Raw genomic sequence first — 72,089 nt, 5'->3', positions numbered from 1 at the left:
CGTCATTGTGACCACCAATCAAACATAGTTGCGCTGGTCACCTATAAAACCCTTGGATTCAAAGACAAACATAACCATAAACCTCTTGACCATAAAGAATAACCTGTATAATAGTAGCCCATGACCTTCATCCGTACATGAAGCACCATGTCGTAGGACGCTATTATCCATTGTCTTTTACATGCATTCATTTACAAACTCTTATATCATTACACTATTCGTCACACATTTTCAAAAAAGTAAAGTTCACATCGTTCTAAAATGTATTTCATGTGAGTTGTAGGCATGCACGTTTAATATATAAAATAATCATGCTATGAAGGAATTAAAATAACACGTGTCTATGTGAGTTTACTCACCTCGCTTGTATGTTTACTCCGAGAAATTCCCTTGAAAGTCTCCAACCTCCAAATCTGTGAAAAGATCTATTATCAGTCTCTGATATTAAGTTAAGAAGGTCCTAAACTTTAAACTGTTCAAATTAGGTTCACTGCCTGAGCATCGATTGTTCGGTATGAGCATCGAACGTTCAAAAATTGCATTGATCGTTTGATCCACGGTAGAAACCCATTCCAATCCGAAAGTCTTAACTAAACCTCAATCCAACATGTTCCAGGGTTTCAATATCACTCATAGCACTGTCTTAATCACAAATATAAACTTCATATATGTTGATATAGTTTCCAATATGGTGTGAATCAACACGTCCTTCGAGTGTGTGTTTCAGCTTTCCTCAAAGATCCTGCAAAACAAGTAGAGTTAAGAGACCCTTTCGAGGGTCTCACTCCGATGCTTAAGTTAGTGTTTGAGAGAGATAGTCTACCACTATAATCTGAAAATTTCAGTCCCTTTTATACCTAGAGTATGAGATGTATTTATAGTGTTGAGCTTGCTTAGCAGTAAGCAATCCCTTGGGACCTACGCCTGGGAATTACTTTTTGTCCTGTCATCCTTATCACCTGCGCTGTTATCCTTATCACCTACATTGGCTTGCCATTTTTATCCCCTGTAGAAGATATTTTTAAGGCAAGGAGACTCACTTTCTCATTTTCTTTTTATTTTGGGGTTGGAAATTCTTTCCAGGTTGCTTTTGAGAGAAGAGTCCTTGGGGTTTTTGAAAGGTATCAAGATGTCTCGATTATGTCTTTCCATCTCGAATCTTTTGTTTGCGGATAATGTAATGATTTTTTTCTCGTGCCAATGCTTCTGTTGCTAATGTGATACTTGATTGTCTCTCTACTTATTTGAGATGGTCTAGTTTGTGTATCAACAGAGGAAAATCTAGGATTTTCTTTAGTAAGAACTGTCGGACAGCTTGTAAGAATAATATTATTGGGATTCTTCAATTGCCTCTTATTTCGCCTAGGGCTAAGTATTTTGGTATCCCTTTGTTTATGGGTCGTAAGAAGATTGTTGTTTTTATGGAGATTAAAGATAAGATTTTTGCTAAAATTTATGGATGGAAAGCTATGCTTCTTTCTCAAGCTGCTCGGAGTACTCTATTAAAATCTGTTGCTAATGCTATCCCCACTTATACTATGTCTCTTTTTCTCTTGCATAAATCTATGTGTTTTTCCATCAATGCTGTTCCGAGGAAATTTTTGTTGGGGTTTTCCCCAAGCATAATTCTTCCGCAGTCTTTTGGTTTTGATCGTTGGATTTGGGCCCCTTCTAGTTCTAGTCTTTTCTCAGTAAAATCTGCTCATGAGGTTTCTCTATCTTTGCCTGGAAGAGTATCTCCTTTCTCCACGGAAGCTTGGCATAAACTTTAGGGGTTGAAAATCCAGGCTAGACTTAAACATCTTCTTTGGAAGGTTGCTTGAAATATTCTTCTCTCAAGAGGTAACATAGGTCGTTTTGTTTCTTCTGTTGATGCAAATGCTTGGATTTGTCCTTTTTGTAAAGGTCTTCTAGAGACTTTATCTCATATCTTTTTAGATTGTGATATGGCTAGAATTCCCTGGAGATCCTCTTCTTGACCGCTTATTACTGTTGGATTCTCTACTAAGCATATTTCAGATTGGATCCTTGCCATTTTATATTCGGTTGAGCAACTTGCCATTCCTGAGTCAGAAGCTAGGAAATTTCAACTTTTTGCTTCTCTCACTTTGGATATTATTTGCTTTTCTAGAAATAAATTGATGCATGATGATCATCAACCAGTTCTTGCCAAGCTTATTAAACAACGTTCTTCTACTTTGGGTCTTTGCCTTGAGGCTTGGAATGCTGCTTCTAGTTCCTCTCTTTGGACTCTTCCGAGAATCAATGGTATTAAATGAAACTTTGATGTGTCTGTGAGGGACTCTTTTGCTGTTGCTGCTGTAGTCATTAGTGATTCTTCGGGTAATATTATTACGACTGCTACCCAACAATTGCATTCTACAGATATTCTTGTTGGTGAAGCTTTTGCACCTCTTCTAGCTTCTCGGTTGGCTCTAGCTTCAAGTTTTGATCATTTTATTATTGAGGGGGATGCTTTTTTAGTTATCCTAGCGATTAATTCTCCAGAGTTTTTCCCCTTGTGGATCTTTTCTAATTTAGTTTATGATATTAGTTTAAGTTTATCATCCTTTCAAAGATGGAATGCTTTGAAAGTGTCTCGGTATGCCAATTATCAGGCACATACTTTAGCTAAATGGACCGCTTCTCATCTTGTATTTGGAAGCATTCCCATAGGATCACCCATTCTCTCTTCCATACGGATCCAGAGTGGGAAAGATCCTCCATTGTAACTTTTTTTCCTTACTGGTAGTCGAGTCTAGATGACTACGTGGATTTTAAATTTATATATTGAACCACTTCGTAATAGTACGAATCAATTGTACTATAGTAAGGGTTATTGAACCACAGAGATTTGAGGTTGTTTTGCGTAACGGGATATTCGAGGGGGTGTATTTAACTTAACTTAACAATAAAAACAAAAGTAAAGTTGTAGAATTGAAGTTACAATGAGTAAGTAAGAAAAACAGAAAATGAGACAAACTTAAAGAAACTTAAATAAACTTAGGGTAATGATCTTATCCAATCCTCAACCAATGAAATGCTTAAAGTCTATATGGATCTTTCTAACATGCATGATATGAGCACGTAATGGGCGTCAACCATTACGACGACCTCGACATGAAAACACTTTCGTTAAGACGTAATCATAGAGCACCTAGTTTCACATTAAATAACTCCACGTAAAGATTAATCTATAATTGAAAACGTTTACACTACAAAAGCTGTGGGGTGATTAATGCTCCCTAGCTTACTACTCTATAAAACATCCTAATAAGCATACACAATACATGAAAACCCTAATTAGCTCACAATGATATGGTAACTAGTTTCACACCGATTACATCACGTAAAAGTTACACTATAATTGAAAAACGATTTATACTACCAAAGGTGCGAAACGACCGGTGCTCCCTAGCATACCCTATAAGGTGACTCTAATAGGTAAACATGCATCATGTCAAATAGAACCATTGCACAAGACATCATTCTCTTTCAAAAATGTTGGTTTTATTCATGAATCTAAGAAAGCTCATAGACAAGCATAACTCTTTTTCATGAATAAATGGATTGGAATATTGAAGATAAAACCTTTTAGCATGGGTTTTGTAATCCTCTAGTCCCACACCATCATATTTTGATCAAACCCTAAGAAAGAGTTTAGCTAGGCATAGTTGAATCTAATCTAAGCATGAAAATTAATGAAAACAGTAAAGAATAAGCTAGAAAATTGAAGAGTAACAACTATATTGAACTTCTAAAATTCGAATTACAAGAAAAGAAAGGAAAAGAAAAACAAACTAAGCTAAGAACATGAAATTTAAAGAAGAAATACCAAGGAATTTAGCTCTCTGGATTTCAGCCCAGAGAGTTGCATCAAAGTAAACTAAAACACAAGAAATTAAAGTGATACATCTGAGAAAATTCGAAACCCCCAAAAAGTTCATAAAATAAACCAAAATCCTAATTCCATATATATAGGAAATTGGATTTACAAAAAGACTACAAGAGTTAATTCTAGCCAAGTATTTAGAGTTGGTCGCCATCCGTTTCTGTCCATAGAACTCAACTTTTTATTTGGATCGTACAAAGATTTGGAAATGAAAAATTATTAGACTTCTAATTTTAACAAGTGTGTATGAACAGTGTGCAACAAAATATTAAATGCGGAATTAAAGGAGACAAATATTTTGTTGACGAAGTGGAAACTCAATTAAGAGAAAAACCACTCTAGGGCAGCCAAACCCAGGATATCCACAATTCAGAAGACAAAGTTAGATACAAAGCAGTAACACTCACATACCCTTGATGCAGTGGTTGTACCTTGCTCTCTAACATGTAACCCAACACGAACGCCTCCCAACCAGGTCTCCTACCTAAAGGGGTCTTCAATGGAATCCTTTACCTTAGGGCCAACCCCGAAGATAGACTTCACAACTGATCAAATCACACACTTGGCAAAAGCTAGAGAGTTAGCAGATCTTCAATATCTCCCTAAACACCCTTGTTGTGCAAATTATAATACTCGCAAGTGCACGAATCGTTTTGCAATATAGTGTTATGCAAGTGCGAGGTCGATCCCACGAGGAATTGTGTTGTGAAAATTAATCCCTATTCAAACTAAACCTATTTTAACCTAGTTCCAAATTTAGGGATTTTTAACAATAGAAAACATAAACAAAAATAATGAAAATAAAGGGGTCTAGGGTTTTGGAATCCACACCTACCAAATCATAGCAACCTAATCTCATGCTCATCTACACCATTTGAAGTTCTCATCATACAAATCTTATGTTTGTTCTGCTTTTGCTTCAAAAATTGTTTAAATCATTCAATGAATCCATTCTTCTACAAATCACAAAAGATATCTAGTTTCAACTAAATCATCAAATGTATCCATAGAATGAAACACAATGAATATCCAACATACATGAAAACCCAAGCCATCAATTTAATGAAACTATATCAAATCATCACTTGTATCCAGAAATCACAAGAGATATCCAAAAATAATCTCAAAAACCGAAATAGAACAATGAGAAATCAAGCCCATAAACTCAAATAGCATAAACAAGCATGAAACTCAGTTTCTATTCACTGGTGAGGTTTCATCCCTTAACCCTAGATGATAGTATTAGCTAGACATGAACAAAGAAAGCATAAATAAACTACAAGAATGCATTAAAAATGAATAAACTTACAAAAGATTGAAGTTCTAGGTCAAAATCGACCCAAAAACCCTAAGATACAGTGAAATCGGCCCCTAGGGCACTCCTAAGCGGCCTCCTCTGCGGCTCTCCCTTCTAAAAATGAGAAAAGAATGGTATTTATAGAGTTAGCTAGGGTTTCTGAAATTCCAGCTCCGCATAAATTCGATCGATCGATTTTAAAATCGATCGATCTACTTTTCGATCGATCGAGTTAATATTCGATCGATCTACTTTTTCAGCACTTCCGAAAATTCAGCTTTTCTATGTATTTTTGCCTTGAAAATTGTCATTTTTCTCTTATTGCCCTGCAAAATGCAAAAACACTAAAACTAACCAAAACATCAGAAAAGTTACAAAGCTAAAGGTTTAACTAATATAAATTAAGGGGTCCAAATATACACTTTTTGGCACTCATCAACCCTCTCTAAGCTGTATAGAATTCACCACCAAATTCTGTGTTGAAAACATGCCTCAAGCCTCTTATTTATAGGCTTTGGAAACCCAAAATCGAGTAAAAAATGGAGTCTGAGGCAAGCGCGTCCGGACGGCACAACGTCCGGACGGGAGCCTTGGGCTGTCCGGACGGGCCAAGTTTTTCTTATCCGAAAAGTAATTCTGGAATTTTCTACAGGGCCGTCCGGATGCTATTAATGGCCGTCCAGATGCTCATTTTACAGATGTTTTTCTTCGCTTTCCAACGACGCCGATTTCATCCCAATCCGATATTTGAGTAAAAAGTTATGTCCAAAATACCCGAGGGTGTCCGGACGGCTTGACCGAGCGTCCAATCGGTCAACTGCAACCGCCTTTCCAAAATAGCTCCGAAAGCTTCCATAACAAGGCCATGTCCGGACGGTGTTGCCCTAGCGTCCGGACAGTTGCACTTCGGTTGCACGTAATTACCATAATAAGGCTTGGAGCGTCTGGACCCTGAAGTCTGATGTCTGGACAGTTGAACTAGTGCACGCAATTTCTATAAATGAAGCTTGATCGTCCAGACCATGAAGGCTGACGTCCGGACGGTTGAACTTGGTATGCATGTCTTGCCTTATAGAGGACATCGTCCAGACGGTAGCAGCCGTCTTCCCATAACTGTGTCTTGAGGCAGAAACCCTAATGCTTGTCAAACACTGAATGGCGTCCGGACGGTATAGCCACGTCATCCTGACGGATGCACTGGAACACTGGGATCTTCTTGAACTCTGAAGAGCGTCCGGACGGATGCAAACTTGAACTGTTCGAAGCTTCTAGACACTGATGGGCTTCCGGATGGAAAGTTCTCGTAGTCCGGACGGATGATGCTTTGACAGAAGAGTGTCCGGACGGAATACCACATCGTCCGAATGGATGTTGCTGATTGATGAGCGTTCGGACGAGAGGCCACGTCGTCCGGACGGCTGACAGGGAACCGAAATAAACTTCCTTGAAAACTTCACAGAATCTTCTTGAAGAACATAGCTGAAGAGTAGACTCTGGATAAAGTAGCATCCCTGTGAAAGCAACAACATTACATAGAAGTGATTTTGTCCAACAGAATGTAGTCAACACAAAAACTAACAAACTTTCCCTTTGGCCATTCTGAGACAAAAATCACTTGACTAGTTTAAAAATACAATCCCGGTCCAAATTATCAATTACTCCCCCTTTTTGTCACAAAGGAACAAAGGGTAAAACAAAGTAGTGAGAAAAATCACACAACAATTACTCCCCTCAATGTCTCAGAAGAATAAGGGTAAACAGAGTAATAATATCCACTGACCAAAACTTTCTAAAATCCAAAATAAGAAAATAAAGACAAGTCTGCAAGTGACCCAAAAGAGAGGAACATAAATCCTCCAAGTACCAAATCTTGCTGATCCACTGAAATCAAGTAACGGAGAGAAATTCGTAAAAGCTGGATTTGTACTACTTCGGCTTCTAGCTCCGGAAGCCGGGAATCATGGACTGAAAAATCTTCAATCTCTTGATTTTGCAAAGCCTGAAACTGGTTATCCATAGATTGACATCCTCTAAGCAACTGGTCTGCAAGATAACTGAGGAGATTCACCATTGAACCTCTGACTGATGCAGATCTGAGGGAATGCTATGGAAGGCTCTGCATGAGCTAGGGAAAAAGCTCTTCTTAAATCTTGAGATCCTTGGAAATTTTGAACAAATAACTTGAACAACAATCTTGTTTTCCAAAAGATCCATCTGTCAGTTATTGTGCTGGGGAGTTGCTGGTAGGCATGTATACGAGCCGAGCTCGGGCGAGTAGTGGTTGCCCAAGCTCGGCTCGAGCTCGTGACTGGTTTTGATAATGGAGCTTGGCTCGACTCGGCAAGTGTAAAATCATGTCCAGGCTCGAGCTCGAGCTCACTTTTTTGACGAGTCAAGTGTCTTATCGGGCACTCGACTCACCCGGCTCGTGAGGAAATATCAGTTATAGACCATGTGCCATTGTGAGTAAAAAGAGGGATACATGAAGAACAAAGAGAGACAGAGCACGCAACTATTTTTCTATGGAAACAAGATCTGCAAAGCGCAAGAAGCTTTTCCTCATTGCTGAAACTGAAGCAGAAAATAGCATCGCACCATACTCACTGTCCTCCACCATACTCTCTTCCTTCTACCCATCAAATCCATCGCACAAACCTGTTGATCTCTTGTCCAAGCGATGAAGATCTCTTTGGTCCTCCTTCCCTGATCTTGACTTCACCACCATTAATCTATAGGCATATTGGCATGCATTTCTTCAAAAAATTCGTATAGTTGGGCTGCTACGGGAATGGACTTCATAACCCAGCTGGCTTGATTTAGAAGAAGAGGACCTTCCCAACTCAGAAGGTGTCAGAGGAAGAAAAAGTAAAGAAGCAGAATATAATAGAAAGAAGGAGAAGGAAAGATCAGAAGAAGAAAGAAACGTGCGTGAAGTGGATTGAAGACAGCTGGCTTGATTTAGAGGAGTCTAGAGACTTAAGGAAACGCACCGTTTAAGTGCATAAAACGCACAATTTTGCAGGAGTATAATTATTCATTTGTTTGCATATTTTCAGACATATTTAATTAAAAAAAAAAAATCAAACATTTGAAACTGTGATTATTTTACTGAGACTGGCAGGCATTGGGAGGAGCAACTATGTAGCCTGCCAGCTTGACCATGATCCTATGGTCGATAATAAATCAAAATTTTGGATTTTCCTTGGTAATGTGCAGGCAGCAGGCCTGATGCAAGTCACTGTCATTGAAAACTGGAGTACGGAGACTCAAAGTTGTTCACCTTCCTGGCGTTTCACCTTCACGCCATGCTTCAAGTTCACACAATCACGCGACATGCGATTTTATTAATAGCAAAAAAAAAAATCTTGTGCTTCATTTAGACGTAGGTCTTGGTAATGGGTATGTATGATTAGATCCAGCCACATGATACACCAATCCTGGGCGTCAATTCTGATGTATATCGTGCGTGCGAAACACTGAATAATTTTCGGTGTTAATCGTACTGTACAACTAAATTGCACCTTAGCCAATAGCCATCCAATTACTCACATTTATTCACATATTTAAATCTGACGGTCCTTAACATAATGATTCAAATTTCAAAAAAAATAAATAAAAATAAAAACTTAAATTTGACTCATTTAAGCATACACATTATTAATTATTATTATTATATTTAAACTATAAATTTAACAGTCCTTACTCTTAATTATTAAATCTGACCGTCCTTAATTATTAATTTAAAAAAAATCTTGTGATTAAATTTTATCATTAAATTATATATTATATAGATACTTATAGATATAATTATATGTTGTATCAAGTAAAAGCCTACAAATTATTAATTATATTTAAACAATAACAATAATAATAATAATAATAATTAATCATTATTTTATACGTAAGCTATAAATATCAAGTATGTATCAAAATTATCTAAATAACTAAATACTTAATCATTATAATTTATATTAGTTACTTGATGTGAGTTATGATTATGTAGTTATGTAGTTATATTGTTATAAGTTAATGTTACGATTTATGTGACTATGTCATTATGTGGCTATAATAATTTATCGTTATAGCTTAATTTTTAATTATATATAATTATGAATTATGATTAATATCATATGATATAAAATTATTTGTAATATGATATGAAAATTATGAATGTTATTTAATTACTTATGTATTACTTATCCTAACTTCCTTATGCCTCGTTTGGTTTGCGGAATGACTATTCCATTAAGAGAATAAATAGTTATTCCTAGGAATAGAAGGTGGTGGAATTGAATGGTTATTCTTAATATTTAGTTTGGTAACAACTCATATACATTAATCGGGATACAATTAAAATTACTAAAAAAACCCCACATTATATATTTTTTTAAAATTAAAAAAATTAAAAAAAAAACTTAAATTATAAAATAAAATAAAATAAATTTGAAAACCATAGGGTGGCCGACCACCCCACCCCGAAATATCGCGGCCACCCCTGAGTGACTTTGGGGGTGGCCTGTGCCACCCCCAAATCGCCTCAGGGGTGGTCGCACCACCTCCAGAAATCTTCAGGAGTCCACCACAAGGCTTTCCACGGGTGGTGCGACCACCCCCGGAGCCATATGTGGTTGGCCGACCACTCATTGGGGTGGTCAGCCAGCCACTGTTAAGGGGGGTGGAGTTTCAATTTTTCCTTTCTTTTTTTTTTTTTTGCAAAAAAAAAATTGAAAGAAAATAAAAAATAATAATGTTTTTTTCTGAATAATCTAGTCTATTCTCATTGGAATAATTATTCCTCTCATTTTTTAGAGGAATATGTATTCCTCTTCATAAGGGAATATGTATTCCAACGGAAATAACTATTCCAAGGAATAGATCCATACCAAGCATAAGAATGACTATTCCTATCATTCTATTCCAAGGGTCTATTTCACAAACCAAATGAGCCGTTAGTATCTAATAATAACATTTATACGATTATTATGATACAATTTAACTATATAAGTATTATCATTATAATTAAGATACATAGGAGATATGACCATAAGATTATTATATTCTATAATACCTAGGAGATACAAAATAAGTATTATTGATATGATTGTTATATTATATATTGTTCCATATAACATGAGATTCAATATCATATAAATTGTTAAATCATACTTAAATTTAATCAAATTAATTATTAGATCACATCACCTATTATTATTAGATCATAGTACATTGTTAGAACTTTGATCACACTTAATTATACAATGATACAAAATAAGTATTGTTGATATCATTATTACATTATATAATAAAGATATAATGTGCTATACCACATAGATTTAGTATTATATAAATTGTTAGATCATAAGTATTTCATATAAATTCTAGTGATAATACATATGATTATATGTATTTGCAGAGTAAGCCTTTTCTGGATGATTTTATAAAAGATCTATGATTTCTCAAAATATATATATATATATATGAATTATAACAATTATACTTAATTTGTGATTATAAGAAACACATTGTTGATTTTAATGCTAATCAATTGATTTGGGATTATACCAATTACATTGTCATTGTATATGATATGATTATTTGAATAATACGATTAAATATCAAAATTTTCATTAAATTATATGATTAACAATTTATTGTTAATTCAACAATCATTAGATATTTAATTATTAGATTTAGAGTCTTAGTCTCTTAGATCATATAAGATATAATCATATTAGTTATCTTTTATAATTAAATTATATATTATATAGATACTTATAGATATAACTAATAATTATATATTGTATAACAATAATTAATTATTGTTAATTAATAAGTGATATACTAAATAGTGTATTTTATTCAATATATATGTATATATTTATTAATAAATATATACGAGTCGAGCTAATAAGCGAGCCGAGCCTTTTTACGAGTATGTTCGCGAACTTTAAACGAGCGAGCCGGGTTTTATACGGGTATGTATCGTTTAATAATCGAATATAGTTTTGTGTCCACGAGTAGCTCATTTAATAATCGAGTCGCGCACGAGCCGAGCCTTATCGAGCCGAGCCCGAGCGAGCTCACGGGTAGCTTTGCTTCGTTTACATCCCTAGTTGCTGGACAACATATTCCTGAAAGGATTTAACAGAAATCTATCCAAAAATAACACCACAAAGAAATATTAGATCGTGTTAGTCCAAAAAAAAAAGTGATATTATGACGGCTGTCAATTGGATGCCCAAGAATTATAAAAACAAATATCGTAATCCAAATGACCCAGATATACCAATATCAACCCAAGACACAGACATAATAGGATTTTCATGCACACTATCTCAAGAAAATATTCCAACAAATATTCCAATATTCTAAAAGCACAAAAACTTAAAAGAATAACGGAAGACACAATGAAGATCATGGGATGAGAAGAGATGTGCAAAAAATGCCAAAATCTCGGGAGAAATCCACGAGAAAAACACACAACATGCCATGATAAATTAATAAAAAAATGCAAAGATGTGTGTATGGCAGAGAAAGGAACGCAAGTCTTAAACCTGTAGAGATCCTGTCCGGACGTGTCATTTAACCATCCAGACGGCTATTGCTAGAACAATGTATGGCAAGATTGCACTCGTCCGGACATAAGAATAGGTCCGTCTGGACGCTTCACACTGAACATCTGAAACTGGAGAAAAATATGCAGAAAAGTATTTTTCCCTAAAGTTAGCTTCAGAACACGAATGTATAATCAACTAATAAAACAATCAAATAGAATTGCAAAAATATGCAACGATATAAATGAGAGTTAAGTATTCAATAAGCTCAAATTTCCCTGCGGATATAAATTTTAAATAGATTACTCAACTCATGCAATGCGTGTGTGTGTGTGTGAAGACTTTTCCCAAAATGTATGAATTTAACTGATATGACAAAAAGCAATTAGATTTTCTAAACAAGAGAGAAAATCAATGAAAGATCAGTCAAAAGTCAAACCTTATAACTTACTAGGGCCTAGCCACTCTCATCTAATACACTTCCCTTATGATGCAGCACATAATTGTTTTACTTGTACCATGAAGGACAAGGTAAATTTTACTTGCACATATAGGGTAAGGCATATTGCAAATTCATCACATAAGCAGTGAATATACAATTAAATAGCAGAATTCATATGTTTTACTGCTTGATTCTTATGGTGCTGCAACCTAGAGAGAATGCCAGAGTTTTTAGGTTCTAGGTTCAACTAGCATTTGGTCAATTTGACCATCTTATAAAAAACCTCTTCTCTTATCTAGAATTTCTAGAAGCAAAAAGTTAGAGAAGGAAAAGATATAACTTAGGGGAGTCTTAGATAGTGCGCATTTTCATCGCATGAGGAAAGTAACTATCTATCATTAAGATGCCACAGGAAAACTTAGTAAATATTATGCATAAATTCTCAATCATATATAAACATATTTAATTAATGCAAAATGAACTGAGATATCAGGCAAAAACACATACAATATCTGAAAAGCTATCGAAAGAAAAAAATAAAATTCTGCATCTTCTCCCTAGTTTTTTTTTTTTTTATTATTATAAAAAAAATGCAATATGGAAATAACATCATATGCAAAGCACAATCAAACTTGTGAAAGCTCGATGATGCCAATACAGAAAAACAGTCGCTCGACTTGCTTTTTCTGTCTTCCCCAATAGGTACCTGCAATGCTCTCTCATGAGAAATAGGGGGCAAAACAAACTGGTTCCTAGATTGCATAGAAAGCACACAAATATAACAAGTAAAAGTGCAAGCAATCAAACCTGATGCCTTAGGATTAGAAACCAAATCCTAGGCATGAACACCTTCTCCTGCTAGGTGTGTCCATTCCCCCTCATGGGGTGAATGGTCTCATCCTTCCTGACCCATACCTGCTTCACCCGTGGAGATGATTTGCGGGTCATGTCCATGTTGGCCATACTCTTTAGCATACCTTGCATAAGGCTCAACAACCCTTCATAGCTATGGTTGCTAGTGGGCTTCTGTGGCTTTCTTTTGTAGCGCCTTGATTTGTTCTTCTTTGGTTTGCCACTCTGATTGGCAGGAACAAACTTCTGTTGATGCCGTGGAGCCTGAAGAGCCATCGGAGGTAGAGTGCTTGATGTAGCTCTAGTTGGCAGCTCCTTCTGAACCTTCGACTTCTGAGCCTAGAGCTGTGGGCATTTGAGTCGGATGTGACCGGTGATGCCGCAGTGATGGCAGGTGAGCAAGCTTCTTTTGTTTGAATGCTTTTTGACATTCTCTGTAGAATTATGAATAACATTCTTACAAATAACATTGCCTTTACCTTTTATATGTCTCCTATGAGGAGGGACATATTTGGATGAGGAAGAATCATTAACTTCACTTTTCCTCATAGCATCCTGCTTAATCCAAGGCCTGTGGGATTTCAACAAATAACAATTTGGCCTAATATGACCAATTATCCCACAATTATAACAAGTGGGAGCAAACTTACCTTGTGTTCCTGATTCCTTGGGCATGGGCATCACATGATTAGTTAAGCAAGAATTTTCTAAACAAGCTGTATCTACTATCACATGCTTAATATCAATAGAATCTATTTCAGAATCAGAAGCATGTGAAGTAGAAGTACTCATATCATCAACAATTGAAGCAGGCTTGTTAGAAATATCTGAATGAATACAAAGCATGCTTTTCAAATTATCACTTGAGAATTTTTTAAAGAGATCCTAAGATTCTTTTAATTTATTCTCAAGTGTATCAATAATGTTAAATAGCATGGTATTCTCAGATCTCAAAGAGTCAATCAAAGCATGTGATTCAGATAACTGAACAATCAAAGACTCTTTTTCTTGCTTCACCTTTTTGAGCTCTTTTGGAGAAACAATTTTATCTATTTTAGCAAAAACTTTAGAGAGCTCAATATCATGATTTTCTTCAGATAACTGAGAGAAATCTATGATAAAAAGGTGTATTAAAAAAAAAATAGAAGTCACAAGAGATGTGGATCACACTCAGGAAATAAATCCTAAACAGAGTGTACCCCTTCTGATACCAATTGAAAAATTATTGGACTTCTAATTTTAACAAGTGTGTGTGAACAGTGTGCAACAAAACATTAAATGCGGAATTAAAGGAGACAAAAATTTTGTTGACGAGATATCCACTATTCAGAAGACAAAGCTAGATACAAAGCAGTAACACTCACATACCCCTGATGCAGTGGTCGTACCTTGCTCTCTAACGTGTAACCCAACACGAACACCTCCCAACTAGGTCTCTTACCTGAAGGGGTCTTTAATGGAATCCTTTACTTTAGGGCCAACCCCTAAGATAAACTTCACAGCTGATCAAATCACACACCTGGCAAGAGCTAGAGAGCTAGCAGATTTTCAATATCTCTTTAAACACCCTCTCTAAGCTGTAGAGAATTCACCACCGAATTCTGTGTTGAAAGCATGCCTCAAGCCTCTTAGTTATAGTATTTGGGAACCCAAAATTGTGTTAAAAACGGAGTTTGAGGCATGCGCGTTTGGACGGGAGCCTTGGGCCGTCCGGACGGGCCAAGTATTTCTTGTCCGAAAAGTAATTCTGGAATTTTTTGCAGGGCCGTCTGGACGGGAAAATGTTTCCGTCCGGACGGAGGCTGTCCGGATGCTATTAATGGCCGTCCGGATGCTCAATTTATAGAACTTTTTCTTAGCTTTCCAACGACGCCGATTTCGTCCCAATTCGATATTTGAGTAAAAGGTTATGTCCAAAATACCCGAGGGTATCCGTACGGCTTGACTGAGCGTCCGGACAGTCAATTGCAACCGCCTTTCCAAAATAGCATCGAAAGATTCCATAACAAGGCCGCGTCCGGATGGTGTTGCCCTAGCGTCCAGACGGTTGCACTTCGGCTGCACGTAATTACCATAATAAGGCTAGGAGCGTCCGAACCCTGAAGGCTGACGTCTGGACGGTTGAACTGGTGCACACAATTTCTATAAATGAAGCTTGATTGTCCAGACCATGAAGGCTGACGTCCGGACGGTTGAACTTGGTATGCTCGTCTTGCCTTATAGAGGGCATCGTCCGGACGGTAGCAGCCGTCTTCCTATAACTGCGTCTTGAGGCAGAAACCCTAATGCTTGTCAAACATTGAATGGCGTCCGGACGGATTCACTGGAACACTGGGATCTTCTCGAACTCTGAAGATCGTCCGGACGGATGAAAACTTGAACTGTTCGAAGCTTCTAGACACTGATGGACGTCCAGACGGAAAGTTCTCATCGTCCGGACGGAATACCACGTTGTCCGGACGGATGTTGCTAACTGATGAGCATTCGGACGAGAGACCACATCGTTCGTACGGCTGACAGGGAACCGAAATAAACTTCCTTAAAAACTTCACAGAATCTTCTTGAAGAACATAGCTGCAGAGTAGACTCTGGATAAAGCAGCATCCTTGTGAAAGCAACAACATTACATAGAAGTGATTTTGTCCAACACAAAAACTAACAGGAAATATCTGGACCTTCTAGAAGATGCGAAGTCGATCGATCGAATATAATGTCGATCGATCGAACTTCGATCGATCGCTTTTCTGTTGTTCTGAGAATCGATCGATCGCATCTAGATCGATCGAAGTTGGGTCGACTGAAAGTCTATCATTTGAATTACTGGCTATACAGATAATCGATCGATCGAAATGCCTTGGACGATTTCATCTTTTCAGGATCAACCTTGAACTCTGGATTTAAGGGGTCTTGAATCGAATAATTCAAGACTTATCACTTACTCAATTAGAAAAAAAAAAAGAAAAGGAAAAAGAACAAAAGACAAGTGCTCATGATTGAAAAGACGAGACTGATGAAAATGGTATGCTTTTAAAGAGTTTTCTGAAAAGTATGTAACCGCCAGCCTAAAGGACTGCCAATGGATTGGTTCATTTAAGAAGATAACGACAAATAAAACCTAAGGGTCAATACCAATTCCTATGTTATTTGAGATATGTTAGCTGCACAACAATTTTGCACAACAATTTTACACAACAATTGCACAACAATGTTGATGTATCCAGCATTTTCATTTTTTAATTATTTTTTAAAAATGTTGTCAGCATTATTGTGCAATTATTGTATAAGAGTTGTGTAAATAACATATTTCGTGTTAATTAAACACAAAATTCCCTCTATCTTCCCTGCCACGTCAGATGAGAAAATTGTAAGATAACTGTTGAAATTTGGGACCAGAAGGTAGCCCAGCCCACCGAAACCATAAGACTGGCTTGCAAACTCAAAGGCCACTATGACAGACCCGATCCTATGAGTGTATGTAATAGGGGATCCCCTCTAACAGCTTCGAGATTGAAATGAACATCCAATCCCACAATATCATCAACGCCAATTCAGAGGGATGGGAACTTGAGGCTATTGTTAAGGTAATCCCACGAATCAGCGAGTTCGAGATAGATGCTCTAATGGTCATGTCAAAAACACTATAAAAGGAAAGTTTGAACCAGGTACAAGGGACTTTTGGATCTTCAGTTAAAAACTCACTTATTTACTTTTAGCTCTCCTTCTAAAATACATTGACTTACGCATCGAAGCTATCTTCTGCCCGCACCCACTGACAGGCTCTCGTGCTCACATTTTCCTTTTCTTGCATGTGCAAATTTGCTTTGTACTTACTAGCACTAGGAAACTGTTCTAACAAAAGCTAACATATTCAAAATTCAAAATAACTATAAAAGGAAAACAAATTATGGAGATGCTATGATAAATAAGAAACTGGAATCCAAGGGGAAACTCCTTTGGATCATCTATGACAGACTTGACGAGAGAAATAAAAAGAACATTAAATCAAGCGAAGCATTGAGAGAACTTGTTGATCTTTTAGTGCTAGTATTTCTTGGACGCAAAAGGCCATTGAGAAGGATGTCCAACTTTACAGAGAAGGAAATTTACAAAAGGAACATGAGAAATCCCTTTCTCCCACTCAATAAAGCTGCATGAAAAGTTCCTTCATCCACTTTATTAGCTTTTACCAAGTCTGAATTCATCATTCCTTCCCGGTCATGGGAATAGCCTCTGGTTTTTGGCCAAAGTTTAAAATACTCTTAATTTCACGTAATCTTCTTTAACTTTTGTCATTTTTACAATCTCTATCTCAAAGTTCAAAACTCTTAATTTAATATATCCAATTATAAAAAATTTACAATCTCACCCATCGTGTTACAATTCAGGTTTAAATTAGACGATCTAAGAGTAAAATAACCCTTACACCCTTGTAAACTTAATAGAATTACAAAATTACCAAAATGTTCATTTATTTCTTCTTCTTCTTCTTTTTTTTTTTTTAATTTTTTTTTTTTTATAAAAAAAATTAAGGGTATTTTGATAGTTTTCATGTTCAGGATGAGATTGCAAAAAGATTAAAGGTTGGATATACTAAATTAAGAGTTTTTGAACTTTTAAGGAGAGATTGCAAAAGTGATGGAGGTTAGGAAGGTAAAGCGAAGTTTTTTCAAATTAAAGACAGTAGCTCCCACAAAACTTGAACCAAATCCTTTCTATTACTTTAAATTTGACACCCAAGGTACACACCCGAATCAATCAAGACCAGATTTACTCTTCATATTTTCCTTTCTTAAGAACTTCATTAAAACTCAGCAATAAAATAAAGCTTTGTAGGTAATGTGTAAAAGATCAGGAATAAAGTACAACCACGGAAACTAACACCAGAGCCTCCCTTAAGAGGCACATATCGTTTATTTTCCCTCTTTTCCACCAAAACACAATGACTGCAAAAATCTCTTTGTAGAGCACATCAAATTTTCAGCGTAGAAAGCAAAATCAACTAAAAAATGAGATGACCTGCTTTGCGATGTGCAAAGACTGATATTCAGTTAAACTTGGACGAAGTGACTGGACCCAAAAAAAAATAAATTTATGGCAAAAGAGCTTTCAATTGTGCCCTGAAAAGATCACCAAGAGCTCCACGAACATCCATCTGAAAAAATCAGTTCAGATCGTTAGTATTAAAAACACAGCCAACTAATTGGAACTTGACAGCTAGTGAAATGCATATCCATTTAGTAGCGGCAAGAAAGTTACTGATTCTGAACTTCTCTCTATTGAGTACAGAAAAGTCAATTGAATGGTAATAGAGATGATGATAATTTCTGAAACTTATCCAATTGCAGCATTGGGGAAACCAAATAGCTCTATGCATTGGGAAATGTTAAGACCATCTACCCATGCAATCATATGACTGAGTTGTGCCCTTTCTTTTAACTTTGACAGCTTGATTCAATCAAGTGATTAAGATATCTGAAATAACTAAATTATGCACATACGTCTCAGATGCATTCAACTACAGAAATGGAGTTTAAAATGTGTATGGAGAAAGCAAATATTACTAGACTCCGGCTATCATAATCAATAATGAAGCTTACAAGGGGTAGCAGCTGAAGGATCTGAAATGTCATTCAGTCTTTTCCCACAGCCATGCAATGCCATTCATTTTACCTTTTTTAAGCTTTTTTTTTTTTTGAGGAAACCTTTTTTAAGCTTTGAAGCCAAGGAAGACGCTCATAAATTTGTCACATATCAAATTACAAACTAAAGAAAGACAACATAAAAAGGAAAAGAGGGATTTGTCCCTCTATAATTGCTTCTCCCACCTCTACATGGGCTGCATGTTCGTTTGCTCCCCAAATAGTTTACATCATTTTGCTTCTGTTGACCCCTCCCTGTTGCAAGCCTTCATGGGCTGGTGACCATTGGGGGGGGATTAACAGCAGCAACTATGAAGGTGATTGTGCTGTCCCTTGCAGGACGTGTAGTAGACATAACTACGAAATAATAAGTTTTCACTAAGAAACAAAGAGTAAGTTTCAAATATAATTTAACCTTTCCTATATACACCAAGAAAAGGCAAAAAAGGAAAGAATCCCATAGATTAATAGATTCTTGTAAAAATTTCTACGGAAATTTTATTTTTTACCAAGAGAAATGCCATTTTGTATTCTCCCATCCATCTTTTTTTAGAATTAATTCCATCAAGCCGAAACCGGCTTCCCTTCAGGGAACACATCCCTTCAACTGAACGAAAACAGCGAACCCAAGAAATGTAATGCGAACACAACGGAAAGACAAATCGCTAAGCGAGAATGACCCCTAGCGGGACGCGCCTGAACGCGCCACCGTGAGGGAGAAAAAAGACCAGAGATTTTGTGTTGAGAGAGAGAGTCTTAATACTACACGAGTAATTCTAAATGTCATTCTTGTGTCTCAAAAAATGATGTGGCTTTTAAAATTACCATAGGATCAAAATCTAATAGTGATCTATCACAAATCTAATGGTAATTTTAAAAGTCACATCATTTTTGGAGAGACACAAGAATGACATGAAGCATTATTCCACACTTCCACCCATGTGGTTTTTACAAATCCAATGGTTGATTTTAAAAAAAGATGGATGAGAGAATACAAAATAGAGTGTGGCCTTGACGTACTTCTTCACATGGTCTTTCTTTCGTGATTTTTTACTTTTTATTTTATTTTATTTTTTGCAGTAGGAGTAGAGTGTATACTGCGGCCAAACTTTTATTCCAGTGCAATAAACTGGAATGGCTGCGTTAAGCATCTCAATGCTGAAGATTTGGTCCTGAGATCAGATGGGAAAGACAAGTATTTCCGGCTCACTCTATGCAGCTCAAATAGCCAAGGTCGGTAGAAAAGGAAGTCCTTTTTACTAAATGTATCCTGGGCTTTACTGTACCAAGGCCAAGCACGGGTTTTCATTGAAAATGCATTATATTATGTACCTAGGTGCAAATATGGCACATGGTAAATTGTCCCAAATGCTTTGGGGCTTTGCTAAGCCTTATCTACATGGTTTAAGGCTGGCAACAAAAACCATGTTCTGCTATTGCACTCAATAACAAAAAGATCCCTACAGAAGATAAAAATGAGAAGAAATGAACAAAGTAGAGCGAAAATACTATACAGGAGAATATGTGACAGTCTCAATTATAAATGTAGAAGTGGCAGAGACAAAGGTGATATGGAAGGAGGACAGTCCACTAGCAAGTTATACACAATAACTTGTACTATTCTTGAAAGAGCAATGGCATCAGAGGCAGCCATTTAGATGGTGAAGCAGCAGTGATGCCACTTGTCCGCATTTTTTCAGTAGAAGTGATAAAACTAGGAATTCCTGTATAAATACATTATAGATGGTGAATTTATGACCAGACCATATTCTGGCTCAGTCAGAAACTACTATCACCTAACATTAAAATATAAAACAATATATGCTATTACGGGACCCCAGAGAAAAGAAAATGCCAACTCAAGCCACCTAAGAAACCATAGTTATTGCAGTAGGGTTATTTTTTTCCTAACATCCTCAAGCAGAAGGGACTCGACACCATAATCTTGAGTCTGGGACAAACCGATAAAGCACTTGAATGCATGCGTGTGTTCGGGTGGGTAAATGCCCCATTAAGTTAAAGGTTTATTTATTTTAGTACCATAATTAAAATTGCTTGAATCTAATAAAAAAATGGCTTGAATCTATAAAATGCTAAGAAATCAACTTTGAAGCATAGGTTGCAAAAAATTCTGCTAAGTGAATGCTAAGGAGGTAGCAGCCACTATTAAACTATAAATCTATAGTGAGTTGCACAATCCCATTCTAGAATTTCAGGTGTGGTACAAAATAAGAATCTGGCTAGTTCAGTGGCCAAACAGATGCACAAATAACATGGCATAGTTTCATATGTATCATCTACAAATAGAAAAAATATCTTTTAAGTAGACCACGGTAGAAATAGGCTAAAAAGTCCTTTTTTCTTTGTGTGTGCATGTCTGTTTGAAAGGGGAGGGGGGACAATCATACTTCATGCAAGAAACTACTTCGATACTCAAGCATGGGGATCAAGGACAAACCAAGACATTAAAAAATCAAGGTTCAATAAACAACTTTCAAAAAGGCAGAGAAACCGGCATTAAACCTGTAGAATAGCTTTCACAGAACAAATTAGATCTAGAAGCAGGAGATTACCTGATCACAGCATACAAGTTTTGTAAGCAAAGGGTAGAAGTCTCGCAAGTGTCTTCTGAATATCTGATTGTTCATAAAGCACATGCCTTTAATTACCTGAAAGACCAAGTAGTAGAGAAAAATATCTAGGTTATAACTGCAAATTATGAAAGTGTTTAGGGCAAGAAATCAGGTAAACCTTCCAGTCTGTCCACCGCACAATAACAGTACAGTGAAGGCATGGCTACATTAACTCTTAACAGAATGAGAAAACAAAGATAATAAGTTAAAGCCTATAAGTACAATCACATTAAAAATCTAAACAAAGTTAAGGGACAGTTGGGGGGGGGGGGGGGGGGGGGGGGGGGGGAGGAATCCACCAATGATATCAAAGAAAGGATTTGATGATCCATGCCAAAAGTAAAAAATAAGCAAAATGGAGAAAGACTACCAAACTTGGGAGCTCCCTTGTCAGAGAAAAGGACAAAGGTTTTTATGATTATTTAGTCAACCATGGATGGAAAGAAAGGATTGCAAAGACTATCAAAGCAGGCAGATAGAAAGAGAATAAGTAAAGTATCTTTTATGCAAGCATAAGGCTCGTAATAACATGGCAAAAAAACCAAGCAATACATGTTTCCGCCAAAATACATTTGGCTGGATCACCAAATGGATTGCTAAATCAATTCATTGACTTGTGACATCAGGATGACACTATAAATTATTATTCACTAGTTTATCCAAATAACAAATAAGAAAATATCGAAAGTTAAATTCCTCAAGCATATTTCAACATTAAATGTATGAGTAGTCCAGTGATTAGGGCTCTTCTTTATGACTTTTTAGTCATGAGTTCGAATCTCCACTAGTGCAGTAATTGCTATTGCAGTGGAGAAACAACCCCTCTAGAGCATGTTGCTTTCATTTTTCAAATAGTGCCATCTACAACACTAAATACGTAAGTGGTGAGGTGGTTGGGGGTACTTTCCAAAGATCATGAGTTTGAGGCCTCCTTAATGTGTTTTTAACAATTTTACTGCCAGGTCAAGAACCCGGACTGGGTCATGTGACCCATGAATGCCATCAAGTTGGCTGCGAGACAACATGGCTAACCTACTTTTTAGCAATAAAGTGGTCTGATGACTCTAAGCAAACAATAAGTGATGCCAGTTGACTGTTCAACCAGTTCAACAACCTGAATTGGTCCTGGTTCTAGGATGCTGCACGTGCAAAGACTACACTGTAGGTTTGTGTTCTCTTACAACAGAACAGAATGGCGTAGCACCTTATAGGTGTAAAGAGGCAAAACTCCTTTATAAACAAGGCATGTGATTATGCAAAATACTTGTAATACCATATTATGCAAAATTCTTCGCTAAATCAGCAGCTGCAAAGTACTGAGCATTGAAAAATCATCACAGACAATCCAATAACTCCCAAAAGGCCCAAGTTTCAATATTCCATATAAACAACAAATCAGATACCTTAACAATAATTGGAGAACGTAACTCCAACACTCGATGAATATCCATATTAGTGGTTTCCCCAACACTGGCCTGAACATCAGATGCCTCCCTGAGTACCTGTTCACAGAAAGATACCAATTTCTCTTCAGCTACTCTTTCAAGTTTCTCTTCTGCATTAGAGTTGTTGGCTAAAGTAGTATCAGTGTCTGGATGAGTATTATGATCTCTCTCTTTTCTGGCATCATATCCTGAAGTTGCTTTCTGTAAGATGTCCATATATATGCAAGTTCCTGCTAATTCCTGGCGCAGAAGATTCAAAGGTGGCCTGTCCAAAATTGAAATAACAATGATAAGAGGTTATCCCGTTTCCATAATAAGAAAATTTTTAGGCAAAGGAGAAGGAGAAGATAAATTAATCCGAATACAATTTTGTTGCATACCTTTCATCAGTATTTTGGTGCATGCGCATTCTGAGGTTGGTATATGAATTATAAGAAGCAGAAAATTCCAACAAAGATAGCAATATGTCCATCACAGCAATCTTTTGTGGTGCTTTCAACTTGCTCCAGTATTTCTTCTGCAGATTTTACAGGAAAAAACAGCTTTCAGACACCTTCCACATACTTGAATGATGTAGCAGTAAAATTACTCTTACAGGGTGAAGGGTTTAGTTCAGACATCCCCCCCTCTCTCCCTTTACCAAAAAAGAAGAAGAAAGAAACCATTAGCAGGATTAGGATGGGGTTGATCTAAAATCTCTCCACCTCAATCTCCCAGTCTCTTGTGCAGGGTGGAGATGGTGTTCAAACTTTACATTCTCCACCACTAAATATTCTCCCCACCAAGTAAATAAATTAACAGAAGGAAATGGCAATAGGCCCAAGCTATTTAGAGAACTAGTAAATCTCTCCAACTGTGCCAGCCTTGCAGCTGGAAGATAATTGACTAAAACACAAACTCAAAAGTTTATTATCTTAGATTTAAAATAGATCTTTAATGATTAATAAAAAATCATGCATTTAAGGTAGTGTATCACGGCAATATAATACAAGAATCAGAAACAAACCTGGATACTATCGATGGCACCAAGCAATAGTAATTGGGTGATGCACTTGACCCTAACAGTTCCCAACAGTGGACTTTCTGCCTCATCTTTGGCTTCAGGCTCCATGGCGTCAGGGTGCTAGAATGGCATTAGATCAAGAAAAGAAATAAGTGATAAGAAAACAGGAATGTGAATTCAGATATATCACCAAAAAGAAAAAAGGGGAAGGTATTAAGTGTTGATGTTTCCCTTGGTTATCCTTATGTGGAAACCTTTAAAGAAGGATACAAAAATGCAATGGGAACACTGTATAAAGTTGGTATCCCATGAAAGTGCTTTCAAACAAAGAATTCCAGCTTGAATACAAATTTTAGCAAAGTTGAGAAAAACTTGGTTCATTAGGGCTAATGTACTGACCCTCACTAAAAGAACTATGTAAAACAGCATCCCCTTGAACGTCTCTTTTCTTCCCTCTTTACAACCCTAAACCATAACCCCTCTCTCAAATACTTTGAAACCCAAAAAACATGAAGTTTTTCCAACCCCCAGCCATTAGATAATGCTTCAAATCTAACACAAAACCCAATGGTCAGTGCGAGTTAATCAAGCAATCAATATTCCTCAAGTACTTTGCAACACTTATCTTTAAACTCAATCGCTCACACCTAATTCAATCTGCAAGTCACATGGCTCTCTACATTTGTTCTTACTAATTAGATGCCCCTCATTTGAGTTGGTATGTGATTAATTTCACATTATAATTGCCTAGAATCTTCATATAATTTTTTATTTTTGATAAGTAAGAAAGGTTTTATTAAAAAAGTGCAAGGCGCCCCTAAGTACACAGGGAGAATACACAGGAACAACTAAACCAGCTCACAAAAAGAAACCCAAAAAAACCCACAAGGACCTAAGCCCTTAAACCTGAAACCCACAAGGTGCACTCAAAGCCTCTGCCTAGAGGGCACGCTTGTATCGCACAGGAACAACCAAACCAGCCCACAAAAACAAAACCTAAACAAAACCACAAGAATCTAAGCCCTTAAACCCGAAACCCACAAGGAGCACTCAACGCTACAACACTTGAACCTTTCCTTTCCCTCGCCTAGAGGGCACGCTTGCATCGCCGTAGTTAATGGAGCTTTTTTAGATTCAACACCTCTCTCCTCCCTTTGATCTTAAGACGCGCACCCTTTTTAACCCAAGGCCTAAGAAGAAGCACCCAAAAACGGCGTTGTCAGAGCACTGAGAGCAGTCACAGCTTCGTCAAACAGAGAAGCATCCATCTGAGCACCTTTGCCTACCTTTGATTTCCGGTGATATCTCAACACCAATTTGGACTTGGACGGGTAGATGGGATCCCCACACTCCGACATTACCGGAAGAGAAAAGCAGAACCTCTCTCCCAACGCAGCCGCCCCAAAGAAGAGACACCGAAGGAATTTGACCCAACTTCAGAGAAGTCGAGTGTTGGAGAAAACCCCTTAGAATATAAATTCGAGCACTCAAAGGGGACACTCATTGCTTCTAGAGGCAGAACAGAGGCAGGGGAGGCTATTGCAAAAGGGGACCCAGAAAACACTGAAACAGGACTAGAGATTACCAGCAACGACATACCTAGAAACGCAGAGGCTTGCACGGGATAGGAGGTGCACATAGAAGACTTCGGAGCTGAAGAAACCGGCCCAGACCCTACCGGCAATAGAAAAGAATGCGCAGCTTCTACCGCCTATTTTGCAAATCCCTCGAAAACAAGTGAAGAGAGATCAGTGGCCAACTACGTGTTCAAGCAAGACCCGACACCTTTATGAGGAAAGGACAACTCTTCAGCACCTTTAGACATCTCAGAACTAGTCGGAGCAAACAACCTGACACCCATGTCAACTGTCGTCATCACCTCCGGCCGTTGAAGACTCGATGTAGACCCAAAACCCAAAGAGAACTCAAAACCCACTTTAGGATCCAAAGAAGCCCTTGACCCGTAACCTCAATCCGCTTCTTAGATTTGGGCTTCATCATAACCCGGCCCAGACGGAAACCTTTGAAACTGAAAGTGGGTTTTAGACCCAGATCGAAAGCAAATGAACGACCCATCAATGCCCCAATGACCTGACCCATCAACCTCACTAGAAGGTTCCTCCACGTTTGCAGATTCAATCAAGGCAAAATCTTCCTCGTTGATCCTGGTGTGCCTTAGGCAGAGAGAAACTATGTTGTATGTTCCTTGCCCTGCAGTTTCAGCAGCAAGTCCTTACCCAGTGGTTCCTTCTCCATCACAGAGTAGTCCAAGGCCAATCTCACCTCCTCCGAGGCTGCTAGTCTCACCCCCGGGAGAAGATCAAGGTCACGCCTCTCAACCCACGGAATCCGTAACTTGACAGGGCCCTCTGACCTCACCTCCTCCGCGAACGACGGTAGAGCACCACCCACAAAGGGCCAAGCCCCAGACGAGCTTGGGGAGGAGACCTTCAAACCCAAAAACCTCATTCCCATCCTTCTTCTCCACAAGAGACAACACACCAATGGGAGAAGACCCAGACATGGTTTCCAAGAAAACCATCACCTTGCACTACTCATCAACCATTTTGGTCCATCCTTGCCCTCCTCGTCCCTCCGAGAACAAGATGAACCCTCTCCGGCCACCCATTGCATAGACTGCCAGCTCCAAGAAGCGGCCATCCTTATTACAGCCTTTCCAAACAATCCAAGCCTTTGAATCTTCTCCGAAGGATTTGACAAAATCCTCGACCCCCTGAGACCGCAAAGCCTCCTTCACTGCTGCGACAACCCAAGCAGTACATTGCAAACCCAATAGCACAACCCCTAAGAAGCCTTTCCTTGTCCTCCATTCTTAGTACAAACTTTCCTTCCTCCACCGAGAAGAGGAAAGTTTTGGCCTCCACGAAGAAATGTCTCTCCAAAGCCATCCTCTAGAGAATGGAACCCTAGTGGGACGCGCATTCATGCACCGCCCCTAGGGAAAGGAGGAGAACGGCCTGTAACAGGTTGTGGTAAAATATAACTGAAAGAGAGATTGCCAAGGTTGTGACCTTGCCTTCATATAATTAAATTACTATTCCACATCCATAAACCAATCAAGAAAGCCTTTCATATGTAATTGGTGTTTTGAAGGATGAGATCCACTTGTCACTCGAAAATTGTGTACTTTAACTACACCCCTATGTCTTCTCATGTGTTAAAATATCATATATTGAATCTCTTCATCACTCAAATCTTCAGGATTAAATCCTTTGTGAACCATTGAGGGCCACAATCATGACCACACGTGTACATTAGCAAATACTAAACTTTTGATAGGATGCAGTGACGGGTTAAGATTTTCACCTGGTGCAGTGTCATATTGGAGGATGGAAAAGGCTGCTTTAGAAAAAACTAGAGCTGCTGATTCCAAATGCAAGGTCATTATGCCTTATCTAGTGCATTTTGTGTTAACACTTTGAGTGTGTTTTACTTCCACACAATAAGATTGGGCTTTTACTATTGAGATTTGTTCTAATAGGAAGTCTATCAAGATGGTGTTGAACTTCCATAGAATAAAATTAAGATTGTACTATTAAGATTGCTTTTGATAGGGTGTCCATGTAGAGATTAATGCTCTTTGCTCTTTTTGACATTCTAGACTACTTAATTTTAAGGAACTAGCGTCCCGTCTTCCCCAAAAGTTAATTTTTCTTTTTCTAGTGTACTTGGGTAGCACTCCTATGTGCGTTTTCTTCTTCTTCTTCTTTCCAAAAAAAAGAAGCAAAAAAAGAAAAAGAAGAGAGAGAGATAGATACAAAAAGAACTTAGTACATATATCTACACGGAGCTATCAAAAGCACATAAACAATCATACATTCCCAATATAAATGACAAGCAAACTACACGCACCATATGCATCAAATTATTGGACATTTAGATATATGAAGTCGAAATCAAACCATATAGAATGTAAGCAACATCAAAGATGACATAAGCATTAAATACGAGGAGATAGATATTGCTAAATTGGCAAATAAAAAAAGATTAGCAACCTATGAAATATCATCAAAAGACAACTTTTTTAATGGCTATTGTCAGGAAGCAATATAACTTTTCCATGCAGAAAATGCACTTTTGTCCTTTGTTTGGTTTGTTGAATATTCAAAGTATGCTAGTTGCTGTAAATGTTTGTAAGAAAGTTTCTTCTCTGGATGTGGTGCCTGACATGGGAGAAGAGTTGAAAGGAATTGAGTCGTTGGTTGTCCATCCTATTGCTGAGCAGGCGCTGCCTGAATCGATTTCCTCAGATTGGGTGGTTCAGAGAGTGAAAAAGTTCTGTCATGTGGTGGGGTTGTCCTGTGAGGGGTTTGAGGAGCAAGTGATGGCTATGTTTACAGCAATTGAAGCAAGTAGGAACCAGGATGGTTTGGTTAGCTCTCCCTAAATTTTGTTCCAAGATATATAACAGAGGGAAACAAGAACTGAATATGTTGGCTTGCTCCATTAATTATGATTTAAAGGAGGGCGTCCTAACAAAGGTAAAGAAAAGGTGAGGGGTAATTGTGTGCCTAATGAAGCCTAAGATACTATCCTGGAATGTAAGAGGGGATGAATAACAAGGATAAAATGATAAGGACTAGAGGTCTTATTAGGGATTGGAAGGTGGATGTTATTTGTTTACAAGCAACTAAATTGAAGTGCTTCTCTAGGGTGGTGGTGAGAAGTTTATGGGGATGTCTACATGTGGATTGGTGTTATTTAGGGGTGAGAGGAGCATCTAGAGGGATTTTGTTAAAGTGGTATAGAAGGGTGGTGGAAAAGATGAAGGATTGTGTGGGGAGATTTTCCATTGCATGTTCCTTTAGAAGTGTTTGTTATGATTAGAGTGGGCATTTGCAGGTGTATATGGTCCAAATAATGACAATGACATGAGAGTGCTTTGGGATGAATTGGTTGGGATTATGAGCAGGTGGGAGAAGCCATGGTGTAGTGGGGGAGATTTTAATGCTATTCGATATCCAAGTAAGAGATCAGGAGATACCCGTCATTCTCCAGCCATGACGGAGTTTTCATAATTCATATTTGAACAGGGCCTTACGGACATTCCACTAGTGGGTGTGGAAAATCTACGTGGTCTAATGTTCGTGAGATTCAATGTTGGCCAAGAATTATAGGTTTCCTCTTTCTTTTGATTGGAAAGAACAATTTTCTGATGTTGTTCAAAGGAGACTTCCTAGACAATCGTCTGATCATTTTCCACTGTTGCTCGATTTTGGGGTTTCGAGTAGGAGAAGTCAGTATTTTAAATTTGAGAATATGTGGTTGAAGTCAGAGGGCTTTGTGGATCAAGTGAAAATATGGTGGAAGTCATACAATTTTCAGGGTTGCCCTAGTTTTGTGTTGGCGCATAAATTGAGAGCTTTGAAAATGGATTTGAAAAAATGGAATGAAGAGATCTTGGGATTGTTGGGAAGAGGAAAAATGAGTTAGTGGATGGTATTCGAGAGCTTGAAATTGTTGCAGAAGGTAGATTGTTAATTGAGGAGGAAAGGAAGAGAAATGAGGATTAATCAAGGGATTTGGAGAGGCTGATTCTTTATGAAGAAGGAGGTTGGATGCAGAAATCTAGGGCCCTTCGGTTGAAAGATTCGATAAGAATACAAAGTTCTTTCATCAGGTGGCAAATTCAAATAGAAGAAATAATATTGTGGATGCTATAATTGTTAATGGGTCTTTATCTTCAGAATCTGTAGAAATAAAGGAGCACATAGTGCAGTTTTATTCTCAACTCTCCAAAGAACAATTTAGTTGTTGGAGGCCAAATTTGGACGGCCTTTCTTTTAATGTCAATGGTGCTGATGAGAGTTCTTGGTTGGAAAGAGAATTGAGGATAGTGAGGTATATGAAGTGGTGAGAAATCTGAATGGTGATATGGCTCTGGGCTTTGATGGATTCTCATCGTTTGTTTTTCTTTCTTATTCATTTTTTTTTTCCTTTCAAGCGTGTTGGGAGGTTCTAAAAGAGGATATAATGGCAGTATTTAGGGAGTTTCATGGTAGAGGAAACTTTGAGAAGAATTTATCTAATTTCTAAGAAAGCTGGTGCTGTGGATATTGACTTTTGTCCTATAAGTTTAGTGGGTGCTATATATAAAATCATATCGAAGGTACTAGCAAACAAGTTGGAAAAAGGTGTTGGGGAAGATCATCTCAAGTTCACAGAATGCGTTTATCTTTTTTATTTATTTATTTATTTTTTCTTTTTTTTTTGGATAAGTAAGAAAAGATATATAAAAAAAGCGTAAAGGCGCCCCTAGGTACACATGAAGTTTCCGCTAGAAATACTCAAAACTAACCCGCAACAACCAACAAAATCAACAGAAAAAAACCCAAAAACCCAAGAAAGAACCACCAAACAACTACAAAGGAGCCCAAATAGAGTTACAAGAAAAAAATAATGCCCGAGAGACAACCCACAACCAACCAAAGCAACAATGAACCCTACAAAACGTGGGCCTATCCTTTCCTATGCTTGGAGGAAACTAAACTGTTGCCATAATTAATGGAGCTTTGTAGATTCAGAAGCTCCCTCTTGCCTTTTGACTTTTGGCATGCTAACATTTTCTCTCTCAAAAACTCTTCTTCCATGACATCCGGAATAGCCAAGGCCTCCTCAAAAGCACCATCCAAAGCCCAATCCAAGGGCAAGCCATCCCAAAACTCATCGTCCTCCTCCCAAGCCACAATTTTCCCATTGTGATCAAAACCAACAGGCCAATTGCGAGATAGGGATAAACCATTTCCTTCAGAGGAATAAGGAGTGAGACAACCTCTCGGGGGAGATGAAGGTCCAACCATCCCAACCTCGGTGACCTTTTGCGGCGATGTGGGATTAATTGGCACCTTTGGGCGAGGGTTGAGAAATACCTTCCTAAGACCCTGCTTCACTGGCAGCTCAGCAGCCGTAACCTTCTTAACAGAGCAGCCAACAGTCATCTTCGTGGCTTCCAGAGAATTAGAAAATAGCTCCTCATTCCACTTCACAGATTGCCCTTCCTTTAGCACCTTCGCCCTCCTGCAGTAATGCTGAAAAGGCTTAGAAACCACCACGGGGAGGGGAAAACGCAGCTTCTCACCCAACACAGCCGCTCCAGTGAGAGACGGAGGGGCAAACCCGGGTTGAGGAATCTGAAGTGGCCTCAGAGGAGAGACCTTAAACACAGGATCCGAAGCACGAGTTGGAGAAGGAGCCGTCGAAAAAGTAAGATTCGGTGCCGGCGAAGGGGGAAACCCAAATTTTTTAGAGGCTGGAGAAGCTGACGATGCCGGACCCGCGTCCTCTGTGGCTACCAGCACATCACCCACCAAACCCCCAGGAGGACACCAAACCAAAATCATCCTAGAAGACCACTCCAGCATCGTCTCCGGTAGGGATCTGGACGGACAGGCAACTTTAGGTTTCGGCCAAAAATGGGCCATGCGGAAACCTAAATGTTTACGACCCATCCCTGACTCGAAAAACCGGTCCAGAAGTTTTCTTACAGCCCGGCCCAAGGCCACATAAAATCCGAAACCCAGTTTATTCCACGTACGCGTTCTCGAATATTCGGATTTTGAATTTTCAAAATTCAAATTCTAACGAGAGAACCTTCTTACCCTTTGGATGAAGATGCCGGTCTTTGCCCAACAGCTCTAGCGGCGGGGACTCCAACAAGAAGCAATCCACCACCGATCTTGGTTCAAACTCTGCATGCCTCACCATCGGAAGAAAGTCAAGAGCACACTACTCCTTTGGCGATGCCCTCCACCCAGAATGACGACCCCCCACAATGAGCTCCTTCACGGCCGAGACCGAACCAGACCTCAGCACCTCCACAAAGGAGTGCCCCTTCCAAAGAGGAACCAAACCCGGCCTAACCTCTTCTTCCTTCCCAACTGTCTTGACCGATGCAAGCGAAGACCCAGACCCGCAACCCGCTTTGGTAGAGAGATAATCTCTGGCCTTTCTCAGCTTGTCCGAGAATTTGAGCCAACCCCACCCTCTACGCCCCTCAGGGATCACAATAACCCCTTTCCGACCACCCATCCCGAATGTTGCTGCCTCTAAGAAACGGCCTGCTTGGTTGCCACCTCTCTGAGCAATCAAGATTTTTGACCATTCCCTGAAGGATTTGATGAAATCTTGATCTTCCGGATGACACAAGAGAATCTCCAACGTTGATGCAAGCCACTCGGAGCACTGAGAATTGATGATGATCTCCCTGGAAAAACTTTTTCTTTCCTCCCCCACCCTCAGCATCGACACCCCATCCAGCACCGAGAAGACAAAAATCTTCGACTCCACGATAAAACTTTTCTCTATCTCAACACACACCCAACACTCAATCGGCCACCTCAGAAGTACACATTGTCGCCAGAAGAGAGAAACCCAAAAAGAGAAGCCACCGGTTGAGCCCCTATGCGTGATACAAACGAGACCCAAGAACTGGAAACCCGAAATTCAACACCCAACAGCAAAACGAACAGCAGGAAGGCAAAGAGAAAGAATCTCCTAGCTTGACGCGCTCTCACACGCCGTTGAGAGAGAGAGAGGGAGAGAGAGAGTTTATTTAAAAACATTTTTCCCCCAATAACTAAATATTCATAGCGACCAGACTGTTTTTTACACAAAAAATGTAAGCTGGCCTGCTGGTAGTCTCCGATAGTGAAGGAATTATTGCAGAATGCATTTATCAAGAGTGACAAATATTGGATTCAGTTTTGGTTGCTAAAGAAAGTATTGATAGTCAAATTTGAGTAGGGGTCCATGGCTGCTTGTGTAAATTGGATTTGTAAAAGGTTTACGGCCATGTGAATTTGGAGTTTTTGTTGTATTTATTTAAGAGAAGTGGTTTTGGGGAGAAAAGCCGAGCTTGGATAGCACATTTTATATCTACGGTGTGATTCTCAGTAAGATGATGTCGGCCACAATGGATAGGGGGTTATTAGAGCACTAGCAGTAGCTTCCCTTACACTTTCTTCAATTTAGGGAATTAAATCACTTTTTACTTCTTTATTTAAATGCACTCCACAATAGCTTCCCTTATCATTTCCTTACACCATTTAAATATTCTTTAATTAAATGCTAAGAGAAAGAGAGGAAAGAGAAATTATTTAAATATTGTTAATAAATGCTAGAGGAATGAGAAAGTTTTTATATTAAAATAATGCTAAGGGAACCATTTTTGCTTACCTAGATGTAGGAGACAACTTTTAGTTCCCTTGGTGTTTCCTTAGTTTAGGGAACAAGGAAATTTGATTCAAGTGGTTTTTTAGGAGTTTTTTCTACATGTAGGGAACGGAATAAGATTTAAAGAAACTGCTGTTAGTGATCTTATCAGGTTTTTTGGTGGGATTGAGAAATAATGAAGATTTTGCAGTGTCTCATCCCTTGTTTGCGGATGACACATTGATCTTTTGTGAAGCTAATAGTGAACAACTCCGTAATTTGCATTATCATTTTTTTTTTTTCAAAAGTAATGTTGGAGTTGAAGATTTTTTTTGATAAGTAATAAACTTGTCTTGTTAAAAGCGTAAGATGCCCCTAAGTACACCGGAAGTATACAAGAGAAAGCATTTAACTAGAAGATTAATTTATCTAAATTAGAGATTATTCTAGCCGGTAAAGTGGTTGATGTAGAAAGTTTGACTAATATCGGAGTATCGCATAAATCTACTTCTATATGGAGCGGCAATGTAGAAAAAATGGAAAGGCATTTGGTTGGTTGGAAAATGCTGTATTTGTTGAAGGGAGGTAGGTTGACCTTGATTAAAAATACATTTTTTATGGGGCGGTATAAATGATGATTTAAGTTTCATTTAGTAAATTGGTCGAAGATTTGTTCTCCGAAGCAAAATGGGTGGTTTGGGGGTAAGAAATTTGACTCATTTTAACCAAGCTCTTCTAGGCAAATAGTTATGGCATTATGTTATGGAGAAGGAGGCTTTGTCGAGATCGGCAGTGGAAGCAAAATATGATAGTATGAGTGGAGTTGGCGTTCTAAAGAGGTGGTGGGACCCTTTGGAGTTGGAGTGTGGAAACATAGAGGGAAGGGGTGGAGAGTTATTTTCGAGATTTGTTAGATATGATGTGGGAGATGGAACCAAGATAAGGTTTTGACATGATTTATGGTGTGGGGACCAGCCACTGAATGAATCATTTCTAGAGTTGATTAGTATTGATTGTTGTAAGGAGGCATGTGTGGCAGATCATTTGCAGTTTTCTAATGGAAATATTTAGTGGAATTTATCTTTTATCATACCTGTGCAGGATTGCGAGGTAGAATTGGTAACTGTGTTTTTTTTTTTTTTTTATGTGTTGTACTATTTTAGAGTGAGACGAGATGGAGAGGATAGTATTTGGTGGATACCATCCAAGACGCAGAAGTTTGAAGTAAGATCGTTTTATCAAACGTTATCCCCTCCATCTAGTTCATCATTTCCTTGGAAGACCATTTGGGGAGTCAAGGTTACATCGAGAGTGAGTTTCTCTGAGTGGACAACGGCTCTTGGGAAGATTATGACTTTGGATAACCTGAACAAGAGAAAAGTCATAGTTATGGATTGTTGTTGCATGCGTAAAAGGAGTGAGAAATCCATAGATCATCTTCTTCTCCATTGTGAAGTGGTAAGAGATTTATGGACTTTGATTTTTAGCCTTTCAGCGTATAGAGTTGTTGGATTGTTGGAGAGGTCAGTTAGGAAGTTATTCTATTTTAGACGCTTGGAGAATGTTCCCTTTGTGCTTAATGTGGTGTATATGGAGAGAGCAGAATTCAAGGTATTTTGAAGATCGCGAGATTTTGATAGAAGAGCTAAAGAATATCTTGGTAAAATCGTTTTATACATAGACACGCCCTTAAGTACTCCGAAAGTATACAAGAGTAAGCACTTAGCTAAAAAGTTAAAAAGAAATAGCCAAAAAAAAAAGAAAGAAACCCACCAAACCCTCAAAACCAAAAGCCCTCAAATCCGAACCAGTCCACAAAAAGAAACCCAAACAAACCCACAGGGACCTAAGCCCTTAAGCACAAAACCCACAAAGAGCACTCAAAGCAACAAAAGAGAAGCCTAAACAAACCCACAAGGAGCACTCAACGCTACAGCACCGGAGCCTTTCCTTTCCTTTTCCTAGAGGGCATGCTTGCATCGCCATAGTCAATTGAGCTTTCCAGACTCAGCACCTCTCTCCTCTCTTTAATTTTAAGACTCGTACCCTTTTTAACCCGATGGAAATCCTCTTCAATGGAATCAAAAATCGCGAAGGATGGATCTTCATCTTCAACATCATCCGGCGCCCAATCCAAGGGCACGTCAAGAGGACAGATATCCAAGGGGTAAGGGGAGTCTCCTTCCTCCCCAACCCAAACACCATCTCCCTAATCCCACACAACAATCTCCTCAGACGGGCCAAAACCTATCGGCCATTGCTGAGATTGGATCAAGCCATTCGACTTGAAGTTCACCTCCTTTTTAGCGATAGGAGAAGCACAACCACTCAGAGGGGAGGGAACACTCGCCGAAGAAAGCTAGACAGAGGAGACTTACCCGCTCCCCCACCTAGCTTCGGCGAAGACTTGACTACGGTCCCACCTAAGGCCTGAGAAGAAGCACCCAAAAATGGTGTCATTGGCGCACTGAGAGCTATATGAGCCTCGTCAAACAGAGAGGTATCCATCTTAGCAGTTTTTGCCTTCGATCTCCGATGATATCTCAAAACCGATTTGGATTCGGACGGGTAGATGGGAGCCCCACTCTCCGACATAACAGGAAGAGAAAAGCGGAGCCTATCTCCCAATGCAGTCGCTCCCAAAGAAGAGACACTGAAATCTGACCCAACTTCAGAGAACTCGGGAGCCGGAGAAAACCCCTTAGAGAAACCCTTTGAATCCAGGACTGAGCACCCAAAGGGAGCACTCACATTGGAAAAAGAGGCAATCGTAGGGGACCCAAAAAACGCCAAAGAAGGGGAAGAGATCGCTGGCAATGACACACCTGGAGATGCAGATCCAGACTTAGGATCAGAAGAAAACGGCCCAGAGTTTGTAGATCCCTCGGAAACAGCAACATTAGCGTCCATCAAGCAATAACCGGTGCCGACAAGAGGAAAGGAAAACTCAGAAACGGTTGGAGCAAACAACCCAGCACTAGTTGGAGCAGACAACCCAGAACTGGTCGGAGCAGACAACCCGCCACCCAAGTCGACCGTCAACATCAACTTCGGCCATAGAAGACCCGATGAAGACCCACAACCCACGGAGACCTCAAAACCCAGTTCAAGATCCAAAGGGATCCCTTAACTTGTTCCCTCAATCCAAATCTTAGACTTGGGCTTCGCCAAAACCCAGCCCAAATGGAAGCCTAAAAATCTGAGATTGGGTTTAAGGCCCAGCCCGAAACCAACTGAGCGACCCATCAACGACCCAATGACCCGACCCACCATTCTCACAAGAAGGTTCATCCACGTCCTCATTTTCAAACGAGGCAATGGCTTTCTCGCTGATCCTGTTGTGCCTTGGGTAGAGGGAAGACGTGCTGGAAGACCCTTGCGCTGTAGATTTAGCCCCTTGCCCAGTGGTTCCTTCTCCTCCTCCAACACAGAGCAATCCATGGCCAACCTCACCACCTTCGGAGCTGCCAGTCTCACTACTAGGAGAAGATCAAGCTCACGCCTCTCAACCGGTGGAATCCGCAACATGACAAGGCCTTGAGACCTCACCACCTCTGCGAACAACGGAATAGCACCACCCAAAGGGGGCCAAGCCCCACCCAAGCTTGATAAGGAGGCCTTCAAACCCAAAACCTCCTTCCCATCCTCCTTCACTGGAGATAGCGCACCAACGGGAGGAGACCCAGACGTGGAATCCAGGAAAACCAACACCTTGCCCAGCTCATCAACCACTTTGTTCCATCCTTGCCCTTCACGTCCCTCCAGGAACAAGATGAATCCACTGCAAAAACTGCCAGCTCCAAGAAACAACCATCCTTATTGCAGCCTTTCCGAACAATCCAAGCCTTCGAATCTTCTCAGAAGGATTTGAAAAAATCCTCGACACCCTGAGATTGCAAAGCCTCCTTCACCACTGCAATAACCCAAGCAGTGCACTACAAACCCAAACGCACCACCCCTAAGAAGCCTTTCCTTCTCTCCTCCAATCTCAGCACAGGCTTACCTTCTTCCACCGAGAAGAGGAAGGTTTTAGCCTCCATGAAGAATCACCTCTCCAAAGCCATCCCTAGCGAGCTTGACAGAAAGGAACCCTAGCGGTACGTGCCTACAAGCGCCATTGCTGGGGTGAAAGAGTCTAGAAAAGTCGAGAGAGAAAAGATAGAGAGGAGTATAATATCTCACAATTTTCTAACTTTTATGATTTTGTGGATTTTTATTCTTCTCTCTCTCATTTAAGGGGTTTTCTCTTGTATACTTGTGCACTAGGGTTGCGCGGTTGCGCCCCTCTACGCTTTTAATGAAATGCTTTACCTATAAAAGAAAAAGGTGCACACAAGATTTTATCTAGGCTTCAAAAATAAATATATAAACAAAATAAAACAAACGAATGGCCTCAATCTCTTGCCTCAGAGCATGTCTAAAGATAATATTCCTAGAAGGCTAGTAAATATGTGCCACAAGACAAATAAATAGCTTTATACACCCCAATCTGCTTCCAGCCTGAGTAGTGAGTACCACCAAACAAACATCTGAACTCCAACAAAACTTTAACCAAAAACTGTATACAGCCAGATCCAGAACCAGCCACTTTCCTAGCAGGTACAGTGAATAAGTTAAAGTGGATTTGATTGTCTGACAAGTTTTTTTTTTTTATTATTATTTTATTTTTTTCTTTTGGGAAAACTTCACTTAACTCCTCTGAACTTCCATTACTTTTGCAATATCTCCCTAAGGTTAAAAAATTCTCAATTTAGTGTATCAAACTTTCAATTTTTCACAGTATTACCCATCCGTTAGGATTTTTCATTGAATCCAAACAAAGGATGTGAATATTACCAAAATACCCTCAAAAAATGAAAATTGTCCGGTAATTTTGTAATTTTATAAAGTTTACAGAGGTATAAGTGCCATGTTATCCTTTGATCGTCTGATTTAACCCCAAACCCTAGCATGAGAGGTGAGACTGCAAAAATTAAGAGTTTTTGAACTTTGGTATGATGATTGCAAAAGTGATGGAAGTTCAGGAGAGTTAAATGAAGTTTCCCCTTTTCTTTTTCTTTTTTTGGGACAAATGTACTCCAAGTCAGAAAGAACCCATTGAAAGTTCTGCATTCAATTAAGGTATGACATTCAAGAAATTTGAATTAAAAGCAGTAAAAATACAAATGTTAGAGGCATAATTAACTAGGTAAGAATCAATGGGGGTAAACCTAAAGTAGATATCACATGGCCTTTAGGACGTGATGATAAGTACTGGTGATATACCTGGACTGGAGAAGATGGTACCGAAGCATCTGAAGCATGGCTTTTAGACCTAGAAGTAAGATTTCTGAGAAAGAGATTATCCATCATATTTCCCATAATCCTCTGGCCTATTGTCTGACTCCGTTGGAGGCCTCCATCAACAGTTTTCAAACCTCTTCCTGATGGTGATGGAATCCCTTCAGGAATAAAAATTCAAAGGTAGGCAAAATTAACCCTTCATTCATAATATAGGATAAAATGGAAAAAAACAGTTTATTAGATTCTTGTTTTCAATCTGTTGGATTGCAGATTGTCAGTTATTTGAATGTTAATCATGAGCATGCTATAAACATATATTTCCATGAAATTTCTAATAACTAACCTTCAGATCCATTCACATTACTTTGTGACCCTGATTCTTGATAGTGATCCAGCGGAACTGCTGCATTAGGGTTCCCTGAAGTGCCATCAGGACCAGTATTTGGGGATGGCAACAGATGTACGTTTCCATTGTCCCTGACATCAAACGTATGGCCATCCACTTCCTCATTGTCAAAAGACTTTAGGGAAGCACTATCAAAACCTAAAGCATTGAGCAGCTCAAGGGGTTGTGTTGTGTATGAAGCATCTCTAATGATCAAAATAAAAACAATGATTAGTAATAGAAGAGTTACAAAAGATTTTAAGGAAATAAGAGATATGCACCTTATGCTTTTCAACAGCATATCCCAGTCGCTCTCACTGAATTGGTGTCCTCCAACTTCTATAAGATGCACCAGTGCACCCAGAGATATTGAAACCACAGATTGATCTGTCTGTTTGGCGCAATCCAACAGCAAACTCAATAATGGTGGAAGCATAAAACATACCTCCTGTACAAAATAAGGATAATAAAGTTGCCGTCAGAATTTTTTTTAAATTTTTTGGAATATATTTAAAAAATTAGATCGTCCCACAGCATAATTTAAATACCAAATGCTCAAAACACAGACTACTATACTCAGTAACATGGTCAGATGCATCAAGTTGAAGAGATCAATAAAATTGTTCAAGTTATCATCCTCTTGAGTCATTTGTTTCACTAAACACTTGATCACATTGTTGTCAATAAGTTCACCATCATTATAAGATATTTATTCATGTGATTGGCAGTATCCAAGTAATACTATATACTCTTAGTTACAGGATCACAAATCCCAAAAAAATTTCAAATGAGGCAACAAGAACAACTTCGAAAAGAACTAAAAGTTAGCAGTAACAATACCGTCAAGATTGTCATTACATCCATTGATATGTAAATGAGATTAATACATCTCTTCTAAACATTCAAGCAATAATCATTGTGTTCGTGTGTGCATCATAACAACATTCAGCACTTGCTTCAATCATGCACATTAACTTCATGCAGGTCTCTGGCCAAAGATATATCTTTTTGCAGTGCACCACATACAAAATGTTGGCTTACAATGTAATGTATTCTATGGCACACACTTTCTTGACAACCAACACATCAGTTTTGGCATCCATTCATCCTTATTAAACATTAGCATCAGGATCAATGTATCGACTCCTGACCAATTGGCAAACACATGGAGTACAGTTAAAAAAAATCAATATCAAGTACCTTGTAGAAAGTGTTGAAAAGGTTGCACAGCAATTGAAGTGAGTGAATGCTTGTTTCACGAAGCAACTCATCATCAGAAGAAATTAAATTTTCCTTTCCGGCATGTCTTACATGATCAAAAATAGGAAACAAGACACGATGGAAGATGCTCTCCCAAAATGATGATGAGAATTTGCTACCTCTCTCATTCAGTAAATCAAACAAAACTTCAAGTGCACAACTCCTGACCTCTGGTCTTGGATCTGATGTCAGATCAGATAATCCAGCTAGCATGGGGAACCAATAATGCTCAGTCACATCAAAAGTAGCATCCACATTACCATCAATGGGTCTCAATGCACCTCCAGGTATGAGGCCCTAAAATTGACAAACATGGAGACACTAAAACAGTGATCACAAAGCAGTGTAACCACTTCTCCGTGGAAGATAAATAAAGAACCCCCAACAAACTATTTGAAGCAAAAGATGATATCAAATGATTTCTAGCAGACTTCCTCAATATCCAATAATGCCAACATGCTCTTGTAGTGAGCCAAGAAAATACAACAGCAACTAGAGATGCTGCTAATATATTACAGAAAACACACAGAGACATGCACCATACACAGTTCTTGTTAGAGAGAAAGGGATAAGTGTCCCTATTCTAGAAGGTAGTGAGGTGTCCCTTTTAGGTGTTTCTATGAGACCAGGTGTCCTAAATCTAGAGCATTGTATTTACTCCTATAAATACTAGTGTATGAATGAAAAGTGTGTGAATTTTGGAATCACCATATTTTCTTAACACGGTATTAGAACTTAGGAATTAAAAAAAGAATAACGAAAAGTGTATCCGCATGTTTTTCCTTTTTCTTTGTTATTCTATTTCTCCCCATCTGCAAGTGTGGAGGTCAATGGTGGCCGCTGCCATATACCTCATCAATATGGTGGTCAGTGGCTATAAGTGATGGATGAAAAAAATAAAAATTCTGTCTGCTTTTTATGGCGGCAGCCGGCGGTTATCTTGTGGTCGTGGTATTGTGTGTGGAGTTTTTTGATCGTTTCTGTGGTATGTGGTATTGTTTGTGGTGGTTGGCCAGTTTGTTGGGGTCGCCAATGGTTTCGCGGTGGTTGTGAGTGTGTTGCCGTTGATTGTGTTTTGATTATCAGCAGTGTGTTGTGTTGTTCAGTTGTGGTTAATCGTAGTGTGAAAGGTGGCAAGCCAACCTTTTGTGGTTGCCGACAATGAGGCGAATTTTTTTTTTTTTTGATAAGAGAAAAATCAATAAAAAGCGCAAAGCGCAATTAAGTACACAGGAAGTATACAAAAAAGGCATCTAAAAGGAAGAAGAAAACAAAACAAGGAAATCATTACAACTAAACACTAAGGGTGCGAGGAACGCAGCCGACCAAGAGTACAAAGAATGAAAGAAAAAGGAAGTGAGTTCCTCAATAGTTCTTTCTTTAACCTAGATTATGGTCGCACCATTGTTGTGGTGGTCCATTCACACTTTTGCAGTCATCGATGGTATCTATTCGTGTTCCTGTGGTGGCTGTTTGCGTCATTTGGTTGCCGACGACGAATTTCCAATGTGATTAAAAGAAGAAAAGGGATAAGGATATCCTAGTTTGGTTTAATCCCTTATCCGGCATAACGTTATTCAGTTTTATTCTTAGGCCAAGTCCAGATCACCCAAATCCAGCACAGGTTTGAGTCCAACCTAAGTGCAGTCCATCTTAAAGGATACGGATCATGCCAGCCCAATATGGTCAAGTCAACTCGGGCTCGACCCATCACCTAGTTTATTCTTAAAATCAGATCAACCCAAATTCTAACAAGGTCAACTTGACAAAATCATGTTTTGGACAGCGGTGAGGTTTTCCAACAACATTTCAACCAGCGTTGGCGTTTTCCGGCAAATCGATTGATGTTGGTGTTCTTCGGCCAGTTTTGACCCACGTTGATATTTTCCAGTGACCTTTCAGCTGACGTTGGTGTTTTCTAGCAAATCTCAACCGGTGTTGTTATTTTCTTGCTAGTCTCAACAGGTGAGGGTATTTTCCCATGTGTTTCAACCGCGTTGGTATTTTCCGGCAAGTTTCCACACGTGTTGGTATTTCTCAACAAGTTTCGACCGGCATTGGTATTTCCCAGCGATTTTTCGGCCGGTATTTGAGTTTTGAATCATGTTTCAGCTAAAGGTATACAAGCGGGGCAGTTATTAACCGAAAATAACTAGTAGCCGTTAATAACTGGTAACAACCGCTAACCGAAAAAACTGAGAAACCAAAAAACCGAAAATAACCACAACCAGATAACCGGGTATCCGGTTGCGGTTACCAGTTATAGCATCTTCATAGTTCACGCTGTCGCCTCTTCTTCTCCACTTCTCTCCTCTTCTTCTTTCCTCTTTCTTTCTTTTTCTCTTCTTCTCTTATTAGGTAAGATCATGTATGTACAATAGATGTGAGAGTCATATTCGAGCCCTTGGAATTTTTGAGAAATGTTCAATTTCTGTACTAGTCTTCAACTTGCTTGTTTTTAAAAGCTAAAGTTATATGAATGATGTATGAGATTATGCTTTATCATTTTTGTTCTCCCTAGTTACTTGTCAGGATATATACCAAACTATCAAGTAGCCCGTCTTTCTCTCAATGTGGTTAGATATATATACAGTATGGCATAAATCTGAGTCTTTGGATTTTGATGTCTGCTTGGCTTCTGCATAACCTAAGGAGATTAAATCAATTTAATTTGTTCTCTAGTTTGCAAGCACGTAAAAACTAAAAAAATTCAACAATATATAAAAACCGGTTATCCGGTTAATAACCCGTTTTTAATAACAGGATAACCGGCGGTTGGTAAAAATTACCGGTTGGGGGTATTGAAATGGGAATAACGAGGTATCTCTGTTGTGGTTGCGGTTATGACCAAATAACTGCAACCGCAACCGGTTGTACACCCTTAGTTTCAGCCGAATTTGTTGGTTTCCAGCAAGACTTCGGTGGTTTCAGGTGACAATTCATCTAGTTAATAGGTTTCTGGTGACAATTAATCTAGGTAATAGGTTTCTGGTGCTGTTTCAGACGGTTTGGTAGTTTCCGGCATTGTTTCGGCTGGTTAACAACACTGTTTTGATCGGTGCCATCCAGTTCTGTTCCTTTTCATTCGATTTAGTTGTATTTCAGCTGATACAAAAATTTTTTTAAAAAACAAAAGAAAAAAAAACTGCAAAACTAGAAACAAGTAAGCTGCAATGAGCTAATATCCAAGTACATAAAGTGTTGAGCATGATTCTCTACAGCTTTAGCACCAAAGTCTATACATCTTCAAAGCTTTGAGCGTTCTGCTCTCTCCAAAGGCACCAAACACAATGGAGCCAACCTCCATAATTTCATAATAACCCAATCAACACCAACACCAAACATACTAAGAATAGAGCTCCACTTCCAGGAGCTATAGATAGCATGGTGTGGACTCCTTCGAGCCAACATGGTTTTGTAGTAAAAAGCTACTACACTATGTTAACTTCCCTTAGCAGTGAAGAGCTTAGTTCATTTCCTTGGAAAAACATTTAGAAGGTGAAGGCCCCTTCACGCATTGCTTTCTTTTTATGGGCCACAACTTTGAGTAGAATCCTCATGGTGGACATTCTTAGAAGGCGGGGGTTTCAGCTGATTAATCGATGTTGCCTTTGTAAGAAGGATGAGGAAACTGTTAACCATCTTCTCCTCCATTGTGAGTTTTCCGTTGATATTTAGCACTTAGTGCTTAACAGCTTTGGGGTCTCTTGGGTCACACCTAGTAATGTGCCTCAACTTCTCCATTGTTGGAATTCCTTGGACATGGACATCCTAGAGAAGCTATCTGAAAAGTTATTCCTGCCCTTTTAATGTGGAGTATTTGGAGAGAAAGGAAACATTGGCTCTTAGAGGATAGTGAGTCCAATGTGCTACTTCTTAAATCCTCATTCCTGAGATCTCTTCTGGATTGAGCCCTTGCTCATGTTCCTAACTTCTCTTCAGAGAATTTGGTAGATCTGATTTGTTTTCTAGATTGTAACAGCAGCTAGTTCTTGGTGCTCTTGTTTCTCTTGTATAGCAGCTAGTTCTTTGGTGCTTTTGTTTTTCTTGTACACTCTTCGTGTACAAGGAATTTCCTTATTCTTCAATAACATTATTATTATTCATCAAAAAAAGAATAGAGGTTCATAACTCTCTCGCTACTTTACAGTGAATCAACAAGTGATCAATGGACTCCACACTCTTCTTGCACATGCAACACCACTACACCACCACAACATTTCTCTTTCTCAAATTATCCAGTGTTAATATTTCCCCTAAAGCCGTTGTTCACACAGAAAACACCACCCACGAGGGAGCCCTGACTTTCCAAATACTCTTCCAAGTAAAAGAGGATCCATTCGGACAAGTTAAAACTCGATAAAACAACTTCACTTCAAACGTGCTCCTTTTGGAAAGACTCCAACATATTCTATCCACATCTCCTTGTCTTATTCTGAAAGAGTACAACATCTCAAAGAAAGAAAGGATCACCTCCACCTCCCAATCTTGAACTGGTCTAGTAAAAGTTACATTTCAGTGAATATTTTACCAAATCAAAACAAAAAGTTATCCACCATCCACACATCCTTGCTACGTTCAATACTGAACAAGTCTGAATAAGATATCTTCAATGGACTATCTCCACACTACATATCATGTCAAAAATTGACCTTTGATCCATCACCCACCTTATATCTAACAAATTTTGAAAACATTTCCCACCCTTCTTATAAATTTCCATACTCCCACTCCAAATGGCCCTGTTACCCCAGGGCACCAACCTCCCCTTAGACTATCATATTTAGTCTCTATCACCAATCTTTATAATGCTTCTCTATCAATTCTAGAGCAAGCAAACTCCCATTTGCTTTGGAGGGAAAAGAATGTTAAAAGTTTTGAGGACCGCGAGAGGACATTGGAGGTGTCTAAATCTTTTTTCTTTAATACTCTTTATCTTTGGACATCTGCATTTGTATCTCATTTGGTACTTATTTTTCATTATTTCTTTGTTCTTTTTTCTTATTCTAGTTAGGTGTTTTCTCTTGTATACTTCCTATGTACTTGGGAGACACTTTACGCTTTTAATGATATCTTGATTACTTATAAAAAAAAATTATATAGTTTTGCTGTGCATGCTGACACAAGTAGAACTTCCAATATTCATCTGCATCTCTCCAATAGATTTACCATAAAAAAAAAATTCCACCAAACTCATCCCCCAACAATTCAAAAGCTTAACACCATGAAAGATGTAATTCTATCAAAACATAAGTGATATGCTCAACAAAACTGCAGCTAAAAACATACCTCTGCCAGGCGATCCTCACATATACGCAGTAGTGCAATAGCCTTCAAACTTATTCGGTGCGAACTTTTATTATTGGCAAACCTGATAAGACAGTTGACGCAGTCCATAAAACAATCTCCAACTACTTGATCAAAGTGTTCCAAGATAACTGCAAATATACTTGGTGTTAGATATACTGAAGTTTCCAATAAGAAAAATAACATTAATATATAACAGCAACTACTAGTGCAAGAAGAAGAAGAAGCGTGGTTCTTACCCTGTTCAACATTTTCAAATGCACTTTCAACAATTGATTCCAAGTCATCATCTGCAGCAGCTGTAAAAATCATAAAAACACTTCGCCATCCAGACTTTATGCTGCCAACTTTAGACTTTATCATCTGTAGTAGACACCAAAAATTAACTTCTAAAAAAAATGCCCAAGAACATCGTAGATATAGACAGTTCAAATTCAATTCTTAATACTGTTAAGCAAAGCTAATTAAGTAGACATACTTGAACAATGCAGTCAACAATTAGGCTTCTTATGGATTCACTTCGAGTATTTCGCATAAGAATAACAAATGGTTTCAGAATGTCATTCTGGAAAGTGAAATTGGCAAGTTCAGCACGCTCCAAATACTTCATACCAAGCTGCCTCAAAGAATCTATGGCATACATAGATATTTTCTCATCATGATGGCTCCCAGCTGAAATAAAGTGATTTGCTAGAACAGACCATATTCTAGCCCAAACCTGGAAGAGAAATCAGGAGAAATTTTTAGATCGTAGTTCAGTGATTTGCATGAGAATCAACATATTATCACTTCATGGAATTAAACAGTACACGGTCATCATCATTTCAATATCCCTGTTGAAAAATTTCAAATATCTGGCTACAGCAATCAGACAAAAAGGCAATTTATAACTAGTAAATGATGGAAATCAGACAACTAGCTTGCTTATGGGGGACAAAAACTTGTGCAAAACCAAAGCAGGCATCCTAGCCTTATTTATTCAAACATGAGTCCGCTGCTTAATTTCTACCAGAAGCATTCCCTAAAAGAACTCCTAATATCAAAAAATTTCAAAAAGTTGCGGAAAAAAAAAAGAACTCCCATATCAATGGTAGAATTTTATGGTTGAAAGCTTTGAAGGCGGATTTGAAAAATGGAATGAAGAAGTTTTTGGAAATGTAGGGAAGAAAAAGAAGGGGCATTCGGGATCAGGATATAATTGCAGAGGATTGTGGTTTAGTTGAGGAGGAGAGGATGAGGAAGGTCGATATGTTTAAGGAGTTGGAGACAACTTTCCTTTTTGAGGAAGTGAGTTGGAGACAAAAATCAAGAGCTTTGTGGCTGAAGGAGGGGGACAAAAACACCAAATTTTTTCATAGGGTGCCCAACTCACATTGAAGAAATAATCATGTGGAATCTTTGAGTACCAATGGTTCTATCCAATAATCCAATGGAGAAAGGAGCATATAGCACATTTTTACAGCAAATTGTGCTTTGAGCAGTGTCCTTGGTAGCCAAGGATGGATGGTCTTTCGTTCCAATCCATTGACGCGGATGAGAATACTTGGTTAGAAAGAGAGTTTGAGGAGTAGGACGTGTCGGAGGTTGTGAGGGGATTGAATGGTGATAAGGTGCCAGGACTGGACGGCTTCACCAAGGCTTTTTTTCAAAACTGTGGGGAAGTATTGAAAAAGGATATTATGGCCGTGTTTTCAGAATTTCATAGTCGATGACAATTTGAGAAAAGCTTTAATGCAATGTTTGTTTCTCTGATTCCAAAGAAAACAAGTGTTGTGGATGTGAAGGATTTCCGACCTACTAGTCTAGTGGGCGGAGTGTATAAAATCATCTCCACAGTTCTCGCTAACAGGCTTAAGTTGGTGTTGGGCAAGATTATTTCTAACTCACAGAATGCCATCATTGGAGGTCAACAAATTTTGGATTCAGTACTTATTGCTAATGAATGCTTGGATAGTAGACTTAGAACGAGGGAATCTGGGGTGTTGTCGAATTTGGAGAAGGCGTATGATCATGTCAACTGGGAACTTTTTCTTTATTTGCTTAGTAGATGTGGTTTTATGGAGATATGGAGGGATTGGATAGAGTTTTGTATTTCTACGGTGAGATTTTCCGTACTTGTGAATGAAACTCCATCCGATTTTGTTACTAGATCTCATGGGTTGCAACAGGGGGATCCGCTCTTGCCACTATTGTTTGTGATGGTTATGGAGGCATTAAGCCGAATGCTAACTGCGACAATGGATCGTGGTCTCTTGACAGGGTTCTCAGTAGGGTCCAGGGACAATGAAGGATTGGTAGTGTCTCATCTTCTGTTCGCTGATGATACGTTGATTTTTTGTGGTGCGCATTCCGTACAAATTCAACATCTACATTGTATTTTGTTATGTTTTGAAGCAGTGTCGGGTTTGAGAATCAATTTAGGTAAATCTGAAATTGTTCCTATCAGAGAAGTGGAAGATGTCAAAGAACTGGCTCATCTTCTTGGATGTAGAGTTGCTTCATTGGCAATGAAATTTTTGGGTTTGCCATTGGGTGCTTCATATAAGGCCAATGCTATTTGGAATGGAGTTGTTGAGAAAATGGAACGTCAATTGACTGGTTGAAAGAAACTTTATTTATCGAAGGGTGGTCGGTTGCTCTGCATAAAAGTACTCCTTCCAACCTAGCTACGTATTACTTGTCATTGTTCCTTATTCCAATGGGCGTGGCTAATAGACTTGAGATACTTCAAATGAATTTTTTATGGGGTGGCATTGGGGATGAGGTTAAATTCCAGTTAGTGAATTTGCGAAGGATTTGCACTCCAATAAAATCAGGTGGATTTGTTGACTAGTTGGGGCGCTTCGTTTGGGTGTGGTCCAGCTAAGGAAGTTTGGCAGTTAGTTATGTTGTGTTTAATGTGGTGTCTTTAGCGTGAGAGGAATGCTCGACACTTTGAAGACGTAGAGACATCAGCGATAAAATTAGGATGCTTCTACTTAACACATTACATCTTTGGATAGCGGCATATCATAGCTTGATTGTTTCTACTTCTGCATTTTTTTTTGAATTTATGTTCTTCTCTTTCTTCCTTTTAGGGTTTCTCTTATATACTTCATGTGTACTAGGATTGCATCCCTCTGCGCCTTATTAATAATATGAAATCACTTATTAAAAAAAAAATTATGTCAAAAAGCATCAAAATTAATGTTACACAGATAAAAAATACAGATATTGAGAGCTTTTGCAGAGAACGTTAAGGACAAACAACATAGTAAGTCACAAAGACTAAATGGGCAAAGGTTTGTGGGAGGGTTGATCTTGATACAGTCCTAACTTTCAGTATTTCATTTATTCACTCTTAAATTATCCAATTTTCAAAATACTTTTATCAGGGGTAGACAAATTTTAGACTCGGTCTTTATTGCAAATAGATGTTTTAATAGTAAAATTAGATCAGGAGTCCCTAGGATGCTCTATAAATTGGACTTAGAGAAGGCTTATGGCTATGTGAATTGGAAATTGGACTTAGAGAAGGCTTATCATCTCTGTTGTTTGTTGTTATGGAAGCATTGAGTAGAATGTTGTCCGCGTCTGTTGATAAGGGGATTTCATCAGGATTTTCGGTGGGATAAAGGGATAATGATGAGTTGCATGTGTCTCATCTCTTATTCGTAAATGACACTAAATTTTTTTTTTGTGTATTTAAATTTTTTTTTTTTTTTTTGATAAGTAAGAATTCATTAAAGAGCGCAGAGGGGCGCAACCCTAGTACACATGGAGTATACAAAGGAGCCCCTAATTAGAGGACCGAAACGAACAAGAAAGTAAAAAATCAGCGTACGACATACTACCCATGCCATTCGCCGACACCCAAAAAAACAACATATTAAGCATAATTCTACAAAGAGCCCCAGCCTGAACCTCCACATCCTCAAAAAGCCTAGAATTTCTCTCCCGCCACAAGCCCCACAAAACACAAAGAGGAACCTGCTTCCAAACACGGTGAGCAGGACCACGACCCAGCAAAGTACCCCAAGCACTCAATAAGTCCAAGACGCTCCTAGGCATAACCCACTCCACCCCAAACAAACCATAAAAAAAACTCCAAACAACTCGAGCCACGTCACAATGGAGAAGAAGGTGATCAACGGATTCCTCATGCTTTTTACACATAACACACCACTCAACCACCACAATTCCACGCCTTCGTAAGTTGTCATGAGTTAAAATCTTCCCTAAAGCTGCTGTCCATACAAAGAACGCAACCCGCTTCGGAGCTTTAACACGCCATATACCCTTCCAAGGAAAAGAAGCCGTCTCGTGACAAACTAAAGCTTTATTGAAGGTCTTCACTTCAAAATTCCTCCTCTTGGAAAGAATCCACACCGCCCTATCAACCTCCCCATGCCAAACCCGAGTAGAGTATAACTGATCGAAAAAGGACATCACCATCTCCAACTCCCAATCCTGAGCATTGCGCGTAAAGAGAACATTCCAATGAGCCACACCTCGAACCATAGACAAATTATCCACCACCCAAGCATCAGGAGAACGCGAAATGGTAAACAAAGTTGGAAAACAGAGCTTGAGAGGCCTGTCCCCACACCATAGATCATGCCAAAAGCGAATATGGGACCCATCACCCACCTCATAACGCAAAAACTTGGCAACATTATCCCACCCCTTACGAATAAACTTCCAAACACTGACACCATAAGGCCCTGTCACCGGTAAAGAACACCAACCTCCCCTCACACTCCCATACTTCACCTCAATAACCGATCTCCACAAAGCATCGCGCTCCTGAGAAAACCTCCAGATCCATTTCCCCAATAAGGCTTGATTGAAATTAATAACATTACGAACTCCTAGTCCACCAGCCTTAATTGGAAGACAAATACGATGCCAATTGACTAAATGAAATTTAGTCTCATCACCCATACCATTCCAGAGAAAATTCCTTTGAAGCTGCTCCAGCTTTTTAGCTACACTCACAGGAATAGGGAACAAAGATAAATAATAAGAAGGAATGCTAGAAAGAGTACTGTGATTTAAGCTGCCTTATGATTGGAAGTTGTTTCGGGGTTGAAAATTAACTTGGCTGAATCATAATTAGTCCTCGTAGGCGCCATGGAAGGTGTTGGAGACTTGGCCAATATACTTGATTGCAGGGTATCCTCTTTGCCTATGAAGTACTCGAGCCTACTGCTAGGAGCTCCTTTTAAGGCGAAATCTATTTGGGATGACATAATCAAAAAGATGGAACATCGTTTGGCAGGTGGAAACGGGACTTTATCTGTTAAAGGGTGGTAGGATTACTCTTATTAGAAGCACTTTCTCCAATATGAATACGTATTTTCTGTCACTTTTCCCCATCCCAGTTGGTGTTGCTAATTGTATCGAGAAAATTCAATGGAATTTCTTGTGGGACGAAGTGGGAGATGAGTTTGAATTCCATCTAGTTAGTTGGTCCAAGATTTGTAATCTCATTTCCTCATGAGGGTTGGGGGTTAGAAACTTGATTCTGTGTAATCGAGCTCTTTTGGGGAAATGGCTATGACGTTACGACACAGAGAAGGACCCTTTGTGGAGATTGGCAGTGGAAGCTAAATATGAGAGCATGTGGAGAGGGTGGTGCTCCAATGTGGTACACGGGTCCTATGGGGTGGGGGTGTGGAAGGAATGGAGGGATTTTTCAAAATTTGTGAAATATGAGGTGGGAGATGGGCTTAAGATTCAATTCTGGTACAGCGTCTAGTGTGGACATTAGACCTTAAAGGAAGCTTTCCCTATTTTATATAATATTGCCCATTTTAAAGAAGCCTCAGTGGCAGACCATATGGTGGTGGTGAACAACATCTGTCAATGGAATATCACCTTTATGAGACTCGTACATGATTGGGAGTTAGAGATGGTCACCTCTTTCTTCAACCTCTTGTACTCTATCAGATTGACCAGAAGGGTGAGAATAGAATCTGTTGGCTCCCCTCTAAAAGGCTAACATTCGAGGTCAGATCTTTTTATCATGTTCTATCCCCTCCTGCTGGGTTTTCTTTCCCTTGAAAGAGCATATGGAAAAATAAGGCGCCTACGAGAGTGGCTTTCTTTGAATGGATAACAACATTAGGAAGGTTATTGACACTGGATAATATAAGAAAGAGGAATTTAATAGTGATGGATTAGTGTTGTATGTGTAGGAACAATGGGGAATCCATCGATCATCTTTTGCTCCATTATATGGAGTTACTAGAAAATTGTGGGTATCAGTTTTTCGTCTTTTCGGGGTAGAGTGGGTAATGCCCAATCAGGTGGTGGATATTGGCTAGTTGGAGTGGCTAGTTTGGTAGTCATTGTTACTTATAGGCCTGGAGGATGGCTGGCTGGCTGCCCATTGCGTGATGTGGTGCACCTAGAGAGAATGCAAATCCTATAATTTTGAAGATTGTGAGAGAAGAGTGGTAACATTAAAAGATAAATTGTTCAAGATGCTCTATGGGTGGATGGCTGCTATCAATATTTCTCGCTTTGGTAACTTTGTAGAGTTTTTGGATGTGTTCCTTTCCCTCTCTTTAAGCGAGTGTTTCTCTTGTATATTCTTTGTGTACTTTGGTTACACTTTTTGCGCTTTAATAAATTTGATTTACTTATAAAAAAAATCTTGTAGGGGTTCAAAGAAATCCTTTTTTTTTTTTTTTTATAAGTAATTGCAATTTATTAAAAAGTGCAAATGGGCGCAACCCTTATACACGGGAAGTATACAAGAGAACCCCTAAAAGGGACGAACAGAGAATAAATTTAAAAAGTCTACATAATTAAAAACACTCAAACTATGATGGGGCGCTATCCAAAAATATAATGTATTGAGCAACCGCTTCCGTAACTCTACCATAGATGTCTCTACATCTTCAAACAGACGAGCATTCCGCTCCCTCCAAATACACCACAGCAAGCACAGAGGAGCTAACTGCCAAGCCTCCTTAGCATGACTACATCCAATCGCCACCCCCCAACTACTCAACAACTCCAACACCGTTCGTGGCATAACCCACTCAACCCCAAATAAAATAAAAACGTAGCTCCAAAGATCCCGGACAACCTCACAGTGAAGCAACAAGTGATCAATAAACTCCCCACTCTTCTTACATAAACAACACCACTCAATTACTATAACATTCCTCTTACGCAAGTTATCATGCGTCAATATTTTGCCCAAAGCAGCTGACCATACGAAGAAAGCCACCCTTGTTGGAGCCTTAACACGCCAAATATTCTTCCAAGGAAAATATGGAACAGATGGGCCATCTTTCCTAATGAGCTCTTCGTAGAAGGATCTCACATCAAAAAAACCTTTTTTAGAGGGATTCCACACTAATCTGTCACCCTCTCCATGACGAGTCGAAGTGGAATATAATCGGTCGAAGAAAGAAAGGACCATATCCATTTCCCAATCCTGAATTTGTCGCGTGAAAAGAACATTCCACTGAATTACACCATTATGGACCACCAAATTATCCGCCACCAACGCGTCTTTGTTCCTTACTATACAAAAAAGAGCTGGAAAGCATTGCTTCAAGGAACTATCCCCACACCACCAGTCTTGCCAAAAACTAATATTAGATCCACTCCTCACTTCAAAACGAACAAAATTGCGGAATTTCTCCCACCCCCTCCTTATATGTTTACATACACCCACTCCAAAAGAACCCGAAACCTCGAGCACCACCCACCCTTTAGACTCTGAAATTTGGCATCAATCACCAAACGCCATAAAGCCTCTCTCCCTACCATATCTCCATAACCATTTACCCAAGAGGGCTCGATTGAACTGGATGAGATTGTGAACTCCCAACCCACCTGCATATAAAGGTGTACAAATCTTGTTCCAATTCACTAGATGGAATTTTTTCTCGTCACCAATGCCTCCCCAAAGAAAACCCTTTTGAATTTTATCAAGACAATTAGCCACCCTCACTGGAATAGGAAACAAAGATAAGTAATAAGTGGGAATGTTGGAGAGCGTACTGTTAATAAGAGTCAACCGGGCACCCTTCGACAAGTACATCCGCTTCCAACCTGCCAACCTCCTTTCAATTTTTTCAATAACACCATTCCAAATAGAGTTGGACTTGTAAGAAACACCCAACGGCAAACCCAAGTAAGTCATAGGCAAAGAGGCAACCCTACATCCAAGAAGATTAGCCATGGCTATGACGTTACGATCTCACCTCAAATGAACCTTTTTTAGGGGGATTCCACACTAACCTATCATCCTCTCCATGTCGAGCCGAAGTGGAGTAAAGTCAATCGAAGAAAGAAAGGACCATATCCATCTCCCAATCCTGGATTTGACGCGTGAAGAGAACATTCCACTGAATTACACCATTATGAACTACCAAATTATTCGTTACCATCGCATCTTTGTTCCTTACTATACTAAAAAGGGTTGGAAAGCATTGCTTCAAGGATCTATCCCCACACCACCAGTCTTGCCAAAAACTAATATTTGATCCATTCCCCACTTCAAAACGAACAAAATTACAAAATTTCTCCCACCCCCTCCTTATATGTTTCCATACACCCACACCAAAATAACCCGAAACCTCTTTCGAGCACCACCCACCCTTTAAACTCTCAAATTTGGCATCAATTACCAAACGACATAAAGCCTCTCTCTCCCTACCATATCTCCACAACCACTTACCCAAGAGTGCTCGATTGAACTGGATGAAATTGTGAACTCCCAACCCACCTGCATGCAAAGGTGTACAAATCTTGTTCCAATTCACTAGATGAAATTTGGTCTCATCACCAATGTCATCCCAAAGAAAATCCTTTTGAATTTTATCAAGACGATTAGCCACCATCATTGGAATAGGAAACAATGATAAGTAATATGTGGGGATGCTGGAGAGTGTACTATTAATAAGAGTCAACCGGGCACCCTTCGACAAATACATCCGCTTCCAACCCGCCAACCTCCTTTCCATTTTTCAATAACACCATTCCAAATAGAGGTGGATTTGTAAGAAGCACCCAACGGCAAACCCAAGTAGGTCATAGGCAAAGAAGCAACACGACATCCAAGAAGATTAGCCAACCTTTCGACATCCTCTACTCCACCAATTGGAACAATTTCTGATTTTCCTAAATTAACTCTCAAACCAGAAGCTGCCTCAAAGCATAAGAAGATACATCTCAGATGTCGAATTTGTTCTTCTTGAGCACCACAAAAGATCAATGTGTCATCAGCAAACAGCAGATGATTCACAACTAAGGCCTCGGAATCTCTGGAACCCACTGAGAACCCTGTCAAATTACCCTGATCCAATGCGGCAGTCAGCATCCGACTCAAAGCCTCCATAACCACCACAAACAATAGAGGAGAAAGATGATCTCCTTGTCGCAAACCACGAGAGCTACTAAAAAAACCCGATGGGGTTCCATTTACAAGAATAGAAAATCTTACCGTAGAAATACAAAAATGTATCCAATCCCTCCATTTTTCCCCCAACCACATCTCTGCAGCAAATAAAGCAAGAAATCCCAGTTCACATGGTCATAAGCCTCCTCCAAATCTAGCTTACACAAGAGTCCAGGTTCCCCCGATCGAATATGACAATCCACACATTCATTTGCAATAGCACATAGTCTAATATTTGTCGACCACCAATAAACACATTCTGAGTGTTGGAGATAATCTTGCCCACCACGGACTTAAATCTTCTTTTTTTTTTTATAAGTAATAGCAATTTATTGAAAAGCGCAAAGGGGCGCAACCCTTATACACGGGAAGTTTACAAGAGAGCCCCTAAAAGGGTCGAACAGAAAATAAATTTAAAAAATCTACAAAAGTAAAGACATTCAAACTATGATGTGGCGCTATCCAAAAATATAAAGTATTGAGCAACCGCTTCCGTAGCTCCACCATAGGTGTCTCTACATCTTCAAACAGATGAGCATTCCGCTCCCTCCAAATACACCACAGCAAGCATAAAGGAGCTAACCGCCAAGCCTCTTTAGCATGACTACTCCCAATTGCCGCCCCCCAACTATTCAATAACTCCAACACCGTTCGTGACATAACCCACTCAACCCCAAATAAAATAAGAACGTAGCTCCAAAGATCCCGGACGACCTCACAGTGAAGCAACAAGTGATCAATAGACTCCCCACTCTTCTTGCATAAACAACACCACTCCATTACTATTACATTCCTCTTACGCAAGTTGTCATGCATCAATATTTTGCCCAAAGCTGCTAACCATACGAAGAAAGCCACTCTTGTTGGAGCCTTAACACACCAAATATTCTTCCAAGGAAAATATGGAACAGATGGGCCATCTTTCCTAATGAGCTCTTCGTAGAAGGATCTCACCTAAAAAAAAACCTTTTTTAGAGGGATTCCACACTAATCTGTCACCCTCTCCATGACGAGTCGAAGTGGAATATAATCGGTCGAAGAAAGAAAGGACCATATCTATCTCCCAATCCTGGATTTGTCGCGTGAAAAGAACATTCCATTGAATTACACCATTATGGACCACCAAATTATCCGCCACCAACGCGTCTTTGTTCCTTACTATACAAAAAAGAGCTGGAAAGCATTGCTTCAAGGAACTATCCCCACACCACCAGTCTTGCCAAAAACTAATATTAGATCCACTCCCCACTTCAAAACGAACAAAATTGCGGAATTTCTCCCACCCCCTCCTTATATGTTTCCATACACCCACTCCAAAAGAACCTGAAACCTCTTTCGAGCACCACCTACCCTTTAGACTCTGAAATTTGGCATCAATCACCAAACGCCATAAAGCCTCTCTCTCCCTATCATATCTCCATAACCATTTACCCAAAGCCTCTCTCTCCCAACCATATCTCCATAACCATTCAAAGGTTCTTGCAAACAGATTTAAGTCCCTTTGAAATAATCTTATAAATCCCCCTTACCAAACTAATAGGGCGAAAATCTCTCACATCCATGGCACCAGTCTTCTTGGGAATTAAAGAGACAAAAGTAGCATTCAAACTCTTTTCAAACTTGCCTCGAGCATGAAATTCTGCAAAAACATCCATAATGTCAGTTTTTAAAAAATCCCAACACTTTTGAAAGAAAGCCGCAGTGAATCCATCAGGACCCGGCGCCTTATCTCTATTCAAATCCCTGATTACATCCCACACCTCATTCTCCTCAAACGCTCTTTCAAGCCAAATGCTCTCATCCACATCAATGGATAAAAAAGATAGACCCTCCACCCCTAGTGAGGTTCAAAGACATCCTTAATTATGGAAAGTAAGCTCCAATCTAGAAACCCTTCAACAAGAGCACTTTCTTAGACATGCCAACCCTATTTGCTCTGTTGTTCCCTATTCCTTTCCACCTAGTTGATGGGTAATTAAATTGGAAAAGCATGCGCCTTACAAGAAGCAACTAAAGGACAAAGGCCAATTAATGAATCATAGTAACATCCACAATACTACCCATTAGATAAGCACTTATCAATATGAACAAGCAAATTTAGGTGGTTTTTTGGTAGATTGAAGAGATACCAGGCGTATTCGAGCCATGTTGTAGTAGCTGATCTCCACAAGTTTTTGCAAGCTGAAAACACGAGCTGGAGTTTGCTTTAGTTCTTCAGCTGATACACCACAGAGAGCAGTGAAGAACTCCACAACAGAATCACTGGGCAGTTTAACACTATTCACAAATACTTGTTCAGCAGGCTTCCCTGCCAATTCTCGCAAGGATTGAAGAAGAGAATCTCTTGAGATCTGATTTGATCCATGCATGACAGTAGCAGCAATAGCAGGCGTTGATGTGATAAATTCAAGTCGGGAAACACATTCCAAAACTGCATTCCATGTGTCTTGAAGGGAGTCAGTCTCCGAGTCACAAAGGGCCAGCAATGTCCGCAATGCTTCCACATTTTTACTGCGCATTTCTTTAGGGGCATGCAAGAAAGTAAATCTGAGATACAAATCAAAAAGCATAATCAGCAAGTCAAGAATTTATGCCCAAAAGATTAAAATTTCACACTGCATTTCCATTAAAAAAAAGGTTGGTCCTCTTGCCAAACAGATTGCCCAAAAAAAAATAAGAAATAAAAAAAGATATTAAATAGGAGAGAGAGAGAGAGAGAGAGAGAGAGAGAGAGAGAGAGAGAGAGAGAGAGAGCAATAAAAGATTCTGTACCTGACCAGAGATGTTAAGAAAGCATAGCGCATGGTATCCATCCCAAGAACATGTGTGATGTGTATTCCAGCTTTAAATCCCTCCATACAGAGGACAACCCTTGGCTTATTCTCTCCTTCCTCCATAGTAACAGAGAAAGTAGCAAGCAAAGGCCATCCTACAGCTTCAACCATGGGCCTTACAAGTTCTATCTGCTGTGAAGTATAGAAAATGCCTCTTTTTACTCCTTGACTCCGAAATATAGCCTGTGTTTGCTTAACAATAGCTTCACTCTCAGACTTGGTATCTGTCAATGACTTTCTTCTTGGGAGAGCCAGATTAAGAATACGGACAAGGCCGCCTCTCTCTTCACCTTCTGGCTTCTGTCTGCTGCTTTTATCAACCCCAGCTGAGTCATCTTTCATTTTTATCTCCTGTTTAATAATAGAATCATAGATCTCTTCCAGGAGTTCTGGAGGGGCACATTCTTCAGCATCATTCATGGCATTCATACGTATAAAATCTGACTTGGACATTTTAGGCCACACCATTGGGTTGTGTGCATCAGTATTCAGCATTATGACTGCATATGCAAGAACATATGCAGTATCTGCATTTCTAAAAAGACCCGGATTGTCTGCACAATATCTGCCAGACACAAAACACATGCAAGTCTGGATCATTAGCCAGCATTAGAAAAGGGCGCATGATATTTGTAAAAGGTGGTCGCCTAGATGATATTTCATTCTAAACTGGAGTTTACTTTTCTTTTGCAAAACAGATAGGACGCTACAAGATCAAAGTACTAATTTAAAAGGGAACTCACTATGTTTCTCTGTTTCCATCATTTACAACCCAATCATGGAATAACACTATTAATTTTTTTCCTGGGCGAATAGCAATATTATTCACTAGCTAATAAATTACACTGACACCAGCAGCAAGCATAAAATAGAGACTAAACCCCAGGATTATGCAAATTGCTGCAATCCTACATAGATGGGCAGCAATTCTGATCTACAATGCCAACCCTATAAAACAGAAAATAACTGCAGCTGCTAGCTAATATGAAAAGTTCCAGACATGGCCTTTAATATAGCAAGAACCCGATATTATTATATGTTGCAACTATTAGTATATTACAATTTTTTTTTTTTTGATAAATAATGTCATATCATTAAAAAGCACAGAGGGGAGCAACTAGTATATTACAAAATTAAGGATGCATATATGACAAGAGCTCAAAGTCAGACTTAACACACGTACCCTTGTACCATGTGTCAACTCAGACTTCTTATTGGTTCCTTTCACTTTGGCACAACCAATTTTGGATATGACAAGATTTTCCGAAAAGCACTTGCACAAATAAAGACTAAGATCTGTATCATCTCTATGACACAAAACAGAAGATTCCACTTCATTAACAGCATAGACAAATACTCTCTCTGCCCCATTTTGTTGGCCGTCCACAAGGCCAACTTTTTAAGGGGACAATTTAATACTTTCACATGCAAGATAAAGTCATTGCTTTCCAAAACTACCCTTTATTTTAAATTTCTATATGGAGTTCTGTTGTTTTTTATTTCTACAAGTAAGGTCAATAGAGGAAAGTCAGAAAATAATGATACTAATTTTTTAGGATATACATTTAGGCAAATCCCACAAAGAAGTGAGGGACTAACAAAGTAGGAAAGAGGGAGGACATTTTAACACAAATGATCACGTGTGCACATGAACACACAAATCTTTCACCTTTATGCACACACAAAAGCACACACACAACACAGAGACACCCCCAATACCGTTCGGCAAACTTTTCCATGATGCGATCTATCTTTTGAGCTTCCCCTGGAAGTCGGAATCCTTTAAGAAATTCACGGATTGCATTATCAAACTTCATTCCTGAAAACTTCATGGAATCTACATAAGCATGCATCACAGCAAGGGGAAACTCTTCGTGCTGACCCAAATAATCACCAATCATAGCCTGAAATATCAAAGTGTTACAGAATCCTATTTCAATGTTGAACTAGAAGGGCTTCGCATGAAAAGAAACTGAAATATAAACCATTCCAGTCATGATAGATTGACTTTTATGCTAGTTCTCGCTCCAGCATGAAAGTTCCGTTGAGTTAGATTTAAAAATCTACCTTGTCCAAGCTGTGAGAGTTTCTCAGAAATTGGGCAACCGAAGCAGGTGTATTCTCCACCAACTTATTTGATATCAGATACTCTATCCCCTTGACTGATTTCCGGTTAAACTGAAAGATGATTAAAACTATAAGTCATTCCCCGACTACAGCCAGAGCAAATAAAGACAGATCAAAACAAATTCTAAAAATTGAAGTCGCATGATTCTTTTGGTCGGTACGTTACACTGCACCCAGTACATTACAAATCTATGTCATGAACCTCCAGCCTGTTCTTACCCTAAAGCTCATAGGGTAAAGTTGCGTTATAAAATACTTGCACCTTACATACTAACGCGTCCTCTTAAATATAATCAATTACCTCAGAGATGGCAGCTTCCATTGTAGATTTGTGAGCCTTTGCCTTCTCAAAGTTACTGGTGATGTCTTCCCTGCTTTTTATCTCAAGAGATTCTTTAGCAGAAACCTTTTCTTCAGGAGACTGATTGCCTTTAGTCTGATTTTCTGATTCTCTATGTGACTTCTCCCAATCAACCAGTGATTTAAGTACATTTACAAGGCACTGGAAAGGTCAAGAGAGAAGGGTCAACCAGCAACCTCTGCTAAAAAGTGATAGTACGATTAGATAGCTGATTTCTAGGAAGCAGGCAACGGATAAACCAACCTGAAGTGATGACCCTTTTATGGAAGTTGTATGTGAAACGCTAACCGAATTCGGATCTGCATTTTGTGTTCCTTGAGCTATTTTAGATAGAGCAGTAACCTGTATGATATGTCAAAAGACAATGCGGATGAGTCAAGTCTATAACAAAGCATCTTAGATATAACCTAAATGCATTATTAAGCATCACTATGGGAACTGTATGTGAGATCATACCATGCGTTCAAATAAGTTTGGTGCCTCAAGATCACAATCATAGTTCACAAATACGTCGACAAGCATCTGAGAATCCTTGCATACTTTCTCAAGCATCCTGCAAAACCACACTTGATCATAAGACTACAAAGGGAAAGAAAAAAATGTAATTAAAGCTTATGTGCATAGCAATTGCAACATCCAATCAGAAAGAACATTGTACCGAAGAACACTAAGTTTTTGATTAACGGGACATTCCAAGCCATCCAATGATCTTAGAACTACCAAGGGGAAGAAGATGCCAATTTCAGCCTGAAAAGAAGAATTGGTTCAGATTCAAAACAAAGGGAATATATCAAAGCAAATAGTATCACCACAGAAAGAATCATCTATAATAATCTCAGGATAAAACGCATACTTTAAGACTTTCCCTGAATCGCAACAAAAGAACTGAGAAAATTCCAGCTGCGTACTGCCAAGAAAGAAATGTAAGATCAGCAACAGAAATTCTCATAGCAGATTCTGATAAATCAGAAAAAGAAAAAGAAGATTAATTTGATGTAAGTAAACCTGGAATATTACAGGAGATTGCGAAACAGAAGCACGTAGCAATGCATATGAAAGATATGCTTTCACTGAGTCAATAAAATGGAAATTCTTCGTAAAAGAATAGCTAACTCCTTCCAACAAACCCTGAAATACCATATCACAAATTAAAGTAATTAAATAAACAGTCAAACCATATTCATTCTATGATACAGAAGTCCTTAAGGAGGCCAAATGTATATCAGCTTGATAATTTACATATGACGTATTCTCCTTTCCTCTCTGTATACTACAAGGATAAAGGCTACCAATTGCACTCGTCTGAAATATCAAAATATAATAAATATTACAAATCATCCAAAAAAGAATACACATCTAACGAATGTCATTTCTTAAAGATTTAGTACCATACTTGGGAGCAAGTATTATAGCTTCAACATATCTGTTCAACTGGAGCAACCATAAATAATTCATTTCATAAATGAAAAAAGACTATTAGATGTTTTCCATCTTAAAATGTCTGTTCTTAGGCTATTCTCCCTTGATAATTTTTGCCAAGACTTCTGCATTGAAATCAACATTAGGCAAATTGAGAAAGTTCCCCACTCAAAGGTGCCAAACAATTCCACGACCTTTCGTCAAAGATTCACAGGTTAATTTGTACAATACATGCCAATAGTTTAATGGACATCACCTTTTTTCTAAACCAACTGCACTATCGTCACTATGCTGCTTTCATACAATTCAACAGGCCCTTAGCCATCCAGATTGCCAAATTTCTTGTATAAAATAATATCTAAATGACATCTCAAGTAGGATAACAATCTAGTGTGTTATCTCTATCAACCAATTAAAGAATGCACCAATAAACACAGATGAATCCATAAAATTAACCTGCAGAAGCTCAAGAGACAATATTCTTGTCTTAGTCGTAACTTCATCATTGTCTTCCTTCATGCCCATCTGCAGATATTATACTTCAATGAATTATACAGGGGGCTCAGAACTCTCAACAACAATTTGGAGAGCATGATGAGAAAACCAACCTTGCAAAGGGTGCGGAATACCAATAAAGCATCACGTTGTCCTATGCTCATGCTCTCAAGGTCAATCCCTCTTAAGTAGAGTTCAGAGTTGCAGTTTTGAGCAACCAAAATAAATATAATACAATTATCATTCCAATTTTTTTTTAAAAAAAAAAAAAACTTATAATATTTGAAAGTGGAATCTACAATATAATATGATGTCCATACCGTGTTATCTTTTTACCATCTTCAAGATGCACAGCCTTGTCAAGGACTGCCTCTAAACCCTATACAACATATAACAGCAGAATGTTAGGGACAGTATAAACCGCAAAAGAAAGTTCCATAAATCATAACACCCAGCATTAGCTATGTCAGAAAGCTTGGGAACATATAAAGTGGTGGCAAAGCAAAGAACTTGACTAAATATGCAAAGGATAGAAGAAAATACATTAATATTTCTTTTGATAAGTAAGAAAATACATTAAAGAAACAGAAGCACCTTGATATCGACACCGCCTGCAAGATTATGGAGTTCCTCAACAGACGCAAGAGACGTGTCTTTGACCTGGTTCAGTGCCTCTCCTAATGTCATTCCTTTCTCATCTTGGTCCACCAAAGAAGTTTCCTCAACTTTTGTGTTTGAATTCTCTGCCAATGCAGCCTTTGATTCTTTGGCAAAAGAAGCTGAAGCACAATCCTGGATTCCCTGTCGGACATTAGTAACTTTCTAGCATATATTGAACCAAAAAGGGATACAGTCAAAGCAACTTTTCTTAACTACTTTTACAAGAGAATTGATAAAGACATTTAGGACTAAGGGATTTAGTTTCCACACCGGCTCAGTCTCCATTCTCCTAAATACGATGCTGATCATCTGTGTCAACATTGCCTTCGATGTTGCTTGGTTCACAGGACTCTTACTAAACATTCGAAATACAAATCATAAGCACTGCATCATGTTGATATGAGAAACCCATGAGACAAACCCAAAAAGTACCTGTTAAGAGCAATATTGTAGCATACTCTGATAACACCCAGCAAAGGTTCCCCATGTACTGCATTCGAGACAAGTATTATGAATTCATCAATTGTAAACAAACAAATAAAAGTAAAAGATAAAACAAACAAAAAAGCAATTTTCCACATGTCATTGGCAAAAGGCTATATATTTGCATGATAGTAAGCAATAGGACCCCAATCAACTCAAGTCAACTAAGCTGTAATCACAACTGATTGGGTAGACTCAATAGAACCCTAATCACCAGACCCAATATATTGGCATAACTATTAACAAACCATATGGGCTGTTCATAATTGCACAAGCATAGACATAAAGAGAAATAAAATCATGAAAGTAAGCATGATATGATGATTGCAAATATCAACAAAATGATGATAAACACACAATAAGAATTAATTTTTTTATATATATAATTAATCGACTCATATCATTAAAAGCGTAAGGCGCCTCTAAGTACACAAGAAGTATACAAGAGGAAGCCCCTAACTAGGAGCAAAAAGAACAAGAAAATCATTATATTTTTTTCATGAGTAATCGAAATATCATTAAAAACGTAAGGTGCCCTCAAGTATACAAGAAGTATATAAGAGAAACCACATAACTAGGAGAGGCAAAAAGAACAAAAAATTCATGATAACTAATCATTAAATGAGAAACAAAAGCAGTTGTCCAAGTATATAAAGGCACGAAGAAAATTATTATAACTAATCATCCAAGAAGAAACATAAGTAATGGTCCAAAGATAAAAGGTTTTGAAAAATTAGGACTTAATCTATTCCAAAGTCCTTTCCCAATCCTCAAAACTTATGGCATTTATTTGCCTCTATAAACGCCATAAAAGGCGCGTAGGTACCATCTTCCATACTACAGCACTCCGTGTACTGGCGATAATCCACCAGCAAGCATACAGGTCGACTACACATCTAGGCATAACCCAAGACAGCCCAAAACAACTAAAGAAGGCAATCCAAATGGCATAAGCCACGCCACAATGAAGAAGAAGATGGTCCACAAACTCTCCATTCCTCTTGCACATGTAACATCTATCCACCCCAATAACATGTCACTTCCAAAGGTTATCCATGATAAAGATTTTATCTAGAATCGTCGATCAAGCAAAAAAAGCCGCTTTAGTCTGCCAAACACTCTTCCAAGGGAAGTGACAACCAATGAGTAATAGAAGGATCTAACCTTAAACAACCCTCTTTTGGAGGGGACCCGCCACAACTTATCTTTACTACCTCGACTAACTCTAGTTGAATACAACACCGTGAAGAATGAGACAAAGACATTCACCTCTGAATCATGAGCCGCTCTAGCAAAGCTCACATTCCACTAAATGAAACCACCATAAAACTCCAAATTAGCCACAACAAAGGCATCTTTCGTGCAGGCAATAACATATAAATCTAGAAATGCTTCCTTAAGGATCACATCACCACATAACTGATCATGCCAAAATCTAACCTTTGAGCTATCTCCCACCTCAAATCTGATGTAACACAAAAATTTTCCCCCAACCCCTCCTAATGATCTTCCATAACCCAACCCCAAACGCTTCAAGAGACTCAATAGACCACCAACCACCCCACGCACTGCCAAACTTAGAGTCCATCGCCGCTCTCCAACAAGCCTCTCTCGTGCACATAGTACCAAAGCCATTTACTTAAGAGAGCATGATTGAACATCCACAAATTCCGAATTCCTAATCCTCCCCCAGAGAATGACGAACAAACCTTGTACCAACTAATCAAGTGATATTTGAACTCTTTACCTAATCCACGTTATAAGAAATCACTCTGGAGCTTCTCAATACGATTGGCAACACTTGCCGAGACAGGAAAAAGGGACATAAAATACATAGGAAAGTTGGGAAGTGTGTAATAAGGGTAACCCTACCACCCTTGGACAAGTACATCATTTTTCAACTAGACGATCGATGCTCTATCTTCTCAATAACATCATCCTAAATATGCTTGGCCTTATAGGATGCCCCCATGGGAGGCCGAGATACTTCACCGGCAACGAGGAAATCCCATAACCTAGAATACCGGCTACTTTTTCCACATGCTCCACATTACCCACAGGAGCCAGTTCAGACTAGCCAAGTTAATCTTCAAACCCAAAGCAGCTTCAAAGCACAAGAATAAGCAGCAAAGATGACGAAGATGATCTGAATTAGCACCACATAAAATCAGAGTATCATCGGCAAGCAAGAGGTGAGAAAAAACAAACCACCAACATTACTCTAAATGAAACCGGACAACAGCCTCCCGCTCACAGCAGCATAAATCATTCTACTGAACTCCTCCATCACAAGGACAAGCAACATAAGGGACAAAGGGTCCACTTGTCTCAAGCCACAGGAGCTACTAAAAAACTTGATGGTGTGCCATTCACCAAAATCGAGAACCGCATCGAAGAAATGCAATGAGCTATCCAAGAGCACAATTTCCTCCCAAAGCCACACCTCCTTAGCAAATACAACAAGAAGTCCCAGTTAACATGATCATAAGCATTTTCTATATCCATTTTACATATAACACCCAACTCACCAAATCTTCCTATGGTGTCAAGACATTCATTGGCAATGAGAACAAATTCTAGGATTTTCCTACCTCTAATGAATGCATTTTGGGACTTTGAGATAATCTTCTCATGATTTTAAAGGAAGCTTTTCCTGTTCTTTTTGGTATCGCTCGGGTGCAGGATGCCTCCGTAGCGGATAATATGGAGATTTTGGGCGGTTCTATTCAGTGGAACGTGAGCTTTATTGGAGAGGCGCATGATTGGGAAGTGGGTGTCTTTGCCTCCTTTTTTCAGGTGCTTCATTCAGCCACAGTTAATAGAGATAGTGCAGATAGGCTTTGGTGGGTTCTTTCCAAGAAAGGTGTGTTCATGGTCAAGACCTACTTCAAATCCTTGAATGGCTCTGAAGGTAGTTGCTTTCCTTGGAAGAGTGTGTGGCGGACTCAGGCTCCCTCGAGGGTGGCTTTCTTTTCGTGGTTGGCAGCCCTTGGCAAGATACTTACGGTGGATAATCTCAGGAAGAGGAGTATCATCATTGTGGATAGGTGCTGCTTGTGTAAGAGAGATGGGGAAACTGTGGATCACCTTCTTCTTCACTGTGATGTGGCTTCCACTCTGTGGACTCACGTTTTTACTCGGTTCGGTATGTCTTGGGTTATGCCTAAAAGAGTTATCGATTTATTTGCTTGTTGGTGGAAGTCTGGAAGACCAAGAAGTGCTGCGGTTTGGAAGATGGTGCCTATCTGCATTTTCTGGTGTGTTTGGAAAGAAAGAAATCTTAGGTGTTTCGAAGATCAGGAGAATTCAATGGAGGATATATTAGCTTCGTTTTTTCATACGCTGTATCTGTGGACGGTGGCCTTTTTGTCACCTATGTCGATTAACTTTTCTGACTTTCTTGTTCGTTTTTCTTTTTCTAGTTAGGTGTTTCCTTTTGTATACTTCCAGTGTACTAAGGGGCGCCTTACGCTTTCAATAAATCTATTTATTTATCAAAAAAGATAATCTTCTCCAACACCATCTTGAGCTTGTTTGCTAGAACCTTGACAAAAGTTTTGTAAATGCACTCCACAAGGTTGATCAAGCGAAATTCTTTGAGGTCAACGGCCCATAGAATCTTCGGAATGAGGGCGATAACGAAGCATTTAGGCTCCTCTCAAACTTACCTCTAGCATGGAAGTCACGAAAAACCTTCAAGACATCCTCTTTTAAAACACCCAGCAAGCTTGGAAGAACGCCATAAAGAAACCGTCAGGGCTCGGTGCCTTGTCACCATTAATAGCTTTCACTACCTTCCTCACCTCCTCTTCCTCAAAGTCTCTCTTCCGTATGGAAGGTGAAGGCCCCTCCGCGCATTGCTTTCTTCTTATGGGCCATAGCTTTGGGTAGAATCCTCACAGTGAATAATCTCAGAAGGCGGGGGTTTCAGTTGATTAATCGATGTTGCCTCAGCTTTGGGGTCTCTTGGGTCACACCTGGTAACGTGCCTTAGCTTCTCCATTGTTTGAAATTCCTTGGGCATGGACATCCTAGAGAAGCTATCTGGAAAGTTATTCATGGCCTTTTAATGTGGAGCATTTGGAGAGAAAGGAACCATTGGCTCTTTGAGGATAGTGAGTCCAATGTGCTACTTCTTAAATCCTCCTTCCTGAGATCTCTTCTGGATTTGGCCCTTGCTTATGTTCCTAACTTCTCTTCAGGGAATTCGGTAATCTGATTTGTGTTACAGATTGTAACAGCAGCTAGTTCTTGGTGCTCTTATTTCTCTGGTATAGCAGCTAGTTCTTTGGTGCTCTTGTTTTTCTTATATACTCTTCGTGTACGAGAAATTTCTTTTTTCTTCAATAAAAATTATTATAACTCACCTCTTCCATGAGAGTAGATCTTTCAAACTCGATAATAATTTCTACCTTCTCCAATTTCTCCTCAACGCCTAAGGCCCTTTCCTCTTCAAGGACATCAAAAACATGTAACGTTTCTAGGAGGATATTATTCTTCCGTTCTACATTGTCAAACACCTCCTCATTCCATCTCTTTAAATCAAATTTCAAAGCCTTGAGCTTGCTAGCTGAGACGAAACTCGGCGATCCTTGGAAATAATAAGAGACCCACCACTATTTCACCTTGTCCACAAAACCTTCAGACTTTAGCCACATGTTCTCAAATTTGAAGGGCCTACTCCCCCTTAGAGCATCACCACAGTCAAGGAGGATAGGGCAATGATTTAACAAAGTCTAGGGAGCCTTCTCTAGGAAACACCAAGAAACAGGACTTCCCATGTTGAAAAGACAAGGAATCCATCAATTATGGACCAATCGGGAGAGTCCTGATTATTCGACCACGTGTAAGTACTGCCAACAAGAGGTAGATCCATCAAGCCCTAAAAATTATTCGACCAAGTACTGCCAACAAGAGGTAGATCCATCAAACCCTAAAAAAATGAAGTGTCAAAACTCCATCATAGCAGGGCATAAACAAGCATCTCCCGACCTTTCACTAGGAAACTAGGTTACATTAAAATCTCCTCCAATACACCACGGCAAGTTCCACCAATTGAGCAAACCAACAAACTCATCCCAAAGGAGTCTTCTATTCCAATCAGAATTAGGGCCATAGACACCCGCAAAAGCCCAAGTGGAATTATCTTCAACGTTTCTGAAGGTAACAACCAAAGTGAATTCCCCCACCCTCTCACATTTTAGAATGTGCATGAATCACTATTTATGTAGGAAAATAAGGAGTGGTCATGATTCCTTTTTTTTCCCCCTAATCTCCTCCCATACATGTTACTATAAGATATTATGTCAAAAGCAAAGAGTTTTCTTTTTAGCCCAAAGAGTGCCACTTCTATTTGTAAGTCATGCCTTCCTTTAACACAAGAAAATGTGTAACATAATAACTAACATTATATAAGCATAGCATTGAGTGTTCCCTGTGGGCACTAGTTAAACAATAGCCCATACCCTATTTCAAAAACTCCCAAGTCTCAACTGTATTATGTTCTTTAAAGACACATGTTGAGAAGTTTTAAAGGTGAGACAGATAGAAAATCATCAGTAAGAGAGAAAGAAAAAGAGCAGAGCATAGGTGGCATCACAAAAGTAGTTGCCTCTCCTTGTGAAGAAATTTACTCCCATGGTACCCCACTCAACCAACTGATCCATAATAATGAAAGCCTAAACCCATTAGATCATGTCTTCAAAGTTCACACTCATCTACAGGGTACAGTAGACTTTACTTTCTTACTTCTTTTTTCAATTTTTCAAGTCAGATATGTATATCATTTCAATCACAAATGTGCAGCTAATCAATGGCCTTGACTACTCTAGCAAATGCAACAACTACCCAATCAAGCCTACATGCTGTCCACAAGAGCATAACAACCTCTCTGAAAATTGTCAGCTATCACTCAACTCATCAACATTCAAGAATTTGAGTGAGCTCAGAAACAGCGAAGTTCATTCCATTCAAAACTGACAGGTACATACAAGAAACATAGCACACCATTGGAGCATCACTTTGCACACTATAACTCCTACACCACATCTCAAGATGCACCATAGTCCAAAGGACGATTGATTCCACTCTTCCACAAGAATAAAACATATAGACAACACATACATAAGCAGCAAATAACAGACTCAATTTGTACATAAAAGTAGAAGAAAAGCGAACACCATTTCTATCCCTAATGACATACCTCTGAACTTTGTGGATGCCACCGAGGTAAGAAGCACCTTCAACACTTGCAGAATGGTACTGCACATTGTTCCTTAAATCAAGGGCAGAACAAGAAACCTAATTGGGGAAGAGTAACCAATATGCAACAGCACATACCTATCAGGCGCTGAATTGTCAACACAACTGCAAATCATGTTCAGAATGTCCGTAAACAGCGTGACATTTTTACCACCATCTAAACCGGGATCTCCCTCTAAATGATCATATGCAATGAGTTTCTGTGCTTACAGAATGCAAACAGAATAAGTTAATGATACACATGCAGTAAATGCATGCATTAACGATTTCATGCCCATATTAAACAACAATATAAAAGTACAATTTATTATAGAATATGTGGCACTCAAGAAGGCCTTATGTGAGGATATGACAAGAAGGCCATAGTCGATAAAGTATCTTGAACATCACACAACAAAAATGAAATAAAGAACATACATGAAGACAATCCAAAGCAGGTTCTATGGTTTTCAAGTTCTTAGTCTCAAATGCAAGTCGAAGTGGATTCAGAACAAGCTCCGCCTGTGCTCCTTCAAGGGTCTGCCCAGCACTTGATAAGACAGTAGCAATGGTTCCACTCCTGCCCACGGGCCTGCCAACATGCTCTGCCTCCTCCGTACCATGTTGGACTGAGTGTGAGTTAGCAGTTTCTGTTTCCGTCCTTGCAGCTCCACCGTCGGTTTCAAGGGAACTACAAACAAAAATCGATTCCAAAATTTAGTATTAGAATCCATTGTTTGGATCTATTGATGGAAATCATGACTTAATTCAATCTGATGGTGTTGATTCAACAGCAAGCGTTTATCGATCCATAATCTAAGAAAAAATGTGCTTAGTGTCTTATGAATTCTGATTATCAAAAACATAAAGAAAGAAAAGCAGCAGACTACAGAAATGTAGAAAAATAGACCTGCCATCTCCAGGCAAAGATGCTGCTTGATTTGTCTCAGTGGAACCAGAATGCTGAGTCTGATCGAGGTCTTTCGTATTATCTGAAGAAACATAAAATATATAGACAAATTGGCGAATTAGAATATAGATTTGAATTTTCGTGTTTCATCTATAGTAACTAAGATATGAGTAGCAGGGGAAAGAGAAAGAGATTTTAAGGAGAGAAACAAAAATGAAAATGACCAACCTAAATAAGTCTGAATAGCCTTCTGGAGGTTGGGATACTTTTTGCCGGAACATTCTTTGAGCATAGACTCGAATGCTCGGCTTACAAAACCCCCAGCCGCTCCGCCAGCCATTTCTTTGTTTACTTCCTTTGGATACTGGGTGGAAGAGGTTCAGCCAAAGGAGGAGGAAAGGGTAGGTGCTGGGGAGTAACGGTGGTGCAGATGCGCGTGGATCTCACGCTCAGGTGGGTCAGCAGTTATGGGGCTAAACAAAGATCAAGGGAGAAACTACAACCACGGCCAGATCGATAAAGGAACTGGACCATGTCAGCTGCATCAGGCTCTATCAGCAACTGAGATGCAATGGGTGGATCCACAATGGAGGCCCAATAACAACATGGTGACCCCTTTGGTATCAGTGAGAAAAATTGGGCCGCATCCTCAAACTCAAGTTGCTGAAAGGGTAAACTTAAAAGAATGTCCAAGGACCAAGCAAAATCTGATTTAATTAGATGCGGGCATACATTTTTCTTCTTTAAAATATATATATATATACACACACACAAGATAGAGCGTTGGCGCATATCATGTTAGATTCGGGACGACCCAATTAACCCACCAACCCGAACCTGACACGATTAACTAAATGGGTTGAAATACGAAACCCAAACACGACACGTTTATGATGGTTCGTAAACAGGTTGATCCGTTTAAGCATCGGGAAAACCTCCAATGTTTAAGTCAGTAAATGCTTAGTTAAAAAAAAAATTAATGGAAAAACTGAAAAATGAGAGAATGTGCATACTTGAAGATGTGTGTCATTTTTATGGGAGGCTCAAGGGATAATCCCTTGGATGCTTGTCACGTGACAAATTTATAGCCCTTTGATTATTTTTCAAGTAGGGACTGCTTGAGTGGGCCTAAAATAATTATTTGTTGATTTTTAAGTAGGTCAAAGGTGATCATTTTTTTAAAATTTTATATATGTATAAAATTTTAAATAAATAAATTCAAGTTTGACCATATTTTCTACTTTGTTCGAGCGGTGGAGGCTCAGCTTCCAATAGAGTTGGCAGTTTTTGACACAACTTGTAAATCTAAAAATTAGCTTTACACGCGACCCATTGCGTGGTCTAGCTGTCCAAAAATTTGCTTTAACAGCCAGTGTCTTCTATGTGAACGATGTTCCTCATATCACTAAAAGTGAGGCTATGACTAGTGGACAACTCTCCTTTTCCAGGTTCATGTTCATCTATGGCAAATCTGTACAAATATGCACTCACCTATGGTTGTTTTGCGTTTGTCTATGGTAGATTTGTAGTCATCCATGGCAAATGGGTCATTCCTAACGTGTTCCCCAATTGGATCATTGCTTCTAGATGATATGCTCATTGGCGATGGCATTTGACAACTCGGTAAGGCTCTTCCCATACAAGACCTGACTGTTCTTTTGAGTGGGATCTTTGGTGGCTAAAGTAAACTTTCACAAGACCCAATCTCCGAGGTTAAAATTTCTTGGCATTACTTTCTTGTTAAAGTACTAGGCCGACTTCACATTTCATAAACATTAATCTCTTAAAATACAAATAGATCTTCACAGTAGCACGGCGATATGTCACAAAGCCAACATATGGTACATACCCCATAATATGTACTTGGTAAATCAGAGTATAACATCTATCTAACTATGCAGCGGAAAACATAAACCTAATAGCGGAAATCACATCTTAAACATCAATCACAAATTAATTACAACAAGAGTCATTTAACATCTATCTGTTTTAAG

At 39.1% G+C, this 72,089-nt stretch overlaps 1 protein-coding gene across 3 annotated transcripts; it reads right to left on the bottom strand.

The window, feature by feature from the left end:
- Positions 1 to 17,803: 17,803 nt before the first annotated feature.
- LOC133871325 (brefeldin A-inhibited guanine nucleotide-exchange protein 5) lies at positions 17,804 to 70,636 on the bottom strand. Of its 3 annotated transcripts, none has more exons than XM_062308745.1 (33): positions 70,324 to 70,636; positions 70,096 to 70,177; positions 69,624 to 69,876; positions 69,285 to 69,406; positions 69,148 to 69,206; positions 62,895 to 62,952; positions 62,733 to 62,817; positions 62,397 to 62,603; positions 62,123 to 62,181; positions 61,916 to 61,985; positions 61,764 to 61,832; positions 60,894 to 61,016; positions 60,742 to 60,795; positions 60,547 to 60,635; positions 60,345 to 60,441; positions 60,132 to 60,230; positions 59,829 to 60,029; positions 59,468 to 59,578; positions 59,120 to 59,304; positions 57,339 to 57,965; positions 56,696 to 57,113; positions 45,642 to 45,881; positions 45,403 to 45,526; positions 45,146 to 45,294; positions 39,797 to 40,153; positions 38,878 to 39,044; positions 38,555 to 38,802; positions 38,194 to 38,369; positions 23,761 to 23,877; positions 23,135 to 23,271; positions 22,713 to 23,019; positions 21,250 to 21,345; positions 17,804 to 18,189 (listed from the first exon to the last, which is right to left on the bottom strand). In XM_062308745.1, the coding sequence occupies exons 1-33, from the start codon at positions 70,433 to 70,435 to the stop codon at positions 18,127 to 18,129; spliced, it is 5,361 nt and encodes a 1,786-aa protein (XP_062164729.1). In that variant the 5' UTR covers positions 70,436 to 70,636; the 3' UTR covers positions 17,804 to 18,126. The 3 variants fall into 3 exon arrangements, with proteins under 3 accessions (XP_062164729.1, XP_062164731.1, XP_062164730.1); XM_062308747.1 differs by having other exon boundaries at positions 60,906 to 61,016; XM_062308746.1 differs by having other exon boundaries at positions 62,397 to 62,594.
- Between the last annotated feature and the right edge of the window lie 1,453 nt (positions 70,637 to 72,089).

The sequence above is a fragment of the Alnus glutinosa genome, chromosome 6, assembly GCF_958979055.1.
Source record: "Alnus glutinosa chromosome 6, dhAlnGlut1.1, whole genome shotgun sequence".
NCBI classification, from domain to species: domain Eukaryota; kingdom Viridiplantae; phylum Streptophyta; class Magnoliopsida; order Fagales; family Betulaceae; genus Alnus; species Alnus glutinosa.
Note: the sequence above shows the minus strand (reverse complement) of the source record. Positions and strands in the feature narration are given on the sequence as shown.

Excerpts from the sequence above, each read along its gene's own strand:
- LOC133871325 (XM_062308745.1), bottom strand. The coding sequence starts at position 70,435 with ATGGCTGGCGGAGCGGCTGGGGGTTTTGTAAGCCGAGCATTCGAGTCT. Across the intron at positions 23,878-38,193 it reads TACCATCTTCTCCAGTCCAG|CACCCTGACGCCATGGAGCC; the intron begins GTATATCACCAG and ends ATGCCATTCTAG. Across the intron at positions 18,190-21,249 it reads AACTTGTATGCTGTGATCAG|ATGGATGTTCGTGGAGCTCT; the intron begins GTAATCTCCTGC and ends TGATTTTTTCAG.